This window comes from Rhinopithecus roxellana, chromosome 9 (assembly GCF_007565055.1).
Source record: "Rhinopithecus roxellana isolate Shanxi Qingling chromosome 9, ASM756505v1, whole genome shotgun sequence".
Classification (NCBI taxonomy): Eukaryota; Metazoa; Chordata; class Mammalia; order Primates; family Cercopithecidae; genus Rhinopithecus; species Rhinopithecus roxellana.
The window spans coordinates 28,549,830-28,621,918 of NC_044557.1; the positions used below are offsets into that span (position 1 = coordinate 28,549,830).

General features: G+C 39.6%; 3 protein-coding genes across 9 annotated transcripts; 2 read left to right on the top strand and 1 right to left on the bottom strand.

Moving 5' to 3' along the window:
- Positions 1-1,182: 1,182 nt before the first annotated feature.
- On the bottom strand, positions 1,183-52,610 carry PLAG1 (PLAG1 zinc finger). Of its 4 annotated transcripts, XM_010362535.2 has the most exons (5): positions 52,417-52,610; positions 19,642-19,746; positions 11,508-11,606; positions 8,341-8,699; positions 1,183-7,816 (listed from the first exon to the last, which is right to left on the bottom strand). In XM_010362535.2, exons 4-5 carry the CDS (start codon positions 8,580-8,582, stop codon positions 6,556-6,558), a joined length of 1,503 nt encoding a protein of 500 aa, XP_010360837.1. In that variant the 5' UTR covers positions 8,583-8,699; positions 11,508-11,606; positions 19,642-19,746; positions 52,417-52,610; the 3' UTR covers positions 1,183-6,555. The 4 variants fall into 4 exon arrangements, with proteins under 4 accessions (XP_010360837.1, XP_010360838.1, XP_010360839.1 ...); XM_010362536.2 differs by lacking the exon at positions 19,642-19,746 and having other exon boundaries at positions 52,417-52,596; XM_010362537.2 differs by lacking the exons at positions 8,341-8,699; positions 19,642-19,746 and having other exon boundaries at positions 52,417-52,600.
- Positions 52,012-54,047, top strand: LOC115899598 (formin-like protein 3). Its single transcript, XM_030937490.1, is given in 4 exon segments — positions 52,012-52,219; positions 52,551-52,655; positions 53,139-53,590; positions 53,593-54,047. Coding segments are annotated over 4 exon segments (888 nt in total). The 3' UTR covers positions 53,716-54,047.
- CHCHD7 (coiled-coil-helix-coiled-coil-helix domain containing 7) lies at positions 52,939-60,434 on the top strand. Of its 4 annotated transcripts, none has more exons than XM_030937975.1 (5): positions 52,939-53,133; positions 54,054-54,201; positions 56,205-56,274; positions 58,240-58,382; positions 59,165-60,434. In XM_030937975.1, the coding sequence occupies exons 2-4, from the start codon at positions 54,143-54,145 to the stop codon at positions 58,354-58,356; spliced, it is 246 nt and encodes an 81-aa protein (XP_030793835.1). In that variant the 5' UTR covers positions 52,939-53,133; positions 54,054-54,142; the 3' UTR covers positions 58,357-58,382; positions 59,165-60,434. The 4 variants fall into 4 exon arrangements, with proteins under 4 accessions (XP_030793835.1, XP_010360836.1, XP_010360835.1 ...); XM_010362534.2 differs by having other exon boundaries at positions 58,284-58,382; XM_010362533.2 differs by lacking the exon at positions 54,054-54,201.
- The last annotated feature ends 11,655 nt before the right edge of the window (positions 60,435-72,089 follow it).

Here is a 72,089-nt window from a genome sequence, read left to right on the forward strand (position 1 = left end):
ATATTCTGCAAAAGGCAAAAGAGCACAAGTATTTTCCTTCTGTGAAGTCCTTGAACTATTTCATATGAATTTAAAACATATTTAGTGTTAATTCTAAGAACATAGAAATACTGCATTAATTTGCAGAAATTAAACAAGTGAAAAGAGGCGGGAATTGCCACATTGGAATTATGTTCATTTTCTTTACCCCTCTGGAAGTCGGAAAGTCAAAAAGGGAAGAATTTTTCCTATTATACTCAAAGAGGTGCTATGAGATACATAACAAATTATTTCTTTCTTTTTTTTTTTTTTTTGTTGAGACAGAGTCTCGCTCTGTCGCCCAGGCTGGAGTGCAGTGGCCGGATCTCAGCTCACTGCAAGCTCCGCCTCCCAGGTTTACGCCATTCTCCTGCCTCGGCCTCCCGAGTAGCTGGGACTACAGGCGCCCGCCACCTCGCCCGGCTAGTTTTTTTTTTTTTTTTTTTTTTTGTATTTTTAGTAGAGACGGGGTTTCACCGTGTTAGCCAGGATGGTCTCGATCTCCTGACCTCGTGATCCGCCCGTCTCGGCCTCCCAAAGTGCTGGGATTACAGGCTTGAGCCACCGCGCCCGGCCATAACAAATTATTTCTACAGTTGGTTCCTGGAAAGGTATTAACCAAATTTTTAGAATTAATACCTGTCTCGGAAGCTGTGTTGCTGACCATTTAGCAGATGAGTGTTAGCTGAAATATGTGTGTGATAACCATTTTGGTCCACACAAATTGTCAAGAGAGCTTTCTCCAGCAAAATTTTAGGCAAATAGCCCAAAGCTAAAATTATTCTGAAAAACACATAAAAATATTCTGAAAGAATAATTTTAGTACTGACAAACAGTAAGTGTTAAATAACTGCTAAATGCCAATTTTATCTCACAGAAACAAGCAACTAATATCCTTTTTTGAATTCTAAACTCACCTGGATTAAAGTGTTGATGCATCATCTTTTGACTTTTTTTATTTACAATTTCTATCCTTCCTCTAAAGATACAAAAGTTTTAAAACAAACCAAAAACCTAGCTTTTACATTTCATTTCAACAATATTGTCCTAGAGCCAGCTATTAGAATATTAATCAAAGGAGAAAATATTTATAATTTGAAGAAAAAATGCGATAGCAAATAGAAAAGTATCATCTATTAAAATTTCAGGAAGATCTACATTATCTAAAGCCATTCTATAATTTTATTCATATATTTTGTGGAATTCACATATCTTATTCTTACAGCAAACATAACACTGTAGGCCACAAGAAGCTGCAGTACTATTGTTTAATTAGCAGCAAATTAATATTTTAAAACCGGTATATGGACAATAAATAGCCTGCTTCTTTGGATGTGAATGTTTAAAATGTAGTATCACTGCAGCTTCATAATGTGATTGCTATTTTACAGAGCTTATACACACACAAAAAATATGATCTTTGTCTATATTTTATACAAATACAACAGTAGTTTGTGAATACATTTTAAGTACATGATATACATGATAAGCCACTTGATTTCCCAATATTACAGAATAGCAATTTTAAATGCAATAAAAATATACAAAATTCGGCCTGGAATGCAGATTTTTTCTTTTCTATTTTGACTCAAACTTTATCATTAGAACATTTTTAGAGTACTAGTCCAAATACTTTTTCATTAGCTAAAAATACAATTTCAGCAGTCCAGCTTATGTTCAGGTATGATGCAATCCGTTTCCTAATGGATTCCCAGTTTTTGTTAAATTCAAAGGGCTGTTAGTAACATACAGCATGTTCTTCACTCCACACCCTATTATAAAGCCCACTTTCCATTCTGAGTTACAGTCACCTTGTGGACAAAAGCTGGGTTTGTTCTGGTAACATTTGCATGTCCGAGATCTCCTTTTGCAAGTGCACATGAATACATTGTGGTGGTGTAAAAGTTTGTTAATGACAAATTAAGTCACAGTATAAAAATATATTGTACACTTTTACACCTAATGTAGTCCTTTTTCTATGGATAAAAAAATACGACTGAATGAGACAGAGAAGTTTGTAGCACCATGAAGAGTTGTAGCCCAAGTTACATTAGCAGCATGATCCAACATAATATTGAAGGAGTGTTTCTGAGAAGATAAACATTCATTCTGGTTCATCTGTACCACTGAAGCTTATACAATGAAGTGTTTTATACATTAGCAATAGTTCTGTGTCACTTCTAGGCTAGATAACATCAAAAGACACTGCCTTCCATCCTCAGAGGGTTCACAACATCATAGAAAGGGCCTAAGTGCAATCTGAGTGTGCCTTCACCAATGCTGGTCACATGATCTTCTTTTCTATGATCCCAAAGGAGCTCCCTATGGGTTTTTAGCACAAAACTGCACAACTTATGTAGATCTATGTGATCACAACAGACTATCTGTGTTGTAGACATGGCTGCTGACACAGTGTGAGAAAAACAAGGCAAGTTCAACTTAGGCACACATTTACCAGAACTAACAGCCAGCCATTGCTAATGACGAATACTGAACATTGAAAAGATCTCCTCCAATGTCACATGGATCTCAGTAGGCTAGAAGCAACTTGGGTGAACTGGTATTTTTCAACTTACGTACTGGGAAGACAGTGTGCTTTGAGACACGTAAACCTTGTAAAAAAATAAACCATTGTAAAACCTTATGAAAAGACACACACTGATTCTGTGCAATATAGCAAATTGATAAGAAAACACTGTAAAAATGTACCTGTTTAAAATACCATCTACCATTTTTGTACACAAAGCATTATATATCAAAGGCCTACATATATATCATCTAATGGCACTTGAATTATAGTAAGTCTTAAAAGGCATAACCTATAAGAAAGTTTCTGTAAAGGTTTAGATTCATTTTGAAAGTGCTATATCTTGTAATATGTGTAGTATAGACGTTGACCAAGCTCTATTTTTTAAAAAAATATTGGCCTATAATATGTGTATTGCTCACTAGATGAACGATCCTGAAAATATGTACTCTTTAACATTCATTATTAGCTTAATAAAGCAATCAGCTCTGGCTCATGTTTCAGTCAGTATATGGTTTTTAAAAACCGCTACTGTCCAAATTAACACAATATATCACTATATTCCACAAATGACTAAGAAAAATAAAGCACAAGCAACAAATAGGCAAAAATACACAGCTTGAAAGAAACACTAAATGAAATAAAAAAGCTGCACACAGAGTGATGTATAATCAGCCAGGACAACTGAAGTTTTAAAAAACTGAACTTGGTAATAGGATTTTAAAATGAAAGTTTTAACAGTGATCGATAACTATAAAGGTACTTGTATACATCAATGGATAGCATTGCTTACAGTGCCAAGATCCTTCCACACTCACATTTCCATGTTTGGTGACCTAATTTGTACACACATGTGGAAGTGAAACTGAATGAGGTTCAATATCTTGTCTGAGGTCCAAATTCTAAACTACTTTTATTTAATGTTAATCTCCCCCCCACTTTTTTTTTTTTTAACCAAGCTAAGGCACTACCAGAAATTTCAAGGATAATGATTCTGGCCACTGGAGAATGAAAACAGCATTGGCAATACTTATTTTTAATCATATCTAGTTGACATAGAAACTGTTTGTTTCTATAAACAATCTTTTTCTAGGGAAAAAAAAAAGCCAATTCTGTGTTACATCCTTGTTAGAACGTTGTGCAATTCAAATAAGTGAGTCTGCCTCATCTTTAATAGAAATTCTCTCAAAAAGGGTTTAGTGACCAATACAGTCAATTTTTAAAACAAGTTAGCTGAATTCCCTCTTACTCTGAAGTGTTATTTCAAGTCTGTGGGGGCAGGAACAGGCAAAGAGGTGTACATATGAAAATTAAGACTCCACAATTTTAACACTGGTGCCCTGAAAGATGTGCCTCCATGTATTTGAATTTCATGCAGGGCAAGATTTAAGAGTGTGTGTGTGTGTGTGTGTGTGTATATTTATATATATATACACACACAGATACACACATATATGGCGCTATTCCCCATTTCCAAAATGCTTTACTTAATAAATCCTGGTACTCCCTTTTTAAAATTAGCAGTGAATACAGCCTACTAAGGCCAATGTCTCAATTCACTAATTTGATGCCTTCTTAAGTAAATTTTAAACAGAATAAAGTAGTGCTTCCACACTTGCTATTTGTGATTTCTATTTAAAAATAGGTTTTCTATTTGTGCTCTGTCACCAATTTTTTTCCTTTTATATGGTGATTAAAGCAATATTGAACACTAATCATTCAACTAAAGATTTAGGTAAGCAATCTGTTTCATAGAAACTAAAGGAAGCAGTAATGAAGCAGAGCGAAAAGCCTACTTTCAGAACAAATATTCTCCTAACCAAAAGCTAGGAGCAGTTTGAAAAATTTAAAAATGTACTTCCTTATTAACATATATAATTTTAATGCCTTTGGAACACACATTTTTAATAAATGTAATTTTTCATAATAAAATTTAAATACATAAGTATAAAAACTACTGCTCCTAGGATTAAAAAAATATAGGAGCATGATAAAATATCAGGAGCCAAAGCTCCTTCAGAGAGCAACTTTGATTCTATGAAGTGCGATATGTGTGTGTGTGTGTATTTTATATATATATATATATATATATATATATTGAAGCCCCCATTTACATTATTACAATTTACATTTCTCCACAAATTATACTACTCCCAAATATTTTAAATAACGTATTATATTCAGTAATCTGCACTCATTTTTAGAAATTCTTGGTAAACATTGCAATCTGCAGTGATAACTGGCCCTACAAAAAGGAAAGAAGTTTCCATATAGGGCTAATGAGTGCTCAGAAATATTTTTCTTTCTTTTTTTTTTTTTAAAGAGATATATACTCTTCTAAAAACCTCCCACCCTTGCCCCCGTCCCCAATGGAGAGGGTCCCAAAATAAGGTGTTAACAAGTGCTTAATAGATATGTTTCTTAGGTTAATGTCCCAACTGACCCTTAGAAAAATATATTAATTAGACCTTTAAGAAGATTATGTTGGTTGTCTAAGGTGAGGAAAAGCCTATAATTATTCAGTGAATATAATATATTCTCGATTATTACTTTCATGTTAACCAAGATAGGCTTGTTTTACTTTACTTTGTTCCCCTCTACAAACTCAACTTATTTGCAACACTCCTATCATTTCCCAGAGAAGCATGAAAGTGGGATTTTACTGTATATATTTCTAGTCACTTAAAACTTTGTGGTAGTTCCTCAGGTAGTTTTCTAATGCATTCAACTTCAAATTCTCCATCCAAAAAATTGCAAGGAAAGATGGATTCACGTTGAATCAGAAAGATAACATGGGGGTAGGACTGTTGTTTTTGTTTTCTGCTTTTGGTTCTTAAGGGAAAGAAAAACGTATCAAATTCAACAAGAAATGATATAAGCAATATGCTTTCACTTTACTTCTAAAAAGTCCAGTTTTTAACTGCGGCTACAGGGGCCATGATCCCTAGACAAGTTCGCAAATGTAACCATGTTCTTCACATCTATCTTCCTGCTTAGAAGTCTGTCACCCACAGAGGCTGAGTCAGTCCACTCTGGGATAAACACACCTCATGGCTGCAGTTCCACAATGGCTCTAGATTATGTACTAACCATGTACCAACAATCAAAATAAATTGCTGGCTGTACTTGACCCACCCCTTGGATGTGAAAGGTGGAAAAGACTAAAGAGATCTACCTATGTATTGACTCTGAAGACCCCAATGCCATACACTATTACTATTATTAAATGAAAAGGTAGCATGTTAAGAAGGATGAAACATGACAAAATATCTTGTGTACTAATTTAGGGCCAACTATTAAGTGGCACGAAATGCCATGTCACCTAACAAAGAGTCTCTTTTTGCTATAAATACTGATGCTTTGTATTTAGGGTTTATTTTTCTTAAAGGCTCATAATAAAGATGGCAAATATTTTAGCCAGACAATAGCGAGTCTTCAGAATATACTGATCTGAAATTATGGTGTATCTAACAAACATCTGTTTTCTTCCCAAACTGGACTCTTAATTCATTTGAAGTACTTGATTATTAATCCATTTAGATGCTAGTAAAAAAATTTAAACCCTTTAGTTATTCACAAACATTTTATACAATTTACATTCTATTGCTAAACTTTTAATGAGCCAGATGTCAAAAGGTAGAGCCACTGTTATTAGACAAAAATGAAAATTTTAAGATCTAAAAGTAATTTGAAAATGGGATTTATAAAGGTTTACTACAAATAATGGCTTTCCTATATGGAAAAAAAAAAAAAAAAAAAAAAAACCAACCTCTTAAAATATGACAATTGGCAGTGAATCAGGACAAAATACCCAGGTAAACATAACTGAACACAAATGGTTCCAAAGCTCGTTTTAAAAGCTAGTTTCTATTTTATACTGGCTTAATGAGAATTTGTATTATACAAAAGCAGAAATTTTTATACTGTTTTAAAGTAGGCACTAAAATAAAAATGGTCATCTAGGGCACGGCTACACATACATTTCTGTAATACATCCATGTCCCAGAATCCTACTGAAAAGCCTGATGGAAACGTGGGAGGGTGGTACTTGTGCTTAAACTGCTGGTGAAAGCTGCTGACAGTGAGTGCAGAGACCCAAGCCCTATAGTGTTTGCAGGATCCTGAAGATCCTGTGTTTGTGGGGGGAGCTGGGAAACAGAAGAATGTGCTTCTTCCTGGGAATAGCTCATTCCAAGGCTCCCCACTGATAGAGGATTATAGGGAGGACCATTTAAAGGTATGAAATTAAACAACTGAGAAAAATCCAATGCTGGTGTGTTTAGGGGGTCACTGATGGAGATAGAGCTTTTGGATAGGGAGAGGTCCCCTGCACCATCATCTAGGGACCCAATCTGAGGATCCAACCCTAGCTTAGATGATGATGATGCTTGAGAATCTTGGGATGAAGAGGGCACGCCACTTTGTAACTCCATCAGGTAACTCTCAATTTCCCCCTTTAATGGCTGTTCTTTTTCAGGAATAGAAATTGCATATGAGGTAGAACTGAACGGATATTTGAAAGAAAGGTGGTGAGAGGGATGAACAGTGTCCATATCTATTGGGCATGTCATTCCCAAAGGTAAAGTTGTGATCATTTGGTGGGCAGATCCCGAGCTCTGCATGGACTGAAATGGAGTGTTGTAGAGGTTTAACTGCAAAGTGTTTGTGAATGGCTTTGATAACAGTTCACTGGAAGGTAAGGACATCACCGGAAGGAGCTCGTCTTTTATAGGCACAGACACATTGCAGGTAAATGGGTCAAGGAAATCCACTGGTTCTGTTTTGACCTTCAGAAGCTCTTGATTGTGACTCTTCTTCATATGTCGAGTCAGGTGATCCTTTCGCCCAAATCTCTGTGCACAATACTGACAAAGGAAGTCCTTTCTTCCAGTGTGCACCACCATGTGTCTCCGGACATCCTTTCGGGTGTAGAACCGGCGATCACAATGTTCGCACTGGTGCTTTTTTTCTTTAACCCCACCAGACGACTTGCCTGCATGAGATTTAAGGTGCTCCAGAAGCACTCCCGTGCTTTCAAAAGTTTGCAAACATACCTTACAGGTGAGGTCACCACTCGTTGCGGCATGCAAGGCCAAGTGACGTTTAAATCCAAGCTTGGTATTGTAGTTCTTGCCACATTCTTCGCACTTAAACGTCTCTTTGTTAGGGTCATGCGTATGGAGGTGATTCTTCAGATGATCTTTCCGGTGAAACATTTTCTCACAATAATTACACTTGTGGGTTTTCTCAGGAGAATGAGTAGCCATGTGCCTTTAAACACAGATATAATCTATAAGTAGTTATCATGACAAAAATGGCATGTATTCACTTTTCAAATGGAAGCTAAACTGCTATGCTAACACAGAATTCCCTTAGTAATGGAAACTGTTTAACTTAATATATACCACAAGGATAGTTAATATACCTAATTACTGCAAAACTTGAGCCATTTAAGTTGCCACTTTAGTTTTTGCTGGTTTCCAGCTATCATTACAAAAGCAAATGAGCAAGACTGAATATACTCACGTAAACGTCCTTACCCTTTTCTTGTTGTAATTTCTTTCTACAAATGGAAATTCTACCCATTAAGCATTTTATTTTAAAAAGTTCAAAGACACTAACACATAAAAGTATGTGATTTAGAATACTAAAAACTAACCAATGTCTAATCTACTTAACATTTTCCTCTCTGCAAATTAGCTGAAAAATGTGTATACAAATACATACGTTTACAATGGCTTCAAACAGCCAACATAAGAGAAAATATAATCTGAAAGACAAATAGAGTTTAATACCTTTGTAATTTGTACTTAGAAACAAAGGCCTTGGTGCAGTCTTGTTGTATGCACTTGTAGGGCCTCTCTCCTGTGTGAGAGTAGGAGTGAACCTTTAATTTCTCAACACTGTTAAAGGCCTTGTCACACAGTTGGCAAGGAAAGTTTTTTCTTGGTTTGGTTTCACCACGCTTACGTTTCCCTGAAGGGACTTTCTGGGTATCTCTTACTTCTGACAAATCACCAGGAATGACAGTGGCCATCGCAGCCTAAACCAGGCCTTCTTGTTGGACACTTGGGAACTGCCCAACTCCACTAAATGATATAGCTTTAGGTGGCTTCTCAAGTTTCATGTGGTCGTAAAAGAAAGCAAAAAGGGACTGGAAAAAAAAAATAAGAAACAACTAGTTTGTAACTAAACTCAATTTTTAAAAAATTTATTTGCTATGTGATGCTTTTGAATTAAAAAAGAAACCAATAAAATGGATTCAGCTGGTCTAATGTAATATCATTACATTACATTAGAAACCCCATAGGTTTCTTTATATTTGTCAAAATACATAGAAATGCATTGCTCAGAATGAACAGTTCATACATACCCTGAAATTCCACTTGACACATGTTTGACTTAGGCATAGCAGTAGTGATTTCAGGAACTCTCATGAAGCATCAAAACATGACTCTAAAAAGTGGCATTATTAAGCTTCAATTTTTACAAAGGATGAGAGAACATAAATCTGACTAAAAATGTTTCAGCAAATATTTCAGTCTCTAAAAATCGGTTCGATTTGTGCATGTCAGCTCTAGTCAGACTGCATTATAGGAAAACAGAGATAAGCAACTGCAAACTCTTTTAGGCACCTTGTGAACCATCAAGTCTGTGGAAGAGGTACTTCACGCAGCGCAGAGACACTAGAGGCCTGAAAGAGTTGAATGCACCACCCAAAGTGATGCATTATACCAGTGTCATCATACTCTGAGGGATTCCTGAGTCAAGAGTAGAAATGATTCATCTTCCCAACAAATACTAATTCTTCAAATAGTAAAACCTTTTGATGTTTTATTAGGTGAAGCGCATGGCTCTTTGTCATTTTGGGAGAAAGACATGGTTAACGTAATTTTCCTCATCGTTTTTCACATCACAAAAATTTTAGGCACACTGAGGTTAGTAGGTAAATGAGTCAGCAGGCATCCCCGAGAGCTGAGGGCATTGGCCTTTGGACACACCTGCACCCTGTGCAGCAGACCTGTGTGGACTTCTGACATGGCACACAACACATCATCAAAGAGGTGTTTAAGGTTGGCAAAAAGGTGTGTCAGAGTTTCAATTTGTTATTGGTGCTGCAAAAAAGAATGAAATGTACATATTGTACAGCAAGGATTATATCTTTTTAAACAAAAAAATTTAAAAATCAATTAAAACCTTTAAAAATTCATCGACAAAACATAGTAAATATTATTGACTCTGTTTCTAGGGTAAGAAAACCAACTCTTCAAAGATCCAATTCTTGAACGTTTGTAAAGGCTAATTGAGTGATGTACTTTTTTTCTTTTAAGACAGAGTCTCACTCTGTCACCCAGGCTACAGTGCAGTGGGGCAAGCATGGCTCAATGCAGCTTTGACTTTCCCGGGCTCAAGCTATCTTCAAGTGCCTCAGCCTCCTGAGTAGCTGGGACTACAGGTACGTGCCATTATGCCTGGCTAATTATTTTTTATTTTTTGTAGACACAGGGTCTCACTGTGTTGCCCAGGCTCGTCTTGAACTCCACGGCTCAAGCAGTCCTCCAGTCTCAGCCTCCCAACATGCTGGGATTATAGGCGTGAGCCACCACACCTGGCCTGTGATGTACTTTTAAGAGACCACAGAAATAATACCTGCAACCTCTTTTAAAAATATCTGATTTTTAAATTGAAAACTTGAATATGACTAAATGACTGTTATTAACTACTAATCAATTGATTTTTTCACCCTGCTACATGTTTAAAAAAAGAAAACCAACTTCCTTATATCACCTTGTTTTGACACCAGACTGACACTGACACTTGCTGTCCCAAGCTACTACCAAGCTACTATTAGACTGACTTTCACGGATTCCAGTTATACTTTCACAGGAGCTCTAACTATCTACATTTTTGTAAAATTAACTGTATGTTACAATAGGTCTTACTGTATTTTAATGTAAAGGCTGTTTCTAAACAGGCAAAATACAGCAGTTATCCACTTGCTTGATTAAAATGGTAAGGCATATGGGTAAGTTCATCAGTACTTGCTTCAAGTGTCTTTCTTTATTGGCTAGATAAAGGCAAGGCCTTTGTGCTACTCAAATGGTCTAAAAATCTGCCTTGCTGTTTAAAAGTGACATTAACACAATGCAACTGACATTACCAATGGTAACATACGTTCTTTTTGTTTTAGATTTTCTGGATCTCAAGGACTTCTTGCTCTTTTTCTGTTATATTCTCATTCAAAAGCTAGGTCCTCTGCCTCCCTCGGAAATATCTAAACAGCTATTCTGCTGTGACCAGTAATGACACTATAAACTGGCATAAAGCATTCTACCAAGGCAGGAAACAAACTTTAATTTTCATTATTTGATTTCCTAACCTGATACTTTTATGCACCTATTTAGAACATCGTGGGAAACAAGTTGATCATTTCACAACTGCAAAATCTACATGGAATGCAAAGTATCTGAATCCCTGTATATAACTAATATCTGAAAATACTTCAAAGACTGGTCATATTTGCCATTGTTTTATAAAATCTAACCATAACGGGCAGAGAATTCCAGTTAAGAAAAACAACTTCTAAGTTATTAAAAAAATTATTAGAAGTGCACCAATATGCAATATACAAACAATTGATTGTACTAAAATTGGTGATAATGAATATGTAGTAACAAATCAATTCTGTTATCTTTGGATGTACATACTGAGCAATGAAGATTGCACTGATTTCAAATATTACACTTTTCTAAGACCAGCTGAAATTTTTTCATGGCTGATAACACCTTTTTATTTTAGTATATTACAAAACTCAAATTAATTATCATAGGTGCATTTGAAACTATAGGATAAGGTTGTGAGCTCAAAATCTAATAAAAGACCACATTCATAATATGCATAACAGTCAAATACTTTAAAGATGCATGCACAGAATTACAGTGATTTTCAGTTCAATGCATACCTGATTACAGATGGAAAAAGCCTCAGACTTTGATCTTAGCCAGTCCCATTGACTCTTCGTGGAAGAGAGTGGAATCCAATCCTTCCCATTTTGGCCAATCTATGAAAAAAAAGTGAAAATGGACTATCCTCTAAATGGAACCGGTGTGTAAATGATGGAAAATACAGGATAAAAGAACTGCAGTTTCATGGCACATGCTTACATTCCATACTCTGCTTATGAGTCATGCATTAATTTTCACCAACTACATATGTTTATTAGGTCTAAGCACATTTACATGACCAAATAAATGCATAAATAAAAAGTATTACCTAGATAAATAGCAATTTGTGATGCTGAATGACTCCCCACTTCTTTCCCAAATTTATTATTTCTAAAATCTGACTTACCTACTGAAATGGATATTAGGCCTACTGTTTATAAACCAAATGATCAAAATTTTATTGTTTATTAATATTATGGAAGTGACAATCTTAGGCCCCTTTCGGAGGGTGTATCTGGAGCCACCCAAAGAACAACAGGCTCCCGGTGAAAGCACTCATGCCCATACTGTGCACACTAGCACAACTGGGGCTTCTCAGAGCTACACTTTTGCTATCTGCAACACCTGCCAATTTATTTTTCAGGATGCTGCAAGGATGGCTGAAATGTAGCAACAACTCTGCACTCTTTAGATTTCAAAAGCATGCAAGAGAAGTTAAATATAGATTTGCTACAGAAGAAGGGGGTGTTAGGAAGAGAGCATCATTTGATTTAAGAGGTCATTGTTGAAAACTCTTAAAGTAGCTTATAATGTCTATCAGTAGTATGATCATTAGTAGACTGAGATCACACACAGAAAAAAATCTGTTAATTCTTGATCGTACAAGTAAACATGAAAAGAATAATGGTCAAAAGTCAGAATAATCTAGAATCATCTATTGTAGAGAGCACAAGGCATAAGAGATCAGTAAACTCAGAGTATTGTAAAGATGAACATTCAGAAATCATGATTATAAAGGGATCATTAAATCAAATAGTTAAAATATAATAACAGACATGTTAATGACAGGTTAAATAAAAATAACTTTCAAATTCTTAACACAAATCTAAAAATGTCCCCTGTGATAAAACTTTCATTCTTGAAGAATTTGATGATATCTAAATAAAGTATTTAATAGAAGGCATTCAAGCATCATCATAAAAATGCCAAGGGTATATCTGAAAGCAGCAGTTTTTTATAGTTTAAAAGACAAGAAAAGCAAAAATTTAGACCTATAAAAGATATTTTAAACATTAAAGCAAAAGCTCCATTCTTTTGTAAAGCACAGGACATGCATAAATGGAAGAACGGAATTCTGCACATCAAAATTACAAAATAATAACATTAACTTTGTAAATACTTACTTGCCCAGGGCACATACTGAGTTTTTTGTAGGGTAATTAAGAATATGAAAGACCATTTTGTGTCATTATGTTATTTTAAGAATATAAATACCTGACACGTGTGGAGTGTTTTCATCTCTATTATCTCCCTGGAATTCAATGAATCTGAGAGGTGGATGTGTTTACCATCATTGCCATTTTAAGGTGAGAGGCCCACAGAAGATGAACAACTTGACAGCATATTTGTGATAAAGAAGGGATGAATGCCCTAAAACCACAACTTCACTTTTTTTCTACTGTTTTCTATGACAAGGCAGGTTAGCAAACCAATCTGCAAGTGGATAAATCCTGTCACTACACTTAAAAGATCAAAAGTGGGGATAGTGCCTGTTTTCTCTTTTAGAGCTGCCAAATATGCCAAATATCCAAAAGGAAATAAATTTAAGACTTAAAAAGTTTAAAAGATAGTTTATAAAGTCAGTTTTAAATAATTTAAACAACTGTTAATGTAAAGTAATAGCTAATATATCTGTCTGAGTGGATAACGATTTGGGTAGAAACAAATTGAAAACCCAAGTTAACTAGTAAACAATAAGTTTATGTATTTTTTCCTTTAGTCTCTAATCCATATAAATTTTATTGCATTCTCAAATACATTCATAAAATCTTTATTTATGCTTATTGTTCAATGGCATTTTACAATAAAAAACTTCAGCATCTAAGTATTTCAACAGTTTGAAATTATGTATATTGTGACATATTCCAATAGTTTAGAAATTACTCATGCTATATATTTTACAGTCTAAAATAACACAGCCAATCATTTTACTTTATTTTATCCCAAAATATAATCTCGAATTTCTTAATTTCCCTAATTGAACCTATTTTGAGTTCTTATGAGTTGCCAGATAATTTCAAAGTTCTGCTAAATATTTCCCTCCAAAAAAGAAAGCAGGACTGGTTAGAAATTATTCTTTGGATTGATATAATAAAAATTGAACAGTTTGTATTTATGTAATCCTAACTGAAAAGTTAGATAGATTGGTTACTGTGCTTTTCAAGTGATGAAAATTCTTCTTTGCCTTGGTCTGACGAACTGTGAATCAAAGTAGAAAATACATACACCCATTTCAAATCACTCTGTGATGAACAGCAGTTCAGAGTACCCTTCTAGTTTTTGTTGGTACCAGAAGCAGCATTTTTTTCTAGGGCAACTTTGCATACAGAAACAATAGAGTATGGAGTGTTTGTGCACACACACCCAGGTTTATCTTCTGATGTTTTACATTATTCTAAAACAGTGACTCATATAGAAAACTAACAGGCAAAAATGAGTCATACAGCAGAGGGTCTACTAAAATCAGTTCCTATGAGATGCCAGCAAAAGAATAGGCCTGTATTAAAACTGCATCTATATTTTAAATTCCATAGTTCTGATAATCATTTTGCTAAGAGCTGTGAATTTTTTCACTTACCTGCATCAATAATTATTTCATATTTAAAAGTCAAACACAGATTTTGCTAATTAAGGGCAAATACCATCAAGCATCAAAGCTTTATTCTCCTTTATGCTTATAAGATGCCTTTAGTAAGTAATTCAGAAGAATTCAAAAATTTCCTTAAAAGAGGTTTTTCATATAGAGTAAGTAAAGTAGGTTGCAAAAGGAAACTTACCAGTTTTTAATATTGTAATTTACATGTATGAAACACAAGAGAGTTTTGAATAATGTGAAATCTATTACTAAGATAACAACTGAAGGCAGTCAGTTTTGAAGTAAGAGCAACAGTATACTTAGAACATTTTTAAGAAACAACTTCGGTGTTTCTGTATAATTCGTAAATTTTTATAGCATTCACTTTCCATAGGTCTGTAAAATCACTTATTAGTGAAAAATAACAGAAAGAAAACTATCTTATAAAAACCTAAGAATGAAAAATCAACTGCAGACAGTACAGGGGCAGAGAGGTTGTGCCAGTTTTATTCACTGTTGTTTCCCATAAAAGGCAGTTAAAATAACTGTTGAATGAATGAAAAAAAATTAAAGCAGGTCCAAGTGCTTACCAGCACCACAATGACCTACAGGCTTGCTTAGTCATCGTAATAGACATAAGACAGAATTTACAGTTGGCCCTCTGTATTTGTGGGTTTTGCATCCATGGACTCAGCCAACCATGGATTGAAAATATTTTTTAAAAACTGCATTTGTATTGAACATGTACAGACTTTTTTGGTCATTATTCCTTACACAGTACAGTATAACAACTATTTACATAGTATTTACATTGCGTTAAGTATTATAAGTAATTTAGAGATGATGTGAAGAGTTCATGAGAGGATGTGCATAAGTTATATGCAAATACTATGCCATTTTATTTCAGGGACTTGAGCATCTGTGAATTCTGGTATCCCAGGGAAGTCCTGAAACTAAATCCCTCATGAATATCAAGGGACAACTGTATATATCTATATTCAAGTCAAAGATAATGTAGTATGAACAAAATTTGGTCCAACAAATTGAATAAGCTAATAGAACAGTATTTTTTTTTGAAACTAAGCAGCTATTTGAAAAGTCTTAGATTAAAACAATAGCAATTGTAATAAAAGGTTATCTAAGAATACTTATTTTGCCTCAGAAAACAAGCATTCTCTAACCTTAATACCAAGAAATCAACTAATACAAGTAGATAACATCAATTTGGCTCCCATTCCTAATAAAAATTTCCAAAGTGAAAACATGCCTGATGCCTGCATTAGTCCTTGGTATGGGGCAGGAAGGACAACTAGACCCTCAGTTGGGGCTGCTGGTCCCTACAGAGGGGAACAGAAAGGAGCTGGAGCAACTACTGAGAAGCAGGAGACATAGCCAAGACATGTACCTAACTCGCCTGAGTTACAGCAGGTCCTCAAAAATGCATTTTATAACTGGAATGTGGAAAACTCAGTATTTACTTTCCTAAATTAGATGTCATAGTTAACTAAAGTTAATCAAAAATAAGGATGCCCTTTTTGAATTATTGTTTTATATTTTTAACTCATTTTGAGCAATTCATTAAAATATAGTTCATCTTTTTGAAATTTACCATAAAAATTAGCCTTACTGATGTTTAGAAATGTCTTATATTTAGCATACAACTAGTTGAGAAGTGAGGGGAAAAATGGCATAACTTTTTGTGTAAGAACCAACAGGAAAAAGTCAATGAATTCCAAAGTGGAATCAGGAAACCCCAATATCAGTTCTCTTATCTCTACAAGTAGGATGTTCCTTTTCAGGCCACTCATTTTCTAGAGTACCCAGAGAGAATGAATAGATAACCCAATGAAGAAGGAGTATCAAGTAAATATCCCCCAATTCAGACATATTTTCCTTGGTTATTTATTTTATAGAGCAAAAATGCCATGTTAAGTTAAAAAGTGTTTTTCTCTTTTGAAAACTCCTTTTTTTTTTTTTTTTTTTGGGAGACAGGGTCTCACTCTGTCACCCAGGCTGGAGTGCAGTGGTGCAGTCTTGGCTCACTGAAACCTCCAACTCCCAGGTGTAAGCGATTCTCGTGCCTCAGCCTCTGCAGCAGCTGGGATTACAGGCGTGTACCATCATACTGGCTAATTTTTTGTATCTTTAGTAGAGATGGGGGTTTTGCTATGTTAAACTGGTCTCAAACTGCTGGCCTCAAGTGATCTACCCGCCTTGGCCTCCCAAAGTGCTGGGATTACAGGGATGAGCCACCACACCCAACTGAAAGCTCCCTTCTAATGATCCATAACTAAATGGATCTAAATGATCCACTTCATTTTAACTGCTATGTGGGGTGGGGGGTGGGGGTGGGGGGTTCCCTATGATTGTGTATTTTTATCAAAATAAAAAGACTTAAAAATACAATGGGTGGTACAACACTGAGATATTTTCATTTTCTTCACACAGGGCCATTAGTATTTTCAAAGAGGAAATGAAAAAGAAATTGTGCAAAAGGGAAGCAATGATGCTTCAGAAAGCAAAGAAGGGCAATTATATCTGAATGCAAAGTAAGATTACTTAATCAGTACTCTATTTTCAGATAATTTCTTGTGCTTTTTTTTTCTTTCTATAAAACAGTCCCAAAATATTGGTGATCTGGGTCTGATTACAAAGTAGTAGCCCACAGGTCAGTTCAATCTGAAAACTGCATGTATCCGAAACTGTGGTAAGTTATTGATCTTATTACCAGTAACTGCTTAAGTTTCTGGGGGTAAAACAAAAATGTTTGACACCAACTATAAAAATGTTCACAATGAAGGACCCTAAATGTCTGGAGAACATGCCTCCATTCATGTATAGTTAATTGCCTAATGCTATTAAAATCGCAAATACAGAATAATCCAAATTTCATGTCTGAACTGTCAAGCACTCATACTGAATCTGTCTATAAATTCAAACAAAAAGGCAGACATCAGACACTTTATAAAAGTGCTAAGGAAAGAAAGTTTTACTTAGCTATAAATTAAAGTTTTACTTAGCTATAAAAGCTCAAGCAGAGAATTAGTTTTAAGCCATCTCAAAGTAAAGTGTACTTTAAAGACAGGCTTGTGCTATGGCATAAATGTTGTATATGTGCTAATGCTTGAGTAGCACTAAAAAATGTAATGAAAACAGGATTTGTGGCCTGGTTCAGGTCTGCACATACCATCCATCTATCCTCCCTAAGTTATGCCCATGTGGATGTCCAGGATAAAATCACTTCTAGAAACAACCATTTCTATTTATTCCCACATAGTTAAGGTTAAACAGGATCAGTTCTAGGCAAAACCATCATGTCAAGGGTAGCTGCTCTCTCCTCTGCCTCCCTCTAGAGGATGCCATGTACTCTCTTGGCTGGAACAATTAGATTTGTTATCTATATTCCTTGACTAATTCTATTTGATCAAGAATGACCTTGAAAACCTTACCTCTCTGAACCTTTTACCCTTAAAATGGACTGGAAAGCTCTTCTTGAAATGACCTGATATGTCTTTCCCCCAGTGACAGTAAATTCATCAGCAGGGATGCTATTATTCATTTTCATATCCCTAGCACCTGGTCAGCAGCCTAACATGTAGTAGACATTTGCTGAATAGAACTGTGGTCCCTTTAAGGGAATTTCAGGAATCAAACCTAGCAGGTAAATATGTTTCAGGTCTCCTGAAATTTCAAATTGGTTATAAAGCAAGCTCAGAAGACAAGCTCCAGAGAAATACATGGTTAGTTTGTTTTGGCAGAGAGGTAGGAACTTAGGGAAAGCACCACCGCCACCTGGGAGTCCATACTGCTTCTGTGTCCCCAGGAGAGGTGTCACCTGCTTTGGCAGACCTCAAAAGCCAGGGAGTCTCAGGCTTGTGCTACCCAGAGCCCACCAAGCACGGATACAAACCTGGGTAGCACTCAGCCAGCCTGGACGTTTAGAACACTTCTGCTTTAAATGTCCTGTTCCATAGCTCCTTAAGCACATGGAACCTGTATTGGTCATGATTTATCATTTAGAAATAGCGAGTGAAGTTCTATGGGAAGGAAAAAGGAACAAAGTAAAATTTAAAATCTTTAAAAAAGGACATCCTTCATGTGAAAATAAAATGTAAGGATCATGTTTAAAATATCAGAGAAAATTTTCAACTGATTACAGATACAGGAGAATAAAAAAGGAGAAAACCTGCATAAATGTGGTTTGGCTAAGTAAAACTAATCATTTTTCCTTTTTCTAGCTACTAAAACACATCTTCATTAAAAACAAGTTTAAAAACTATAGTAAAGAAGAAAAAGCAAAAAAATCCATAATCCCTAACATGAAAGATTTTTATAGTATACAGATAGCTAAAATATTTATAGTATACAGATAGCTAAAATTTTAATGCTAATGGCGTTGATGCTTAAACCCATAGAATGTTGTTCTTATAGAAAATTTTAGCCAGATTAATTCGTGTACCTTTAATTTGATTGTCAAGCTCTGTTCATGTATCTTATGAAACCCTGTCCAAGGCCTCCTTTCCCCCATCTGCCATCAGTGAAGAGTTTAGGAGCCCATCCCCTGGTACCTGGCACAGTCACCATTGGCTTTTTTTCCAGTCTCCCCATCCTAGGGCTGGGGGTCCTGGCCTCTCACCCTCTAACCTATCTTGAAGGTCGTACTGACAGACTTACCTGGTACCATATCCATGTATGCCTGGATTTCCAAATATTGCTACACCTTGATTCTGTGACACTGAGCTGCGCCTACAGGTTAGGAAATCTAGATGCTTGTGTGTGTCCTCTTCCCAACAATGCTGGCAAATTGCTCTTGTTGCATTGGGTTCCTTATTCTAGCATCTGCCCCATCCCTGTGAGCAAGTCTAATCCCCCTCTCCACCTGCCCATAGGTAACAGGATCCTTCCCAGGACAAAAAGAAAAAAGAAAAAAAAAAAAAAGATATAAGGGCAACATGGGATAGTGTATCGCTGAGCAAGATTTAGAGAAAGAAGAGCTTAAAAGTACATCTGTGGGCTATCTGGGGAGCAGGAACAAATTAAGTTTTTACAGCAGCTATGTGTTTTGTGGAAAGAGTGAGGAAGATTATTCCTTGCTAGTATTTCAAGCCTCCCATTCAACCATAATTATTACTGAAGTCCTGATCACAGTACATACTGATAGACCCTAAGATCGTAAGTGGCATGCTTATTATGTGGCATGCTTTTCAAAGCTTTTAATATTATATCTTATAGTATTTAGGAAGTGGAATAATTAATCACTTTGAAAGTCATGCCATATAATGATAAAAGCCACCTACCTGAGGCCCTGCTCCAAACTCTAGCAAGGCAACCTTATTAATAGACCGTCACAGAATGAAGCATTCTGGGTGCCAAATACGGCCAAGGCAGCACCAAGAGGCAACCTAAAAAGAAAAGAAGAGTTAGTTTTAAATTCCAAAAGTCAGGCCAATCTGGTTAATGGCATATGTACTAAACTGCTTTTAATTCATTATCATTTATTCACATTCTTTGCACTTTATTGAAAAATGTATCTTAAATCCTGTTAAAAACATATAGTACATGGAAAAATGAAAAGTACACAAATTAATATCCCTAGATTTATATATTTTCCCCTGGATCACAGTTATCTAGATTACCTCACATTTTTATTTTGATAAATTATTTCACGTTTACTGTCATTTCTCAAAACTGCTGCTTATTTTCTTTATTTATGTTCTAAACACACCCATTATCTTCTCTGCAACACAGTTTTCAGAAAAACCTTTTGTGGTGTCTATCTTGTCCTTAACAATTGCTATGGGAGAAATCTTGCCCTATGAGTGCTTTCCTCAGTCTGAGACCAGGCCATCTGTCCACAGAGAAGGGTGCAAGCCACTGAGCGCCCTCAGGCAGAGGCAGAATAAGGAGCCAGGGACAATTTCTGAGCTCTTGAATTAGTCTTTATGTTGTGATTATTGCTTGTTTTCAATTAAATTCCCAGGTCATGTCCATCCTCAATGACATACAAAGAAAATGCAAAATGTATTCTGAAGTATTCAATGTTTTGGGTTATCTTCAGCATCCGTCTGTTGGTGCAGGTTATGAAGACCAATCTCTAGGGATATTAACTAGGAGAGAAAAGGAAGCCACAAGTTCTATGCAGAAAATCACCTGCTTCATTTCCCTACACCAGAGGGTCAAGGCTCAATTATACATGGTTACCACTCTACTAAGACGAATATCTGACACTGATGGAATAAACATTACCAACACCTATTATGTATGGTACCAATCTCAATTACTATGGGTACAGACAGACATGATTCCTGTTCTGTAGGAGCAGACAAGTTAGTTGTGGCTGGAGAATATATACCTTTTGTCGTGCAGAAGCTCTTTAGTTTAATTAGATCCCATCTGTCAATTATGGCTTTTGTTGCCATTGCTTTTGGTGTTTTAGTCATGAAGTCTTTGCCCATGCCTGTGTTCTGAATGGTATTGCCTAGGTTTTCTTCTAGGGTTTTTATGGTTTTAGGTCTTACGTTTAAGTCTTAAATCCGTCTTGAGTTAATTTTTGCATAAGGTGTAAGGAAGGGTCCAGTTTCAGTTTTCTGCATATGGCTAGCCAGTTTTCCCAACACCATTTATTAAATAAGGAATCCTTTCCCCATTGCTTGTTTTTGTCAGGTTGTCAAAGACTGAACAGGCAACCTATAGAACAGGAGAAAGTTTTTGCAATCTATCCATCTGACAAAGGGCTAATATTCAGAACTACAAGGAACTTAAACAAATTTACAAGAAAAAAAAACCCAATCAAAAAGTGGGCAAAGGATATGAACAGTCACTTCTCAAAAGAAGACATTTATGTGGCCAACAAACATATGACAAAAAGCTCATCATCACTGGTCATTAGAGAAATGCAAATCAAAACCACAATGAGATACCATCTCATACCAGTTAGAATGGCAATCATCAAAAAATCAGGAAACAGCAGATGCTGGAGAGGAGGTGGTGAAATAGGAATGCTTTTACACTGTTGGTGGGAGTGTACATTAGTTCAACCATTGTGGAAGACAGTGTGGCGATTTCTCAAGGATCTAGAATCAGAAATACCATTTGACCCAGCAATCTCATTACTGGGTATATACCCAAAGGATTATAAATCATGCTACTATAAAGGCACATGCACACGTTATGTTTATTGAGGTATTGTTCACAATAGCAAAGACTTGGAACCAACCCAAATGCCCATCAGTGATAGACTGGATAAAGAAAATGTGGCACATATACACCATGGAATACTATGCTGCCATAAAAAAGGATGAGTTCATGTCCTTTGCAGAGACATGGATGAAGCTGGAAACCATCATACTCAGCAAACTACCACAAGAACAGAAAACAAAATACCACATGTTCTCACTCATAAGTGGGAGTTGAACAATGAGAACACATAGACACAGGGAGGGGAACATCACACACCAGGGCCTGTCAGGGTGGGGGGTGGGGGGCTAGTGGAGGGACAGCATTAGGAGAAATACCTAATGTAGATGACGGGTTGATAGGTGCAGCAAACCACCATGGCATGTGTATACCTATTGTAACAAACCTGCACGTTCTGCACATGTATCCCAGAACTTAAAGTATGTATGTAAAAAAAGAATATATACCTTTTGTCAAGTTAAGATGTATAAATGTTAAATAAAATCTGCCATAAGGTGGTATCACAGTGACAAATCAACATTTAAAAACAATATTATATGCTATAAAAAAGTACCACAGAAGATCAGAAAAGGAAAACAGTACTACGGATATTTGGTGATTTTTGCCTTAAAAAATGTACAATTAAGAAAGACAAAGGAAAAAAGTGTGTGTGTGGCTGTAGGGGTGGGCATGACTGCAAAAAAGAAGTCAGAGATTAGAACCATAGATTATTAGATTCTAAGATGACCTTCTGGCTACCATGCAGCATAGTTTATACATGCTGTACAGATTCAGGTGAGAAAAGTGCCCAATGGGCTGGACTGTTCACACTCATGTACTCATTATGAGATGCTTGGCAACTGTAAAACACCAAATGGATTGAAAGCACTGAGAACAGCAAATGCTTTGGGGAGGTAGGACAGGAGAAGGACGAAAGGAAGTGCTTGTTTGAATGAGACACAGAAGATATGTGTTGGAGTTATCCAAAGCAGACATGAAAACCAGCAAAAATAAGATTTACTAGAAGAAAGTCTACTTATGTGCCCAATAGTATTAACAAAAAGAGATATGAGGAAGAAAGACAATGATAGTTGTACAGCCAACTTTTACAGAGACAGACCCAAGCCAAATTACTGGTTAACTGCTGATGGAGCCTAAAGATCACCTCTATGAGGCAAAATCAGGTAATTTAAGGGGAGAAAGAGCAGAGATAGAACTTTAAGGAGAAGGAAGGAAAGTGTGGCAGAAACCACAAAAAGATAAAAATGCTAAGAGCTACAGAACCGGCCCATAGGTTCACCACTTAGGCATGAGGATGCCAAACTACAGCAAGAGAAGTGGGGCAGGAAGGAGTGAGAGAATTGGGGGAGGGAGAATGAGAATGTGTAAGGATAGCTCATTGGGTGACAAGGAAATGACATCCAACAAGAGGATGTTTTCTTTCTAGGAGTTTTGCATCTAAAGAGAAAAACAAAATAGGGGGTAGCTAAGGGGGAACTCAAGATCCCAGAGGGAGAGACAAGAGAATGCTTCCATGCTAGGGATAAAGACACAGGGAAGAAAGTAGGGCATTCTTGGAAGAATCAGGGTAGAATGGGATCTAGAGAAGAGGGAGAAGATTTTGCCCTGGATAAGAAAAGGGGCTTCTTTATCAAACTAGACTTAGGAGGGAGGTATGTTCATCCTGCTAATTTTTTTGGTAGCAAAGGCAAGAAATGCATGGAGTTTGCTCACCTTGGCCAGTGCTGAGTAGAAGGGTCCTATGTCTGGGAAGAATGAGAAAGGAGAATGGCACTTGGCTAGCAGAAAATATTTGCCTTTGAGAGAAGCAGAGGAGTGTCCAGGGTATCCTTGAGGTTTTTACAAAAACAAACAAACAAAACTTGCAATAAAGGATTAAATTGCTTAGTTATTGCTGATGGGAGTGTAAACTGTTGAAACCTTTCTGGAATATATTGTGCAACTATGTAATCAAAGCCATTTAAAAGTTAATATATGTTGACCCGATAATTCATTTACAAAAATTTAAGCAAAAATTAAAATATTTTAAGTTTAAAGATGCTCAAAGTGTATTTTAAGATTAAAAATTGATAATGTCAAATAAAAGGGGTGAAGTGTGATATGCATGTGATAGAACAGCTACGCAGCCATTAAAAACCATGCAGTTACAGAATATTAAATCCCATGGGAAAGAGCAGTTAAAGAATACTAAGTTACGTGGGGAAAGTTATAATGTTAAAATTGTAAAAAGCAGGACACACAGTAAGTATATACACTATGATACCAATTTTTTAAAACTATGCACTTAAAACTAGCTCTCCCTTTCCCAATACTGTTAAATGTACCTAGGTAAATTACAAACAGAAGATTAGGAAGACATAAGCTTTACACTTTTCTACATTATACAAATGTCTTTATAATCTTTACAATGTCTTTACAATCTTTACACGTCTTTATAATCGGAAAAAATTATTTCACCAAAAATATATTTTTTAAACAAATGCTGCTGGAAAAGTTTGATATCTACACATCAAGAAAATGAACTTGGAATCACATCTCACACCGTATAGAAAAATTAACTCTAAATGGATCATGAACCTAAATGTAAAGCCTAAAACTATAAAACTTCTGGAAGAAAACAGAAAAATTTCTGTGGCATTCATTTAGTCAAAAAGTCCTTGGTCACAACACCAAAACCACAACCCATAAAATAAACACACTGATAAATCAGATTTCATCAAAATTTAAAACTTCCCCTCAAAAGACAATGTTAAGAGAATAAAAAGGACAAGCCACTGGAAGATTAGAACAACATCTCTGCAAAGCATTTACTTCATAAATTACTTGTATCCAGAATATATAAAGAACTTCCAAAACTCAACAATAAAAAAACTCAATTAACAAATGAGCAAAAGATCTGATCAGATATTTCACCAATGAAAATATATGAATGGTAAAGGAGCACAAGAAAAGATTGTAGATCATTAGGGAAATGCAAATTAATACCACAGTGAGATAATGCTATCTACCCATTAGAATGACCAAAATTAAAAACACTGGACAGTATCAAGTGCTGCTGAGAACGTGAAACAAATAGAATTCCTATCTACCATGGACAGGAAGGTAAAAATGGTACAATTGTTTTAAAAAACAGTTTGGCAATTTATTTAAAAGTTGAACACGTGTCTACCACATGACACAGTCATTTCACATCTAGCTATTTACCAAGAGATCTGAAAACATAAGCCTTCACAAAGCCTTCTTCATGAATATTCATAGTAGCTTTGTTTATAATAGTCAAAACTAGATGCAATCCTAAGGTCTATCCTTGTGTGAATGGATAAAATCAAGTTTTAGCCGGGCACGGTAGCTCACGTCTGTAATCCCAGCACTCTGGGAGGCCAAGGTGAGTGGATCACTTGAGGTCCAGAGTTCGAGACCAGCCTGGGCAACATGGTGAAAACCCATCTCTACTGAAAATACAAAAATTAGCTAGCGAGGCGCAGTAGCTCATATCTGCAATCCCAGCACTCTGGGAGGCCAAGGTGAGTGGATCACTTGAGGTCAGGAGTTCAAGACCAGCCTGGGCAACATGGTGAAACCCCATCTCTACTGAAAATACAAAAATTAGCTGGGTATAGTGGCATGTACCTGTAATCCCAGCTACTCGGGAGGCTGAGGCACGAGAATTGCTTGAACCCGGGAGGCTTGAACCCGGGAGTCGGAGGTTGCAGTGAGCCGAGATCATGCCATTGTACTCCAGTCTGGGTGACAGAGTGAGATTCTGTCTCAAAAAACAAACAAAAACAAAAAAACCCCAAAACAAAACAAAACAAAAAAACAAGTTGTAGTATATTCCTATAATGGGCTACTAATCAGCAGCAAAAAGGAATAAGCTATTGATACATACAGTAACATGGATGAACCTCAAAATAAGTAGGCTGAATGAAAGAAGTTGGGCAAAACAGAGTACATACTGCACGATTCCATCTATACAAATGTCTAGGAAATGCAAGCTTATCCATAGGGACAGGAAGCAGATCAGTGGTTGTCTGGGGACAGGAGGTAGGATAGGGAGGGATCCATCACAAAAGGGCATGAGCAAACTTTTAGGAATGATGGATATGCTCACCATGTTGATAATGGTGATGGTTTCAGGGATGTGTGCATATATATGTGAAAACTGCAAGCACACTTTACATATGGGCATTCTGTACAATATCAATTATACCCCCCCAAACTGTTAAAAAACAACAAAATGGCAGAGTTTTCATATTATAAAAAACAAAATGAGGATGAGAAACTCATTATCATATAAATTTACAGAAGTAATGAAAATAAAACTTTCTGCAAACTGATAAACTAAAATCCTTTAAGGGCAATGACTCAAAATGACTAAAATCTCTCCTTCACATTCAGAGGGAGGAAAAAAAGAGGAAAGGAATATTGGCTTAAATGTGAGTTGCATTCAGTTCTTACTAGAAAAGGATATATATCTAGGCAGGTTTTAGAGCCACATTCTCAGCTGTCAAACTTGGAGGAAGCCAGTTCAGTTCACCTGTTGCGTTATGGGCTGGCGTATCACACTACATGATTTAAAGGCTCCAAGAATACATCTAACTGGAACTGAGACCCATGGATGATAAATAGTTCTGGGATACGTTCCACTTATCAAATACCAAAGGAAGTACCCACTGAAGTGTTTCAATTCAGCCTCTGCACAGACTTTTAAAAAAATGTTCATTAGCAGTTGCTTTAAAAGAAATAAGTGCCATGCTAATTGATAGGCCTGCCTTTGATTAACTCAGTAAAACAGATGAAGTAATACAGAAGCCAAGATAACAAAAGAACAAGTATCAGCCAGGCATGGGCAGGTACTCCAGGTAGAGGGAGTCACAGACTGTACTGTGGGTCTAGGTAACTTCAGGAGATTCACTGTTTTTGGGGCTAAGAGCAAGAGAGGCAGACTGGAACTCTGCAGGAGACAAGAAGGGTGAAGGAGCCATGTATGTGTCATGTCACCAGGGGCTTAAACCTTAAAAATTATTTGTATAATTTACAAAGTATCTTAAGTGTAGATGCCTATACAACTTGCTTCCCCAACTCCTATACCCAATGCCATTTTTAGATTCTTCAGAAAGCAACCAATCTTTATGTGCCTTTGTTGCTCTCCGAAACAATTAAGTGGCCATTCTCCTTTCAGTTTCTAATTAGGTTATTTTATTTATTTTTATTTTTATTTTTCAGATGGGATCTCACTCTGTCATCCAGGCTGGAGTGCAGTGGTGCAATCTTGGCTCACTGCAACCTCCACACCTTGGGCTCAAGTGATCCTCCTACCTCAGCCTCCTGAGTAGGTAGGACCACAGGTGCATGTCACCACGCCCAGCTAATTTTTTGTATTTTTGGTAGAGATGGGGTTTTGCCATGTTACCCAGGCTGGTCTCGAACTCTTGACCTCAAGCCATCTACCAGCCTTGGCCTCCTAAAGTTAGGATTATAGGTGTGAGCCACTGCGCCCAGCTGGTTAGCATTAAAAAAAAAAAAAAAAAAGTGAACTTCCTAAATTACTATTATTACATTATTTTTGAGACCGAGTATTGCTCTTGTTGCCCAGCCTGGAGTGCAATGGTGCCATCTGAGCTCATTGCAACCTCCGCCTCCCAGATTCAAGCGATTCTCCTGCCTCAGCCTCCTGAGTAGCTGGGATTACAGGCATGCACTACCATGCCTAGTTAATTTTGTATTTTTAGTAGAGATGGGGTTTCTTTATATTCATCAGGCTGGTCTTGAACTCCTGACCTCAGGTAAGCCATCGGCCTCAGCCTCCCAAAGTGTTGGGATTACAGGCATAAGCCACTGTGCCTGGCCTGACCTTCCTAAATTATAGGAACTTAAGGCTTTGCAGCGTTTGCTGACAGTTAACAAAATGGGGTTCAAACCCATCAATGCAAAGTCCCAGGCTCCTCTTTCTTGAAGCTTCAGCACCAGGATCTGGGGTGGCCCCTACACTGCATGACGACACACTCCTCAGTTTTTCCCCATTCCCCTGGTCTCCTTCCCTACTGCGATACAGAGATGTGTTACAGAGAGAAGATCTTTCCATCATCTCAGGCAGTATAGTTCTGGAAATCACCTTTGCAATGCTACTTTAAAACTCTGACTTGGAGAGGGCCCCAAAACATGAATCCTTGCCCTGATTCAGAGCCTAAAGCAGTGCAGGGGAATAGCAGAGAGGCAAAGGCAAGAATCAGAACTACACTTGAATCCTGTCTGACCTTCACTATCTGTGTAACTACTTTCAATGATGTATTTAGTCTCTCTTCAGCATTTTCCTCTGTAGGATGCGAAAAAATACTTACCTTGCAGTAGTGTGTGAATTAAAGTAGGGTACGCAAAGTCTCTAGCATAGTTCTGAGGGCTCAAAATGCAAAGTTATTATATTCAGAGTGTTACTCAGAGGTAAGTGCTGCCCTGGCCTGATGTGGATTTAAAAAATAAGGTTTGTTTTATTTTTGTTTTTTTGGGCACAGGCTCTTACACAGAATCACAGTCAATGGAATCTTTGAAGGACAAACAATGGGAATACTTCCTGAGAAGAAGGCTCATATATAAATGAGATTCGTATTAAAAGTGTTATTTGGTGAAGTAGCATACATCTGATCTTGACTCATCTCGGTGGCATAGGCAGGGCGTACCTTAAATTTTATGGTGGCCATGGTCATACATAAACCCAAATCACAGCTAAAATAAAACTGATCCACGGGAAGCCAGCAGTCATTCTGCATGTTCAATTGAAAAGTAACTTGGGTAATACGTAATTACTGACTATTCAGCAATGGACTGACCCCTGTTTATGGCTTAACTTTGGTTGGTAACAGATGATAATGCACGTATGAAAAGATTATAATTGCTAAAAATCAGAGAAAATAGCTACATGTCATAAAAAAATCTACTCGACTGAAGTACATAGGAGCCAAGATTCCATACTGTGAGTTCTACAACACAGGATGCCTCTTTCACATAGCCTTTCAAATTAATCCCCTTCTCTCGTCCTCCTGAAATGAAGGGAAGGTTTGGTAAAAGGTTGTGTGGAACTGAATCCCATCTTTCAGAGTCATTCGGTATGCGGGGAAGATGGAGGGAGGGGACAGGGAACTGATACTGGAAAAAAAAACGAATACTCGATTAAGATTCATACCACAAAGGAGGCTGCTCTAACAGATAGTAACTTCTTGGTCTTAAAACAAGCAATGTGTGGTAGTTGATGCTTCTAAATTATTACATGTATATTCTTTTTACACTCTTGTTTACCCCTTGAAGAAGAAATGTTTCTAAACACTAGATGCAACTTTAAGTAAACTTACATTAGGTCAACCTTATCACTCACCATTAGCACTGACACGGTGTATGCCAAATTTGTCTATAGGCACCTTTCACAACGCTGGACTTGTTTGCTTTCTTTTGCTTTAAAACACTTTACTGGCATTGATCATAAAGGAATGAATGATACCAAGACCTGAGTATGTACTTTCTCATGTATTTACCTGTGTAACATTAGACATGATTTTTTACCTTTCTTTAACTTCCATATCTTTAACTGTAAGAAGAACACAGTCGATTCTTGATTAACTGGGTAACTGGGAAGAGGGGAGAAGGTCACCAATAATCATGGCTAAAACAAAATTAGTCACTGTGATTCGCTGACCAGTGGTCCCTTTGCTTGTTGAAATGAAACGTGTGTGGATAATATAAAGCTATGGATCGATCCATGCTGGGGGAAAGGGGAAAAGATGACTCCAGAAGTAACAAAAAACAGCAAGGAAACTCTTGGTTCTATCTCCAGTATCTTCCACTGGGTCCCAGTGAAGGCCACAAAATGTAAATTCCATCAGAACAGGATCGTGCCTTTTACTGCCCATTTCTGTATGTCTAGTACCTAGAACAGTGGATGCACACAGGCGACACTCAAGTATGTGCTGAATGAATAAAAGGAAGATGGGAGGAAGGGCAGGAAGAGCTTTCCATGCTGTTGGCCAAATGAACCCACGGAAGAAAACAGTTGTCCAATCTATTTGCTCACCTCTGTGAATAACTGGGAATTGACAGAATGCTTTAAATTTGAAAATTCTCTTGGATTTCCCTTGAGTCTCCTGCAATCAAGAAGACATTGTTCTCTTTCCTGACTTGGCCCACCCTCTACAGACACCAGGACGCTGCAGTCACTGTTGCCATCTTGTGGTCATGTCCAGAAAGTTCGTCTTCCCCAACAGACCAGTATAGTCCCCCTATCTGCACAGAGCTCTGGGAAAGGGCTATAAAAACAAACTTACAGATAAATAAATCCTTATCATTTAATTTAGCTATCAAGGTATCATGGTGAACACAAAGATTAATCAGTCGCCAGTTCTACCATCAAGGAGCTTGCGGTCTAGTAGGGGAGGTATTCCAAAAGGATACTCATAATTTATAATTATTGATAATACAAAACAGAAGGTAGAAGATGCCACAAGGTAAGTATAGATTAGGTAGAGTGGGAATTCACAGAAAGAAAAGATCTTTCCAAGCTTTGGAGACGGGAATTTGGGAAGAAAGAGCCAACTGAACCCAGACTGGGGGGAGGTGAGATGTGGACCTACACAGGTGAGGCTGGAGAGATGGGGAGTGCATCCCAGTCAGGGGAGAAGAAAAGCACAGACCAGGGTAGAAGCGCTTATTCCTCCTGTGACTGGAGCTGATGGTGTCTTAAGGAAAGCAGTGGGAAGGGAGGTTGCAGAAAGGCAAGGCTGGAGTCTACTGGAGGCTGAGAGCCGCTGCTTTAGCAAGTGTAACTGGAGATGGAAGGGCTGTGGGACAAGTTACTCAGCCAGTGGTGTGAAAGCAATCTTGCCTGGTGACTGCAAGTCAAGTGGACTAGCTCACGGCCTTGGGTAAATGACTTATCTTTCTTCAGTTTCAGTTTCCTCAGCTATAAAGTGAGATAATGAAGCCCTACAGAGTTGTTGTGAGGAATAAATGATACTGCATGTAAAGCACAAAACACAGTGAGTGGCACACCAGTAAAGGTTTTGAAGAGCAAGGTAAGGACTAGGGGGAAGATGGCATATGGCAGAGACCATGGCACCGCAAGGTGTGGAAAGGGGCATGGAGAGGGGGGAAAGGAGGGACTACCTGGAGAATGGACAGAGTGGGGAAGCCAGCAAACAGGTCAAAGGTATGCCACTGAGTAGCAGGGAAAGCCAGGATGCTCTAGGGTCACAGAAGCAAAGGGAAGAGAATGTTGTAGGGAGGCAGAGCCAAGATAAGGACTAAACCCTACTTCCTCCTGGTTGGGTGACCTGCAGGTTTTTAGTAATCTTGAAAAGAACTATTACACTTTGGGGAACTAGAATGGAAGCCTGGTGTGGAGGAATGAGTGCTGCATGAGGAACCTGGGGCACTAAGTCCACATCCCTCTTTGGAGAAATGCTATCAGCTGAAGGGGAAGGTACAGAGAGGAGTGTGAGCTGTCACTGTTTTATTTTTTAAAATATGGCAGAGATTTGTCATGTTTAAATGCTGACAGGAAGGATCAGATGGACAAGGAAAGGCAAAGAAAGGATAATGAATTAGAGGGGATGGGACCCAGGGCACAAGAACAGATAGAGGAGGACAGGATGTGTGCAGATGCTAAACCAAACACCATCAAGGCACAGGGGGAGGACACAGACAGTAATTAATTTTGCTTCATAGAGTAGGTGACACATGAGCAGTTTTCAAGGATGAGTAGGTATTGGTTCAGTGAACTAAAGGGGTAAGAACATGCCATTAGAGGAAATGGCACGTGCAAGGGCAGGCATGGGAAATGTGGCTTGACATGCTGGAGGAACGTGAGAGCCCGGCACTACGGAATTTAAAGGGAATGGGGGGATGTTCCCATGACAGGGCTGGAGAGTGACTGAGGAGGGCCAAACGACCACAGGCCCTGGACTCATGCCATCATTGCAGGCCTGCTTTACACACGCTGCTTCTGGATCACCCAGTAATGTCACTGTCCTGAGTCATCTGGAAAAGGCAAGAGGAGAGGATTCTCCCAGGGCTGGGAGCAGGAAGGTGAAGTAGAGAGCAGTGGAGAAGCAGAACATTCTAGAGCACTAGCAGGAGCCAGCGGTGGCAGCAGAGAGCACATGAGACCTGAGCTAGAGAGAAGGAGGTGTATACCAAATTTGTCTATAGGCACCTTTCCCAATGCTGGACTTGTTTGTTTTCTTTTGCTTTAAAACACTTTACTGGCATTGATCATAAAGGAATGAATGATACCAAGACCTGAGTATGTACTTTCTCATGTATTTACCTGTGTAACATTAGACATGATTTTTTACCTTTCTTTAACTGTAGTATAAACTGCAGTAGCAGAAACAAAGTTGGCAGGAGCAAGGAAGGATATGGCGGCAGAGGACGCGAGCCTGTGGTCAGCAAGGGCCACTTTAGGGTTCAAATTCACAGGGGTGGGGTGTTCCAGACAATGATGCAGCTTTACAAGCATTATGCAAATGTGAGGTATTTTTAGTATGCACTGTAATTTCAGAGCACTTAGATGATGACTTTTGGAGTTCTAATACTTTAGATTCTCAGTTGACATTGCTCAGATACGTAATAACTAACGGTACCAAAAGAGGTGCCAAATTCTTTCTTTTTTTTTTTTTTTGAGACAGAGTCTCGCTCTGTTGCCTGGGCTGGAGTGCAGTGGCAGGATCTCAGCTCACTGCAAGCTCCGCCTCCCGGGTTTACGCCATTCTCCTGCCTCAGCCTCCGGAGCAGCTGGGACTACAGGGGCGCACCACCTTGCCCGGCTAGTTTTTATTTTTTTGTATTTTTAGTAGAGACGGGGTTTCACCGTGTTAGCCTGGATGGTCTCGATCTCCTGACCTCGTGATCCTCCCGTCTCAGCCTCCCAAAGTGCTGGGATTACAGGCTTGAGCCACCGCGCCCGGCAAGAGGTGCCAATTTCAATCCTTTTTTTTTTAAAAAAGGCAACTTATTGGGTAATGTGAATAATTATTCCCTTAAATTATCTGCTTTACAAATTCCAATTAATTCAGAGTTTGGCAGATGTGTTCTTCTCCCTACCTTAACAGAACCTATGGTATTAACATAGGGTGATCTTTCATTTATCTGGCAACATCAACGATCTAAAACACAGGAAAAAAAAAAAAACCTAGAAAGGAGGAACACAGAGGAACACAGGTTCTGAACAGCCAAAGGAGATACTACAAATCTACACATATCAAGCACTTCATATTGAGGCATGTACTATGCACCCTCACTCAGTGCCAATCTTGTAGGCAAAACCATAACAAGTTGGGGTTAACTGGGATTTTTGGTACAGGGAAGATAAGCAGCCCCAGGTATCAAAGGGAAATGCAATGACGGCAGGTAGGTGACTGCTAAGAACAGAAAACACAAAGGACAAATTAAAACAAAAGAAATCAACAAGTGTAGAGAGAGGGAAGGTTGCTCTAAGTGGCTGTGGCCCATGGTAGGGAAAGTGAAGGAAATGGGCACTCCTGTGTACTACCAGCGACAGCAACTAGAAGTCTTTCCTGGAGGTCAAACTTGCTATGCAATTGCCAAGCCAATGAAAAGTGGGCACTTATCTTTTTGCCCACTCATTTTACACCTAAGCATTTAACTTAAGAAATAACCTGAGATATCCATAAAGATTCATGCATGAGGTCATTCATTACTGCATTATTTAAAGACTGGACTGGAAACTACCTACTCGCCAGCAACTAGGGAAGGCTAAATAAACTGTGGTCATTCATTTTCAAGTGGTCTAGCTTTTGAGGAATACACAGAAGCAAATATAAGTACGTGGGAAACAATCTTTATACAATAATAGGTTTTTAAAAAGTAAGATACAAAACAAAGATCCCAATTCCATTTTTTAAAGTATTACATAGTTTTAAAGAACATTCCAGAAGGAAATATCTGTTAGTATTTCATGCATTTTTTAAAATGATGGGAATGCTAATTCTACACCATAATACTATAGCTATGATAAGTAGCTATATTTACTATATTGGTAGCAACGTTATCATGATTGCTTATGGCACTTAATTTAATATGTGTTTTTTTTTTTTTTTTTTTTTTGAGACGGAGTCTCGCTCTGTCGCCCAGGCTGGAGTGCAGTGGCCGGATCTCAGCTCACTGCAAGCTCCGCCTCCCGGGTTCACGCCATTCTCCTGCCTCAGCCTCCCGAGTAGCTGGGACTACAGGCGCCCGCCAGGTCGCCCGGCTAGTTTTTTTTGTATTTTTAGTAGAGACGGGGTTTCACCATGTTAGCCAAGATGATCTTGATCTCCTGACCTCGTGATCCGCCCGTCTCAGCCTCCCAAAGTGCTGGGATTACAGGCTTGAGCCACCGCGCCAGGCCAATATGTGTTTCTTCCACACTCAATCTTTCCAACTTTCCTTTTTATGAGACTAGAATGTGTTTGGAGGCAAAAAGCAGAACCTGAACCTTACAGAGCATGTAAAGAATACAATAGGGATGCAAGCCGCAGAACTCAGACTTGAGGGAAACACTACAGGGCAGACAGACACACACAAAAACAAAAGACAAAACAAAACATCCATTTCTTTAACAAATACGTTTTAAGGAAGAAAAAAAAAAGAATAACTGTGAGTCAAAAAAGACTTAAAGAGATATACCAGCTAATAGTAGGTATGGACCTTACTGGATTTGGATCATGGAAATCATTAAAAACAGGAGGCAGGTAGGCAGATTTAAAAAAACTCACTAGATATTAAAGAATTATTGTTCTTTTAGTGTATGATAATTGTATTGTAATTATACCTTTAAAAAGAGTCTATACTTTTTGGAAACACCAAGAAATATACAAATGATATGAAGTAACTGCATCAAAAGAGTCTGCAGGAGAGGTAATGGGTACCGGTAGGGGACGAAGGAAACAAGACTGGCTGCTGAGGTGTGGTAACTTGAAACTGGCGATGGGTATGAGGATTCATTCTATTGTTTTCTGTACTTCTATATATCTTTAAAATATTCTACAATAAAAAGTTTTTAAAAAAATCTCTAAAGGCAGCACTACACTTCACCCTACACAGTAAACCTACATGTACATGTACCACAAGCTCTGGGTACATAATAAAAGCTGGTTGACAATGACAAAGTCAGAAATGATTTACACAGTTTATGATGTTTACATCTTCTCCAAACTAAGGAATGCACATGATCATTTTTGCACCCTTGACCCTGCTACAAAGGCCACAGACCAATCAACTGATAATTCTACTCTACTGAGGCTAATTCTACTCTACTGAGGCTAAACGGTTATTTTTAAGCATTTGAGACTGATGTACAAGTAACATAGTAACAAATGTTTAACAGTCAGACCTTTCATTTTTTTTTTTGAGACGGAGTCTCGCTCTGTCACCCAGGCTGGAGTGCGGTGGCGCCATACCCGCTCACTGCAAGCTCCGCCTCCCGGGTTCACGCCCTTCTCCTGCCTCAGCATCCCGAGTAGCTGGGACTATAGGTGCCCGCCACCACGCCTGGGTAATGTTTTGTATTTTTAGTAGAGATGGGGTTTCACCGTGTTAGCCAGGATGGTCTCCATCTCCTGACCCCGTGATCCACCAGCCTCGGCCTTCCAAAGTGCTGGGATTTTAGGCACAGGCACCGTGCCTGGCCTTCATTAGGTAAACTATTTTTTAGAAATCAATATTCCTGTAATCCCAGCACTTTAAGAAGCTAAGGCTGTCGGATGACTTTAGGCTAGCAGTTTGAGACCGGCCTGGCCAACATGGCAAAACCCCGTCTCTACTAAAAAAATACAAAAAGTGTGCTGGGTGTGGTGGCACACGCCTGTAGTCCCAGCTACTCGGGAGGTTGAGGCAAGAGACTCGCTTGAACCCAGGATGCGGAGGTTGCAGTGAGCTGAGATCGTGCCACTGCACTCCAGCCTGGGCGAGAGAGCACAACTTTGTCTCAAAAAAAAAAAAAAAAGGAAAAAGAAATACTGCCATTAGGCTATCAAGCAACTATTCAGCATATGATGACTATTTTTTTTTTTTTTTTCTGAGACGGAGTCTCGCTCTGTTGCCCAGGCTGGAGTGCAGTGGCGTGATCTCCGCTCACTGCAAGCACCACCCCCTGGGTTCACACCATTCTCCTGCCTCAGCCTCCCCAGTAGCTGGGACTACAGGCGTGTGTCACCACACCTGGCTAATTTTTTTGTAATTTTAGTAGAGACGGGGTTTCACTGATGACTAGTTATTTTTTAACTAATAAAGGTGGAGAATAAGTGAGCATAGCAAGATAATGGCGCTGTCAGGCTGAGGTGGCAGAATATGGTGGTTCATGGGTGCAGTGGGTGCACTACAGCGGGAGAGACTTGGGTCATGGAGCAGGCAGGTGGAGCAACTGGGAAAGCATCTGCTGGACTCATCACTGGGTGTGTGTGTGTGTGTGTGCGCGTGTGTGTGTGTGTCTCGTGTGTGTGTGGGTGCAGCATGCGTATGTGGCAGGAGGCCATGATGAAACCTTTGCCCAAGTTGCTTTGGGCGAGTGGTGAGGCAGGAGTCTGCTGGGTGTGTGTGGTTTGAGAAAGATGCGAAGGCCTGTAGGAGAAAGAGAATGGAGATGGCAGAGACAAGTGAGGACTCTGAACCGTTTTGGTCTGGAGAATCTTGAACACCTCCACTGGCTGAAGGGAAGAAGTCAGTGGGACCAAACACGATCCCATATTTAATGGGACAGTGAAAGAGTGGATGAGCCTTGGGCAGAAGAGCAGAGCTCCTCTGCAGCCAAGAAAAGGAGGGGTTAGAATGGGAATAAGGTGGGTGGTGAGAGAAGAAGCTGCTGACAGTGCACATCTGATAGACTCAATTTTCTCAGTGAACTTGGGGGGTAAAGTTACCTAACGACTATCAGAGATTTCTAGTTCTATTAGAGACTATTATCATCATTCTTAGCCAAAATTTCATGAAAAAGAGTGAACAGGCTTGTTTAGAACAAACGAACAAAAACCTTTTGACCACTTGAATGGAACCAGGTGTTATGCTGAGAATTTTTTTCATGCATTATCTCATTTAATACGTAGTGACTTAAATTCTCTCTGCTCATTTTCTTCCTTCGTAAGTGGGAATCAGGACAATACCCACATTAGGGAGCCATCACCAGGATAAAAGGCATCACTATGTGTAGGTGCCTGGAACAATCAGCACAGGGCAAGCACTTCAGTCAGACAGCACTATTATTCCAGATAAGAGAGTCACTTCTCAGTTCACGGGGTCCGTTACAGAGCCAGCTGGTCCACCATCTGCACTCTTCACGGAAGCTAACCAGCTTTCTTGGGCCAGCAGGGGAGAACATGCAGAGGGCAGGTACCAGAGAGGCTGGGGTAGGGTGGTGGTGGAGCCACGACCCAGAAAGCCAGCATCCAGGGCTGGTGAAGGCTGCAGGGGGCAGGACAGATGTGAGGAAGCCCCAAGTTCATAGCCAGCGGCTGGAGAGAACACCGAGCAGGTTCCCTTGCCTGAGGCCACCTCAGCCCAACTCTAAGGCGGCAGGAGGTCCTGAAGCTCAAGGCGCCTGGCTTCTTGTGGGAGAAAAGGAGACAGTGCAAGCCAGGAGGGGGCCAGTGCCCAGGGAACTCTGGGTTGGTGAGAAGACAGGGCCCAAGACGGACAACACAAGTCTCTCCTTTGAGCTGTTACAGCTCGGGGCACTTGTCTCACAAAACCTCCCAAGTGCTTGCTGTGTGCAGGTAAGGAGTGATATCAAGATGACAGACCTAGTCCCGCAGGTGTGGGAGGACACACCTAACTGCAAGGCAAGGTAGCTGCATGCTCACTGCCATAACACGGGCACCACAGGGGGATTTGGGGAGCACAGAAGTACCATGGAACCACAGAGTTGGCCGGAAAGGTGCTGTCTAGGGAGCAGGGGAAAAGAGAATCCCAAGTAGAAGATGCTGGGAAGCCAAAGGCACATGATCATAAACATACAAATGACATGAAATAACTTCACACCTGCAGGAAAATAAACAAGCTTGAGGGAATGGGGACAGGCATGGGTAGGGGATAGAAGAAACAAGCCTGGCTGTGGAGGCACTAACTGTTGAATGTGGTGATGCACCAGCATTTACTGTATTGGTTTAATCGAGAGGTTCTTCACTCTACTGTTGTACTCTCAAGATAGTTGTGATTCACATGTACATCACATTCGGAGGATAGAACTGGCTATATGAGCGTGTGATGCTTCCGCTGCATACTTCCAGCATTTTAATTAGGGTAAAGGACCTTGGTGTGACCTTCTGTCTGGATATGGGTGACCCGAGGAGGACAGGCAGAGTTCAGGTACTTTCAGGGGCCAAACGCTAACTGCCATGCACAGACCCGGCTCTATGGGCACACCCAGTGGGGCTTGAGGACAAGTGGGTGGCGCCGCGATCACTTCCCGCCCTGAGTCTCGGGGATGGTGCAAGTACCACAGGCATGGATGAGTAGTGTGTAAACATCTCTTGATCCCACGTATTTCCTCTCACTGCCCTTGGTGCGCTATCTTTCACCTGGCCTGTCTTAACTCCTCTGCAAGCATGTGGGCCTCCCTCCTGCATCCTGGCATGTGTACACATGTGTGCATCCTCCTCTATGCATGTGTTTCTCTCTCTCCTCACCTCATCCAGATGCATGGGGGTGTGCATGTGTGTGCCCACATGTGCCGCCTCCCTTTGGAGTTGCTCTGTCTGTGGTCTTGTGTTCCTAAGTGGGGCACAGGCACCCTCTCCCTCCCTAGTGTGTGTGTGTGCTCCTCTCTCCCCTCCAGGGCTGTGTATGTTTGTGGATCTCCGGGGCCCTCCCACTCTGGAGTGTATTTCTGTCTCTTCCCCCAACTCTGGGGGTCTTTCTCTCCATGCTGCAGAGCAGGTGTCTGTGTCTCTCTGCCATCTCTGCATGCTTCTGTGTGTCTACCCCGTCTGAGCATGTGTGCCTCTCTCCCCAAATCCTGGCGGGACTGGTGTCCTGTCCTCACGTCTGGAGCTGTGTCTCCCTCCACCGTGGGAGTGTGTGTCTCTGCTCACATCCTGGTGTGAGTGTAACTCTTTCTTCCGTCCATCCTGGAATCTGTCTCTCCCACCTCCACCTTCTGGATGTCACTCTCTCCCCCAGTCCAGCTGTTGAGCCTGTCCTGGTGAGCATGCAGTGTCTTTCCCCGCTTTGAGGTCTCCCCTCAAGCAGTGGAAAGACAGAGTCAGAGTTGCTGGTGCATCTCTTTCCCCTCTCTGGGTGTGAACTGGGTGTGTGTCTCCTTCTTTCTCTGTGCCTGTCTTTCTCCCACTGGTTCTCTCCTGAAATATAAATATAAACATAATTTACACATACCTGCACAGACAGATACAGCCTCCCACGCCCACCGTGCTTAGGCCCCTGTGTGTTTCTCTCTCTGGGATTGTGGGTCTCCCTTGCTCTGGGTATTCTGAGGGGCATGCATCCTTTTGCCTCATGCGTCTGTGTCTGTCTTTCTTTGAGGCATGTGTAGTTATCTCTGCCACCCCCATGGTAACAAGGCTTGCTGCAGGTGAGGGCTGGCCTGGTGGCGGTCAGGGGGTCTGTCTGTACTTGTTGGGCAGGGCTTAGACATGGAAGGAGCAGGGAACAGGGTGGGTAGGGAGCAGCAGAGACAAGCTTAACCACCCCCTCTCTCCCAACCTTGCTGTTCCACATTTCACAGTTAACAAGGGGCTGGGTGACTCCAAAGAAGTGATCCCAGGCCTCCTCTTACTGACTTCTCCCCGGGACTCAATGTCATCCCAGACACCCTCTGGAATGGATGACCCGCATCACACAGCCTCTGACTGCTGCTCAGGGCTTCCTCTAACTTCCCTTCACCACAATCAAACCTCTGGACTGACCCTGAAAACAGAGCACTCCTCTCCAGGAATTTACCATGCGTCAGTTCTGAGACAGAGAAAGCGGGGTGAAGGACAGCACGTGGTCCTTGCCCTCCACAGCTCAGTCCTGAGAGGAAGACGCATACTCACGCATGGTATGGAGCGGTGTTCCAAGGCAGGTGAGAAGGACGTGGCTGTGCAGGCACAGAGGGGTCACCACAGCTGAGGCAGGCAGGCTGCGGGTGCCCCAGCAACACGGCTCTCAAAGAGGCAGGGGAGGAAAGAGGTGATGGGGCACCCAGGTCCTATAGCCATGTGCAGAGGGCAGCAAAGATGAGGATGAGGCTGGAGGTGACAGCCACCCTGCAAAGAACAACCCCCGCTCTGCTCCAGAGTTCTACTGCACTCCGGGCCAGTGGTCCCCATAGAGGTTACAAGATAGTCCAGCAAGATGGCTCTCTGCCCAGTCCCCTATCTCGCTCCCTCTGCCTCCAGCACATAGGGCTCCTCCGATACAACCTCAGGGCCTCTGTCTGGAGCGTCCCTCCAGATCACTCCTGGCCCGTCCCTTCTCATCATTCAGGCCTCTATACAAAGGGCCTTTTATCAAGAGGTGTCCCCTGATTGCTGTCTCTTAGGGTCCCTCTTCCCCGGCTCCTAGGACTCCTCACCTTTGAACTCCTTCTTCCTTCCTTCATGCTGCCTCCTGTACCCCAAGGGAACCCTGCTAACTACTGTGTCCTTTGCTCAGTGAGGGTGGGGCCTGGCTTAGTACCCAACATGGTACTTGACCTGTGTGGCAGGCACTTTATAAACTTTGCTGAATGACTAACATATAAAAGGAAAGGTGTCTTGCACATAGATGTGGAGATGTTAGTGTAAACAGAAAAGCGACATGGAGGCCCTAGAGAGAGGTAGAGACTGAGGCTTCATTAGCACAAAGCTGCAAGCTAAAGGTACCACAGGAGTGGGAACCGGTGCTCAGGAAAAGTGTACACTGAGAGAAGTGGACTGGGGAATGCCGCAAACCCTGGGGAATGCCAAAATGCTGGTGGTTGGGGGACAGGTGGAAAAACGGTGCCACCCAACCAAAGTGCAAAGGAGGTGCCAGAGAAGGAACAGCAAAGCCAGAAAAGTCAGAGATGCAGGAGTTTGCAAAACACGTGGAATCCCGCAGAAAGGCCAAGTGGGGATAAAATGGAAATGATACCACCAGGTTTGGTACCTGGGAGGCTGTTGATGGATGTTCCCTTCAAAGGCAGACTCAAAATGAAGGGGAAGGATAGCTAAAGAGCAAGGGGAGATGAAAGAAACAGACAGCACATGGACCACTCTTCCAGAAAGTCTGGCCCTGATGAGGAGAAAGGTACTTAGGGAAGGGTGATGATGAAGCCCAAGGTGTATTTTATTTTTTTGATTCGGGAAGATCTGAGCTTATTTTGCAAGTGGAGAGGAAGAGATGGGAAATTCCAAGATGGGAGGGGTGAGTGACAATACAAGGCCCTACGAGGGGCCGGAGTAACTGGCTGGCTCCAGAAGCCCTGGCATACAGCCCTGGGGCCCAGCCTCCCCAACTAGACCAACCCTTCCTGGCACTAGGCAGTACATCTTTGCCACCCCCCGATCCTCCCCTACAGGAGGGTTGGGCACCATTACAGAGGAATCCAGAGGTAAAGAGGGCACTGCCAGTCCCAGTCTTCTCTGGGAGCTAAGCTAGACATCTGGTGAGAGGGTTATAGGAGAACATTAGATGTTGAGAATCGCTGGTGAGGAATGAGCAAAAGGAGAGAGAATGGGGACGCAGGTAAAAGACTGGGTTTACATCATGAAAGACCCAGCTCTGAACCTCAGTGGGTGCCCTCTCAATGGAATAAAACCCCTTCTGTGTGGCCTTCGGGACCTGATGCCTCCTGGCCCCAGTCTCCCTTTCGAGCTTTCCCCACCATCATTCTGCTCACCCCTGACACCCTGACACTCAACTACAGGAGAATGGGTTGCGTGCTGCATATGCTGGGCCTAAGCATCCTTCCCCGGGTCCCCTGGCCATCCCCCACCATTCTCGGCTTTACAGTCACCTCCTCTGTGAGTCTAATTCCCCCAGGTGGTATTAACTTCTTCTATGTGTCCACTTCATTAATGTCTCTATAACACAAGTATTAAACCTATGATGTAAGTTCCAACTGAATGTAGAAAAAGGTGGTTCCATGACTGTGGAACTAAAAAAATGGTAGAGCCATTCACAGAAAGCTAAAGTCTTAATTGCTAGCAGAATGGACCTAGTGGTAAAGACCTGAGACTTCTGCATGCAGCGGGCCCCACTTCCAATGTGGAATATGCTCACATTTCTCTAACTCTAGTCTTACATCCATGGGGTCAGTTTATTCTGGACTCTGGATCAACTTATCTTTCCTAATTCATCCTCCTCTGCTCAAAAAGCTACAATGCCTTCCACAGCACATAGTGCACGTTCCTCAGGCTGGTAACAAAGGCTTTTCACAATCAGATCTCAGCATACCTTTCTAGCCGCTCCTGAACTGTCCCCTTGCAAACCATCCTCTCCAGTCAGACTGCTCTTCTCTGTCTCCTAACCTCTGCTGAACCCATTCCTCTCACCTGAACAGCCCTGCTTCTTTTTGCCAATTCCTAACTCACGCCTTTTTCAAAGCCCATCTCAAGTTCCACCTCTTCCTCCCTTGAGCACCTATGGTTTTTACTGTCTCTACCATTCATTTAGCATTTTAAAATACAATGCTCTGGGATCGCTTTATATATTAACTCATCATCCAAAGACATAAAAGCAGAGAAGTTTAAAAAATTTTTCTTTCTCTCCCAATTCAACATTTAGCCACATTTCCCATATCAATCACATTTTTATTTTAAAATAAATTTAAGGAATATTTATGTGTTTATTATAGGGGAGACACAAAGGAAGAGAGAAATCCCCAAATCCCCCAAACCCATAGAGATTACATGAATAACAAAATGGAGATGTGAAACTTGAAATTCTTTAGTAATTGGGACAATACCATATACTGTATTAAATTCTTTTAACTCTCCTGGGTGGGAAGATCATCAGTGGCATTTCTAGCTTGGAAGCCTAACATCTAAAATTAACCAAGCTAAGCAGTATTTTCAACTGTCATCATGCAGAATTACATTGTTTAATGAACTAAGACCATTCAAAAATTTTGGGGAAAATATTTATTATTCTGAAATTGGACAGCTTTGCAACAAATTTAAGGTCAAAATTAACAAAACTACCTATTTAAGATCCTTATTATGAGACAAATTTTATGCTTATATCTTTACAAAAATCTCCTTTAGCTTAGTAAGTTGATAAATTTCCCCAATTCCTTATGTACAGCTTAAAGCTGACATTTAGCACTTTCTAACTTGAATTACTCTGTCAACTCTATGCCTGAAATCTTCATTTTTGTAAGAATGTACAATTTTCTTAAATAAATGAACTTCAATATGGACATAATTTAGGTTTATACTACCCGAATAACATATAATAATTAGCTGCTATAGGTCTGTCCATTCTAAAGATTTACTTATAAAAAGTAACAGAATTCCAATTTCTGGAATCATTATTGCTTCTTGCATACACATTATCCTTGCAATTCCAATCTCATGAGATTGCTGTGAAAACTAAATGCGATAGTATAGGTAAAAGCAAAGACTGACAGGTAGCCAAAGTATTTTATGACTGAAGCATAGCATTAATACTCAAAATATTTTGGGAGTTATAATTTAAAAGTCATGTTGCTAATGCTTCAGGGAATAATTCAACCAATCAAATTGAGTTTCTTTTTCTTTTAAACATAAACAGTTTTTATGCTCACTTTTTTTGTTTTGTTTTTACTAGGAAAAATTTTTAACTAAAACTTGGCTGAAATAAAAAAATCTTGTAACAGCTCATCTTTAAAGGATCAGAACCTCTGCTTTCTTATTTGATCAATTTCAAGCTAGATTTAAAATATTAATCTAATTCTACTTTATTTCAGTGAAATGATGGATGAAATATATAAAGTTACTTATCTTTAAAATTTTCTAAATTTTATACTTAGCAGTTGAAGACCACACTTCTGAACTGTGCAACTTTAAAAAAATCTAGATTTTAGTACAGCATTAAACACAGAACCAGAGTATACCACAATGACTTTTATATTAATTTTAATACGTATGCTCATTTTCCAGAAGTGGTTTTGGATGTATTGCATGATTTTAAAAAGCACAGAAAACTAGTCTACGTAAGGCACTGCCATACACAGGGTGGCAGCACTGAGAACCAAACACAAGCAAACAGCAAGAACACTTGGAAGGGCCAATGGAAGCACACAAGTGTGCCTGAAATCTGATTAGGACAAACTTAGATGCACGGATATTTTGGCTTTAATTAAGAAATTTCCTTTAATTCTGGAAGAGTATCATGCATTGTACAAAAGCTATTATGAGTCAGCCTCTGAATGTGATCAATTGCACTTCTCCCACAACAAACTGCTTTCTCTACCTTTCCCTGCACTGATGGATAAAAGGTGAACTAAGAATAATTAAATTCAAGCACCATATGAGATCCAATGTTTAAGTAAAGCAACTGTATCTCTGGTATATATTTTAAAAGATAACCCAGGCTATAATTAAAAGTGCTCTCAGACAGGAATTTAAGAATAACATGATCTTGAGAACATATCAAATAAAAGCAGTTATAGAAGTAAAGTTTTAAAATAACTGTCTATCAGCAATCTCTCAACAGCAATATTGTGAGATAGGAAGTGCAGACACTAGTTTATACTTTCCCAAAAGAAGGGCTTGTAAGAAAAACATCTGTAACAGTACTTAAAAAATTGAAATACTATTAAAAGTATTAAATGCTTGATAATTAAGAATTTAAATACAACAGACATTCAACCCAGTACTGACCTATTTGTCACTCCTTTTCTTGAAAAATAATGAAAATAATTGAACATATCATGATCTTTAAGTAATTTTGACCATAGATTTGAAAAAAAATATTTTTATTAACTGATAAAGGCTAGCTGCTCAGGAACTTCTACAGAATTTTATATGTATTTTTTGTACTTTGCTTACAAACCTCTAGGCATAAAAAGTAGATTCAGATACAAAAACAACTATTTCAATTAAAATTATGTGTATTTCAGCAGTAAATCAAGTTATTCAGTTAAATATTTAAAGCTTTCATTCTATGTCTAATTAAGCCTATTACTTGATAGTTTACTTTCATTTTGATTTGGGTAAGCAAATATGACAATATATTTTAATACAGCATCTTTCAAAGCATAATATATGACAAATTATTTCTGAAAAATATGTCTGATACCTTTTTCTTAAAAATAAACTGAGCAAATTACATTAAAAGCTAGACCTGATAGATGTGCTTAACATAGAGCACAGTTAAATCAGTTATTTGTTTGTGTGACAGTAGCCCTGAGAATGCTTACGTTTTATGAAGCAAGATAAAAACATAAAATGTCACTAACTCCTGTTTGGTGTGCCTGATCATCACAGAAACTTTCCTTCTTTGAAACATTTAAAAAATCTTCCAGATAACTGGTAGGGCTGCTTCCACCACTCTTGGTGTAATTAACCTATTTTATTATACATCTATTTCTATTCTAATGCTAAAATCCTATGAAATTGAATAGTAAACATCAAGTAAAATGCTACCAATATTAGAAGAGAAAAATCTAGATAGAAATTTATACAATTAAATTACCTCAGTCTATGACAAATTAGCAAAACACATGAAGAACATTTTCTTAGATTTATTTAGAAAGAATTTTAAAGGTGCAAGGAAAACAAATTCATGTTTGAGGTGTAGCTTATTTATAATAGGATATGCTGGTCATGTTAATATTTGTTTTTAAGTTTATAATAGGTTATAAGGTCATAAGAATCCAAATATATCAACTGACAACTGTTCTATAAGTTGCAAATGTATAATAACAGAATAATGGAGCAAATTTCTCATCAATGGAATGCAATGCTTGAATAAATTATGTTTAGGAAATACAGAAAATAGCTTAAGAAAAGGAGAGTGCTCATATATAACAAAACAGCATTTTTCCTTCATTGCCCAAAGTTGATAAAAATGAAACCGAGTCATTATAACTCTTTTAGGGTATGATGAAAAGTGATGTGAGCTCTATGTAATTCCAGCATTAAGACAACACAAGAAAAAATCAAGTTACTGAGAAAATCTGGCAGACTAAAATCCAACCGGTGCTATTTTGAACCTGTACACTTGAACTATCTTAAGTTTCCAGGTTTAATTTCTTAAAATTCTCATGATCAAGAACAATTCAATAAATATTTACTAATGTATCTTCAAAGGAATAAAAGTGATTATGACACTTTCCAATTTTGCCTTTGAGCCAAAGGGGCTAAATTCTTCATTTGCTAATTGATTTCTAGTTTAAAAGTCTCCAAAAATGTATTTTAAAGTTAAAGGGCTCTAATGTCTAATCATTGGTTAAAGAGACATACTTTTTAAAAAACTGATATGGCAGTCCTCTACATGTAGTATTTATTCTGAGAATATTATCACATTCAGAAACCAAAAGATAGGAAATCATAATCAATATGTATATGTGCAATTCCAATATTGGTCTGCAATAATAATTCAAATATTTAACGACTGAAAGGCTAAAATGGGGCTCTCATTCTCAAAAAAGAAGAGTTCAAGACTCTCTAATGGCACATCCTTCACAATCTGTAAAGGATTCTGTTGCCTTTTAAGAAAAGATGCCCCCTCCACTCTCAAAATATTTTCTAATACTAAAGGCAACTTCTATCCCAGAAGATAATACCAAAAGTTTAGATTCTCTTTCAGAAAAGTAATTGCTAAATAATAAATGGGAAAGAAAAAATTCCTTTAATTGGCAGCATAGACCTAAAAACATACCAGAAATTAAGAACTTTGTTGGTGAAATGTTATCATTATCTTGTGAAAGGCTTTTTAAATGTGACTAAGTCTGTAACAAATTATTTAAATTGCTCTAAAAAAGTCCATGAAGCAAACTATTTTTAGACTGAGGTTTTAAAATTTATTTCATTAACTTAAAGTTTTAAGCTTTCTGATGAACAATGAAGAAAATGATTTTCAATAATTTCTGACTTTCTCAGGACACTTCACGAAGACACACATTTAAAATAATCTTTAAAATCTTTTATAAAAATAGCAGAAAGTAATTTTTCTTATTTTAAAAAAATTCTGAATAACCACTACAAATTATTCTTAGAATTTAATTTAGTTTAATTCAAATCTAAGAAGATAAGGAAGGAAAGCTTTGGGGATCTTTTTTAAAAAGGTCATTATAAAACCAACAATTGGTATTAAAAATGTTCTTGGTAGATCTCCCCAATTATCTAATTTTTAAGGCAAAATGATAACTTTTGCCTTGTAGTTGGTTATTATTTATTCACATAAGATGAATTTTTAATTTACCACAATTGTTATTTTTCTCTGAAATTCTTATCTACCAAATTCTTTACCATGAATTTTGGACATTTTAGTCCATACTTATTGTTATATACTTTCATTGTTTAAAATTATTATTTTTAAAAGACACCAAAAAAACATTTTTGCTTCCTAACATTTTCACACTGCTAGGTTTTCTATGTTTTTAGATTAAGAAGATTCCACTTTTAAATGCAAGGAAATATTTTAAGCAAATTTCTTGTCCTATTAACCTAAGACATACTGCATAAGTTCATTCATTCCACACATGCACACACATTTTTTAGGTAGTCATCTCAAATTCCCAACACACACTGTGGTTAGTTTTAATACCATGATCCTGTAGTAACTCTGTTTACAAGACATCCAGGGACTTTTAAATACTAACAATTTCAATGCAGTATCACACCACCTTTTAAAAAAAATAAGATATTTCTGTTTTATAAAATTTTTTAATGTTCTGATAAGCATTTTTTTTTAAAGAGCAAAATTCTTAACAACAAACACCAATACATACGCAAAATCAGAAAACAAAAATACCCAAGTGCCCTTGGAAGTTCCACACCACCATACCCTTGTCAATACCACCCTGTAAAGAGGAGGCAGGGATAGCTATAAACAGTGAGTATAATGCAAACCTCTGGGGAGCAGGCTAATCAATCTAAAAGTAAAAATCAAATTATATCCCTGTAATAATTTCTACTAGCCTATCACACACATACATTTCTTACAACCTCAAATGTTAATAGCTCAATACTTTTATAAAATGTTATAATCTAAAAATCTTAATTTGTCAAATGATATTTTACAATGAAATTTGCAAATAAGATATAAAAGTTAACCTAATATAAATGAAAAGTAGTAACAGTGGATTTCAGGTTTGAGCATTTCAAAACATTTAGGCAATAAAATAAATACAAAAAGCAAAAATTAGTTACCTCCAAAGTATTCTTATGGTAAAACAGAAAAGAATTCCCATGCATGAATTCTAAAATCAGGTTAACTTTACAGCTAATTAATCTGATTTATCCTGCACTTATATTTTACATATTTGTAAATACTTTTCCATGACTACCTAAACACTTACTAATTGGTTAAATATGCTACCTACATTAATTCCTGCTAAAACTAAAGGTCTACCTTTGTTTTTCAGAAGTGACTGATATACTTTCAAAGTATTCAATGTTTCAGAAAAGGTGTTTATCAGGTTCTTAAGACATTTAAAAATGGCTCAAGGGATGATTTATAGCCCTTTTACCTTGATCATATTCACTACCTTGGATTTTGTTGAACAGATTCAGTTTTCTCCTTTTGAAACTCTTCCCTTACTCAAATAATTAAAGAATCTAAGATGTTATCAATATAAAGAGAAAAAATTAATATTTATTTCTTATACACTTGCAAACACACCAAAAAGAACATGTATTCCAAGCAATGTAAGTAAATTTCTTCAGTAAAACTTTTTTTTCCTTGGGGATGTGTGTAACTGGTAATTTTTTACATATCTTAATTTTCCAAAGAACAGGATTCTAAAGAAAAAATATTAAAACATTCTTAGATAAAATTATTTGGACTACACAGCTCAAGAGGCAAATGATTACTGAAACAAGACTTCAAAGATAGCTATAGATATATGTTTTAGTCATCTGGCTTTTCAAATCTCACTTAAGACAGGAGCATTACATTTAATTTAGGAAACAACAAATTTAATCCTTAGAAAGGAAAATTTGCAGAATATCAAACCAAAATGTACATACTGACAATCAGGATTACATTAAAAACGAAGGAATAACCCCCACCTGTGCATGCTATTAAAACACAAATAGTACCCTTCAAATTTTAAAACTATACTGATAAAGCAAATTCACTAATTTATTTTGTTATAAATATCTACTTACTATTTACTAAAATATTTTGGTAATAATATACAGATACAGAATGTGTCAATATTAGCCCACACTTATAAATCTTCCATAGCAGCTAAATTCTTTATATAATTTCAAGTAGCAAAATTAGGCATATAAATTTCAAATAAGACTATCAATATATGAGGTTTCTCCGATTCCAACTGAAATAAAGATTTTGAGTACACAACATCATTACATTATTTCTGTATGTTGGTATAATTTAACAGTAGCTTCAGAAAAGGATGTTCAACAGGTAGTATTTCTAAGGCATCACAAAAGCTCAGTACAATCACTTCAAATTAAATATTGTGCTGTGCCCCATCTAAATAAGACTCTCTAAGCGATTACAGATTTTAAATTTGTGCACTGAGTGCATTTTCTAAATCAGACAAGCAGCTAGTTGCATAAAATACAAACATGAAGAAAGTTTTACACTACCCTATATGAGAGGAAGAAAAAAAATCACAATACTAGCTCTTTTATTTAGATTGACAATAAACCAATCATAAAGTGTCCAAACAACCTGAATAACACGATGATCTAATATAACTTGAATTCCTTCATTTTTTTATAGAGATTGAATTTATTGATATTAGCATCTGGTTTGTCAAAGTGGCAATTATTCAAGATCTAAGTCTCATTTACTTTAAATGCACAGCATAATTCTGACTACTTATAGTCAATGTAACTGTCTTGAGCCAAAATACAATGAAAATGTAAGATAAACTGAAAAGGCTTTGTAAGTCTTAATGGCATTCTGAAACCTCTGGGCAAAGGATCATTGGGCAGGGAGGAGTTTCCCTTCTCTATTGATAGCTTAACCTTTTCCAATCAATTTTGATTTAACTGTGGGTGATGAGATTAATTTTTTAATGAGTTCTTAGAAAGTTGTAATTGCTTCCAAAATCAGAAACCACAAGATGATGTACTCAAACACGTTACCGATGTGATGTTGTTATGGAGGTATTTACAGAAAGTTGAAAGAACTCAGTTGTAAACACAAGTTAACATACAATGGACTACAAAAATAATAACTTGTTTATACAGTATGGCAAGAAAAAACATTCTATATAAGAAGTCTAAAAATTCAGCTCTAACTTTAATCCATGTCTATAAATCATAAAAACAAGAGGAAATAAGGATTTATTTCAGAAACTCCATATACCTGTGGAAAATGGAACACAAGTAATTTCTACTGAAGATTAACCTTAATCCCCATTATAGTACAGCTAACAATTTACATATTTTAAATTTTGAGAATATCGTGGAAATCTAAAACATAAAAGCCGATAGTAGTTTATGGTCAGTAAACACTTTCTGTTAAATAACACAAATAAATTCAACTCAGAAGATGAAAACTCATAGGGCTCAGGATTTTAAAAATCTTTTCCTTTCAAAGGCGCAAAGTTACAGCCCATGTATAGGATGGACTTTAAATATGGATGTGTAAACTTTTCCATGGTGTTGGTGTGTGTACTTTCCTTCCCCCTAAAGAAATGCCTACTGCTTACAATATTAAAAGAATCTTCACCACTCTGTAATTTTCAACCAGAAGTCCTCAATGTACCTTAAGCAAAATTGAATATTAGGTATTTTACAGCTTTTACAAAATGGCTGTAAAATCACATTATGGGCATACACAGCTCTTTGATCTCACTGCACAGAATTCATAACTGTTCAATAATGCTATACCATTACACCACACACCTTAAACTATTTCCATTTTTCCACAATTCCTTCCAAAATCAGCTTCCAAAGCAAAGCAATGTAACATGAAAAGTTCCTGGGAGGGCTTGTTACACAAAAGAACAGCTTGGATACAAACTATACACATATCCATCTTCAGTTGAGGCTGTTTATCCCTCCTGTCCCTCCATCACTCCTATGGGTGAGTGCACTGGAGTAACAGAAAGGGAAGGCTCTTCCATCACCACACCCTCCTAGCACCTCTGCTTTTGGTCCTCAGACAGTGATTCTGTGTAGGTGATGAAAACCATAAGAAAAGAGAAGCTGTCCCTTTAAAATGCCCTGCTCTGTCCCATATCCCACGTGGAACCAACATCAGCAGCACTTTCCCATTAACATCAATGTGATGCAAGAGACATCATCCTTTTATATACATAAAACCAGAAAACCTCAGCTTAACATTCTTCAGGAAGGATGAACAGGTGAAGCAAACGTGTCAGGAAGGGGGAAACCAAGCAACTTCACACCCCTCCCCAAAAGGTACTCCAGCCTTGCACTCCAGCCTCTCTGAGCACCATCGCCTCTCTATCCCTCCTTTGCAGAGCCCAGTTTAAAGAAAGGAGGGAGCCACTAACAAAACCTGAAGCATAAATGCGACGAAAATGCAATCTAAAGCCGGAAAGGTTTATTCTTCCAATCACACATATTAACTCTATTAAGAAAATGGCATCACTTTTTTTTCCACCCCAAAAAACCCCGCAAAGATCATTAAAAGAGAGTTATAAAATAGCAAATATAGTGTTTATCTTATCTCAGATCAGTCCACATTACCAATAAGTTTAGCAGTTTCTGCACTACCACCTCCCCCCTCGCTCCCCCTGCTTCTCTTGCATCGGATTTTCACGTTTTCTCATTGTCAGTTGAGTTATAAAAGGCTTTTGCCCTTCGAAAGTTTTAAAAAATAAATAAATATTAACTCCTTGGTCCCTGTAAAGTCAAAATGGACTTCAGGGGAAAGGCGGTACATACTTTTACCTTTAGCGAGAAAAGGGGGAGCATCCCGGATTTTTAGGGATTTTTTGCGATTTTTTAAAAATTTTTATTTGGTTATATGCCTGAGTTCTCCCTCCATTTTGGTTGTTTATGATACTGACAACAAGCTGTCCCTGCTCTGTGCCGATCTCCTGCTTTCATTTAGCACCCCCTCCCCCTACTCCCCCTCGCAGCCACACACCCCGGGCTCACACCTCCCTGCAGACCCCGCACCCCGACCCCGGCTTGCCCACCTGAGCAAAGGGCAAAAACAAATTCATTTCTCCAGAAAAGAAAAACCTCTTTTCAAAAAGGGGCAAAGTTACCCCAAGTCACTCAAAGTGCCCCCCAAATATTGCCGACTGCGGGTTTCCGCCAGGCCCTTTGGGAAGCGACCTTCCCCCGGGATGTTTTGGTGGAAAATGCGGAGAGTTTACTCTCAAAACTGAATTTATATTAATTTTTCCCTTATTTTTCGGGTCTCTAATGTCTTCCGCTCTCGCTGCTGCCGCTGCCGCTGTCACAATATTCACAGCACCAGAGAGGAGGAGGAGGAGGAGGAGGAAAACTTTTCAAACTTTCCAGACCCTGAATAAAGGGTTTTTTTTTTTTCCCACCGACCTCACCTTCGGGTCCCCAGCCGCATCGCCCCCTGCCCTGTCAGAAGCGACTTCGGGAGTCCTCGCAGCCCCGCGTAATTATTTTATTTTATTTTTTATTATTATTTTTCTCTCTGGGGTCCTGAGCAGGGGCTGAGAGTAGCACAAACTTTTCCTCCTCCTGCCGCCGCCGCTGCTCCTCTGCCCCCTCGGCTAGTCCCATAATTTAAATAACCCTGATATTTCTCCCGCTAAACGCCTCGCCGCCGCCCCGGACCCCCGGAGAACTCACCGCGGGGCTTTAACATCCTCCCTCCGGCCCGTCCGCCGCCTCTACACCGCCCGCGGAATTTCTAATAATTTTTTTCTCATATTTCGGGCTGGACGCGGCGGGCCTGGAAATTGTTTCCTTACGCCTCTTTCCAGCAGCCATTGTAGTGTATGCGCTGCCCCTGCAGCCCAACTTGCAGCTGCCGCCGCCGCCGCCGCCGCCGCCGCCGACGTCGCGCCCACCGCTGCCTCCCCCTGCTTGTTCGGCCACCGCCCCCGCCTCCCATCGGCCCGCCCTCAACCCCCGCCCGCCGCTGCGCCCGCCCCCCGCGCGCGCTCCGCCCGGGAGCCGTCCACTCGGCGCCGCCGCTGGCGGGAGCCGACCCACCCATTGGGCTGCGGCTCCGCCCGTCAAGCCGAAGTGTTAAGAGACGGGCCGCCGCTGGGGGGTGCGGTGGGGGCGGGGGAGAGGGGGCGGTGTCGCGCGCCCCGCCCCGCCCACTCCTCCCGCCTCGGCCCTCCTTTCGCCAGGCGGGGGCGGGGCGAGGCCCGCCTGCCCCTGCGGCCCAGGGCCCCGCGCGGCTGTCAGTCTGGCGGCGGCGCGCGCCGATTGGGCGGGCTGCCGCCGGGGAGCGGGGGCAGCAAGTTCGGATGCGCGCTACTTAAGGTCCTGCTGCGTGAGCCATTGACGTGTTTGGAGCTGGAGACGGCCTGGGTGCTGGCGAAGCGGAGGCCCGAGGTGAGTGGTCCCCCGCCCTACCTCCCCAGCGGCCGCAGAAAAGCGGGAAGAGAGGGGTGCCCTTGGGCCGCAGCGGGGCCCGAATCCACTTCTGCGGCGCAGAGGCGCTCCCGCCAGGTTTCGCCGCAGCGCGAACCTCTTCCCGTTGCTCTTCCTCCTGCCACAGGGGTCTGTTCGCTCCGGGGGCGAGGAAGATGACCCCTGCCTAGTCCGGGCAACCCTAGCTCTTCTTCTACTCTCCTTCTCTGTAGCCTCTGAAGCGCAGTTGCCGGCCCCACCCCCAGTCCCCTGCGTTTTCCTCGCCCCTTGCCTCTTTCGGCATGGTCTCAGGGCACAGCAAGGTGTGTTCACCTGTGCGCACCGTCCAGGATTAGACGCTGGCGGGCCACACCGCGGAAGGCGGCGAGGCCTCGGGTTCGCCCCTTGTTTCTCCTCGCCCTGCCCGCCCACCTCCGGCGGGCCACCCTTGACTTCTTACCCTCTGCACCTGGCAGTGGGTTGACGGCACGGCGTGTGCAGCTTCCGGGTTTAGCAGAACCGCGGACCCTGCCCGGGCTCCAACCCCGGGGCGTGTGGGCATGAACGTGTTCAGAAACGTTCCCATCCCCCTGCCCTTTCAAAGCTACTTAGAGAGGGGGGACGTGAACCACTGGATGGGAAATCAAGAACTGCTTATTAAGCAGTTTGCCCTTTGGAGTGGATTTTAGAGTTATTAACCCGAATGTGCTATGGTTTTGTGGCCCCTCCTTCAAATCTTCGCTTGGTTTTTTTTTCTGGCTATCCTCTGCAAGTAGTAGAGCCTTGTAACATTTGTTTAGTACATTCAAAAAGTAATAGATAAGGCCCCTTTAGCCGAGCACTCGATGTTGCACTTCAGCCCCGCTCCTCACTGTAAATTGACATTTCCTCTTCAATTCCAGTTAATACACGAGGAACTCATGCAAAGGAGGGGACTTTCGGAAATCCAAACTTAGAGTGCCTTGTATTTAGAATCCGGAAGGAAAAGGAAATGAAATGTGAAGAAACTCATGCACCAAACTCGAACTGGTTATATGTCATGTTACTTAGGTATTATTTTTAAAGAACTTCTGACTGACAATAAAATATAGAGTAGGATACTTTCACGTAAGGAACGAAACTTAAATTTAATGCAAGGTTGTCTGATCCTCGTTGAGATTATTAAATCTAAAGTGTATGAACAGCTAAGAAGAGTTCTGTGTTCTCACATCATAGGATAGATGTAAAAAAAAAGAAAGCTGTGAATTTATTTACTATCATCTCTCAGGAAGAAGTCAAGCGTGAAAAAAAAATTGTCTTCAGGAGAGGAAGAAGCTTGTAGATATAATTGAACAGCATCGATTTCTTTTTTGCCAAGATGTTACTGTTTGCTGGATATTTTCTTGTATTGTTCAATGAAAATCATAAAATTTTTATTCAGTAATTACTTAATGGACACCAGAATAACCAAACCCTTTTCCATTGTTTTTTTGCAAAGCCTGGTCTCCTTTGGCCTGGACATCCTGGTCTTTCCCATAGTAGAACCAGGCTGGGTGAGTCTTTTTTTTTCTTTTTTTTTTTTTAAGACCGGGTCTCCCACTGTCGCTTGGGCTGGAGTGCAGTGGCAGGATCTCGACTCACTGCAACCTCTGCTTCCCAGGTTCAAGCGATTCTCCTGCCTCGGCCTCCTAAGTAGCTGGGATTACAGGCACGTGCCACCAAGCTCGGCTAATTTTTGTATTTTTAGTAGAGACAGGGTTTCACCATGTTGGTCAGGCTGGTCTTGAACTCCTGATCTTGTGATCCGCCCGACTCGGCCTCCCCAACTTTTGCAGAGCTGTATCTCTAGGAATTGAATTGCAAGATTACAGAAGCACAGTAGCATTCCCTGACTTCCTGCAACCCAGGGAAGTAATCAGTTAAAAAGAAGATGCCACTGGAAGTAAAATTTCGACTCTTGTTTTTTAAACAGTATAACTTTTCATAATGTCAACTAAGCAATAACTTGGCTTTTTGGTGTGTTGGCTACCCTACTATTGGCCATAAAATAGGCACTCTGGTACTTCAGTTGATGAATGTTTTTGCTAGAGTTGGACTGTACTGAATTCCATTCTTATTTTGTATGCTAATTGCTGTAAAGTAAGGAAGTAATTGTTGGAATGCATACTGTATTCTTAGGTTTTATTAGTGCATTTGGTTGCTTAAGAATGAGTAAACCACAACTGAATTATAATTGAACTATCTTTCTTTTTTGTTTTTTTGAGACAGTCTCTCTCTGTCACCCAGGCTGGAGTGCAGTGATGCAATCACAGTTCACTGCAGCCTTGACTTCGTGGGCTATAATGATCCTTCCACCTTAGCCTTCCAAGTAGCTGGGACCACAGGCACACGGCACGACACCAGGCTAATTTTTGTATTTTTGGTAGAAATGGGGTTTCTCTGTGTCGCCTAGGTTGATCTCGAACTGCTGAGCTTAAGCAGCCCTCCAGCCCCAGCCGCCCAAAGTGCAGGGATTACAGGCAGGAGACGCCACACGCAGGCCGTAGATGCATTTCAGTCCAATATATGGCCTTTGTGTTGAGGCATGGCCATACAAAGGAAAAACACGTTCAAGTTTTTTTTTTTTTTTTTTGAGACAGAGTCTCGCTCTCACCCAGGCTGGAATGCAGTGGCGCTATCTCGGCTCACTGCAAGCTCCGCCTCCCGAGTTCACACCATTCTTCTGCCTCAGCCTGCTGAGTAGCTGGGACTACAGGTGCCCGCCACCACGCCTGGCTAATTTTTTGTATTTTTAGTGGAGATGGGGTTTCACCGTGTTAGCCAGGATGGTCTCGATCTCCTGACCTCATGATCCGCCCGCCTTGGCCTCCCAAAGTGCTGGGATTACAGGTGTGAGCCACCACGCCCAGCCACGTTCAAGTTTTTGTTCACAAAATACAGAGAATACACGAAGTTCCTCACTAGGTGATCATTATGCCAAAATCAAAATTTCAGGTACTTTTAGGGCTATTGAGATGTATTGATTTATTTTCTGTCGTCTACTGCATAATTATTTTTTTTCTGTCTACCCTCAGTAAGAAGACTGTCAGGATGCCCTTGGTAACACGGAGGCTGAGAGATCCTGACATAAATCCTTGCTTGTCGGTAGGATGGTGTGCTTTAATTTTCATGAGTGTTGGAAAAACAGGCTGCTTTTAGTTTTGTGGGCCTTTGTTTTCTGCAGTTGTTGAATAAAGTTATTTCTCTACAAAAAATATTGCTGGCCAGCATATCCTATTTAACTAGAGCATTTTTAGATGTTTATAATTTCTCTAACATTCATGTTTTCTTTTGTTTTCCTTATTTGTATAATATGCAAGCACTTGGTTGTCACTGTAAAACTACACAGGAAAATGTAACACTGAGAATGTTTAGTCCAAACATGGAAAACTGGAAGGTATGATATTTTTAAACTGTCACTGACATTTATTGTTTCACTAGTAATAATAGCATCATGTCCTTGACAACCTGGCTGAGAGTAATGGGCTGATAATAGAATTAGCCTATTTAAAGCTTAAAGGTTTTCACAAAGGTATCTCATAAACAAAATGTCTTAAGAGTAAGCTTTTATTGGCATTTATGTAGTATGATTTGCAATACTTATTTGTGGTTTTGCTACCTTTGAATAATGTAGTTATCATACTGGTCCCATGAAAATTATACCCTTTAGTGACATACATTTTCCAAATATATACATTCATTAAATATTTGGCATAGAAATTCGGCTTTGTTCTGTTTAGGTAGAACATGTTTCTTAGATATGTGTTGCAAACTATCTATCCATATAGCTAAAGCTTTCCTTTAGATCTGTGGTCCCCAACCTTTTGGGCACCAAGGACTGGTTTTGTGGAAGACAATTTTTCCACGGATGGGGAAGGGGGTGGGCGTCAACAGGCATTACATTCTCATAAGGAGCTTGCAACCTAGATCCCTCACAGGCATGCAGTTCACAATAGAGTTCATGCTCCTATGAGAATCTAATGCTCCCACTGACGTGACAGGAAGGAGAGCTCAGGCAGTAAGGCTCACTCGCCCACTGCTCATCTCCTGCTATCTGACGGGGTTCCTAACAGACCACAGACCAGTACCACTTTGTGGCCCGGGAGTTGGGGACCCCTGCTTTAGATGACTTCACAGAATCATACCTTTCACTTTTAAGTTATTCAATGTACTTCCAGTTCACACAGCTTAAATTTAATCCCCATGTGGCACCTACTTTCCTTTGAATTTATAGCCTGTGTTGTTGACTTTGGTTTTGAAGTAGTATCTATTAAAATTGCTTATCTGTAATCCCAGCACTTTGGGAGGCCGAGACGGGCGGATCCCGAGGTCAGAGGATCAAGACCATCATGGCTAACACAGTGAAACCCCGTCTCTACTAAAAAATACAAAAAAATTGCCGGGCGAGGTGGCAGACACCTGTAGTCCCAGCTACTCAGGAGGCTGAGGCAGGAGAATGGCGTAAACCCAGGAGGCGGAGCTTGCAGTGAGCTGAGATCGCGCCACTGCACTCCAGCCTGGGCGACAGAGCGAGACTCCGTCTCAAAAAAAAAAAAAAATTGCTTACATAATAGTGTATTTGTATAGTGGAGTAAATGGTAGCCAAAAATGCATTGAGATGAATGGTGTTAATTTAGGTTGTCTTGATGTAGACCAGTTATTAGTGATTTACTTGGAATCTTGAAACCAACGTTATGATCAAACATTCAAGCCAAAGTGAAAATCTGGAAAAGCAGGAGAGATGTACTGTGAGTCAGGAGATGGATTCTGATTCTAGCTATGCAGTAGTCATTTAACACATTGCACCTTGCCTCAGTTTCTTACTAAAATGGTTACTGAATTAATTAATCACAGTTACTTGGCTCAAATTCCTGTGATCACATATTCAGAAAACAGGCCCAGATTATAAAAAGGAAGGTGTTAGCCTGAGCACAGTGCATACTGGGATAGTTGGCGAGATTGTCCAGTTTTTATTAGAGTCTACCTGTCAAAATGAACACAAATGAACTATTTCACATTATTTGCTTCTAGGGAAGCAGCTTGTTTATTTTTTTGTCTGTTTGCTTTTAGATCCTATTCTACCTTTTAAATGATGCCTCTCTTATGTCTGTAAGGAATCTGATGCTTCCACCAGATGTCTGGATGAAAATAACTATGACAAGGAAAGGTGTTCCACTTACTTCTTAAAGTATAAAAACTGCCGGAGATTCTGGGTAAGCCTAGATTGGTTAACTTTGTGTTAAAACCCATCTCCTAGGCTTGAAACTGAAGCCTAAAATTAGTCAGTACCCACAATCCTTTCCCACTGATGGCTGTAGGGAAACTTTTCAGCTTGATCCTCTGCTAGCAGCTCTAGCCCTGAATGATCCTTGAGAGCTCTTGTTAGCTGCCTCCTCCTCCTCTAAGCTATAAGAATGCAGTTTTAATATAGGTGGGTCTTCCTAGGCATTTAAGTATCTGCAGCCCTAAAACAATGTCTTTGTTATAAATTTAGTTTTCCTGGAGATGAACAGAATATTTCACTTCCCTTGTCATAACACAACATGTTAGACTTCCATTTCTGCCTTTTTCTTTCTCACTGCTATCCGTGGTAGTTAAAATGCTCCATTTTTCTGAAAACATTGGTATATAATTTCTGTTTCCTTGAACCACTGGATCCAGCTATTTCCTTTCCCTTCGCTACACGCACTGTTGGTTTTATTTCACGATTATTCAGTAGCTCTTCTTGATGGACTGTATATACTTTTGTACTTTGTATATTCCCATCCCAATTGCTGTTAATGTATTCCTGTGGGAATGACTACTTCTATTTAATTGTTAATAATTTAAAAATGTTTATCTGGAGTCCTATAATTAGGTTTTGGGTTTTTTTTTTTAAACTTGGTTGTTAGAATTTCCTGTTTGAGGAAGCAATAGCAAATTACTGGCAAATGATTAGCATTTAATACATGACTGATTTTGGTTTCTTCTTTTTTATTTTAATGCCTGTACACAGAATTCTGTCATGATGCAGAGAAGACAGAACGGAGTGAAGCCATGTATGCCTACGGCAGCAGAAAGAGATGAAATCTTGAGAGCAGTGGGAAAGATGCCCTATTGAGTGTTTGCATTAAAAGTATATATAACTTAGAAGCAGATGAATATTTCTAATAAGTGATCGCTGTAATATTTAAGACTATACACCCCTCACCCAGACAGACCTTAAGTTCTTCAAGTGGAGACAGTGAAGTCACCCCGTGTCCTTTTTGCTTGCTGTCAGTGCCATGCCGATGGTATGTTGCTGCTGGCTGTGCTGTGGCATGAGTTTGCATGATTTTCTCGAGGCATGGAATTAGGTAAGGCTACATGAGAAATCGAACTTTTCCACTGGGTTTTGAAAGAAGAATATGATGTGAACAAGTAAAGACTGAATGGGGCTGAGATGAAGGCAATGTTTCCAAGTAAAGGAAATGTTATGAGCAAGAGTGTGAGGCAAGGGAAGCTGGAACCACATTCAGAGAGTATCCTGTAGATTGCTCCACCTAGAATCTCAGGTGGGTGGAGCAGTGGTGGGAGAAGACTGGAAAGGTAAGTTGAAGGTAAGGAATGTGTGGCGGGCCTCAGATCCCAGGCTCATTCCTCAAATCAGTTCTTCCCTCACTTATCTTTGTTTAAATAAGGTTAGTACATTCACTAGGGACAAATGGGTTTTTCTAAATAAATGGCATAAAAAAGAACTGGTCGTCTTTCTTTAAAGAAAGGCTAAGTTACAGGATTCTGTGATTGAAATCCTTAAATATTGGGTAGCTGTAGTATCAGTTTTTGAACCACAGTAATGGGAAGAAAGACAAATGGATTCCCTTAGAAGTAGAATTTCTATTTGCAGGATGAGTTGGGTAGGGAAAGGGGTCAGGGTTCATCAGGTGAACTCAACACTGATGAGGCTAGAACCTCACTTTATGATATAAACACAATACTTATTCAGTGTGGTGACTGGGGTAGATTGTGAAGCAACCCTCTTTATGCCCACTGCCTTTTAGAATCATTTGTTTCATTCGCGGTCATTTTATGAAGACATACTATTATTGAATGAAATTTAATATGTACTTGAAAACATTGCTTTTGTCCCTTCTCTTCATCTGGTCTAATTCAAGAACATTGTTTTAATGGCTGGTGACAATGAACCATCTGTCTGAGTCTAAAACCAAGCTCAAGTTTCTAAGCCACATGACCTTGATTGTTAAATGTAGTTATATTTGAATAAAAAATGGATTATTTCCAAAATTCTTTTCATTTGCATTGACTGCTATAAAAATGATGGATTGAAACAGTACCAGAAAAGAATGAATGCATACCTGTGTAAGAAGTATTTTAGTACTTTTTTAAGCACACTTGTTAAAGGGCTTGGAATTTTAATGTCACTTCTTTGAATGTACATACCAATATCAGCATTCATCTCGTAACTCGTTGTCCTGATGCGACTCTTGTTCAGTCTTTTCAGTACCTTTGCCTTACTGCTGAGCGCTTCAGGTAAAGACATGGATACCCGCCTTCCCACCAGGCCCTCCTGCCCGCTGGGCCTCTGGGTTGAGGTTGATGTAGGTTCAAGAACTGCAGTTGGTGGCCGGGCATTGTGGCTCACGCCTGTAATCCCAGCACTTTGGGAGGCCGAGGCAGGTGGATCACGAGGTCAGAAGATCAAGACCATCCTGGCTACCATGGTGAAACCCCGTCTCTACTAAAAATACAAAAAATTAGCCGGGCTTGGTGGCGGGCGCCTGTAGTCACAGCTACTTCGGAGGCTGAGGCAGGAGAATGGCATGAACCTGGGAGGCAGAGCTTGCAGTGAGCCGAGATCGCGCCACTGGGCGACAGCGAGACTCTGTCAAAAAAAAAAAAAAAAACCAGTTGGTCACCAGTGGCACTCTGTAGGGAGCTATAGTTCTGGAGATTGGGGAAGAAACTTTTTTTTGAGATGAGTGCCACTCTGTTGCCCAGGCTGGAGTGCAGTGGTGTGATGTTGGCTCACTGGAACCTCTGCCTGCCAGGCTCAAGCGATTCTCGTGCCTCAGACTCCCAAGTACCTGGTATTACAGGCATGAGCCACCATGCCCGGCTAATTTTTGTGGTTTTAGTAGTGATGGGGTTTCACCATGTTGGCCAGGCTGTCTCGAACTGCTGACCTCAGGTAATCCACCTTCCTCAGCCTTCCAAAGTGCTGGGATTATAGGCGTGAGCCACCGCGCACAGCTCATTTTGTTTTTTAGAGACAAGTCTCACTCTGTTGCCCAGGCTTCAGTGCATTGGCGTCATCATAGCTCGCTGCAGCCTTCAGCTCCTGGCCTCAACCCCTCCTACCGCCTCAGCCTCCTGAGTAGCTGGAGTTGTATCTGCCTGCCTGGCTCCCATTTTCTCCTAATGCCAACCTCCAACACTTAGGCACCTGGTAATCTGTTTATCTTATTGCCTATTTACGGACATTTATATAAATGGAATCATATAATATGTGGTCTTTTATGACTGGCCTCTTTGACAACCTCGTTTTCAAGGTTCATTTATGTTGTTGCATGTATCAGTACTTTAGCATTCCATTATGTGGCTATACCACATTTTATTTATCCATGAATCAGCTGATGGGCATTTGGATTTCCGCTTCTTGCCTATTATGAGTCATGCTGTTTTTTGAACATTTTGTACAAGTTTTTATGTGGACATTAATTTCTCCTTAAGATATATACCTAGGAGTTGAATTGCTGGGTCAGGTAGTAACTTTAACCTTTTGAGGCACAAACAGTTTTTCAAAGTCGCTGTACTGTTTTACAATCCTGTCAGCAGTGTATGAGAGTTCCAAATTTCTCAGCTTCCTCATTAACACTTGTTATCTGCTTTGGATTACAGCCATCGTAGTGGGTGTGAACTGGTATCTCCTTATGGCTTTGATTTGCATTTCCTTGATGGCTAATGATGTCAACCAAATTTTAATGTGTATATTAGCAGTTTGTATTTCTTATTTGGAGAAATGTTTATTTGGATCCTTTGCCCATTTTTAAATTTTTAAATTGGGTTGTCTTAATTACTGAGTTTTAAGAGTTCTTTATATATAACAGATGAAAATTCCTTATCAGATATATGGTTTGCAATTTTTTTCTCCCATTCCGTGGGTTGTATTTTCACTTTATGGTGTACTTTGAAGCACAAAAGTGTTTGATTTTGATGAACTCCAATTTATTTTTTTCTTTCATTGCTTTTGGTATCATATCTAAGAAAACATTGCCTAATCCAAGGTAACAAAGATTTCCACCTTTTTTCGTAGAGTGTTATGATTTTAGCTCTTACATTTAGGTCTTTGTATATTTCGAGTTAATTTTTGTACATTATGAGGTAGGAGTTAGGCTTCATTCTTTTGCATATGGCTATTCAGTGTTCCCAGCACCATTTATTGACAAAGAACTATTCTTTTCTTCATTGAATTGCCTTGGCACCGTTGTTGCAGATTTGTTGACTGTACATGTGAGAGTTTATTTCTGGCCTGAAATTCTATTCCATTGATCTGTATAGGTCTGTCCTTATGCCAGCACCACACTGTCTTGATTACTGTAGCTTTGTAATAATGGCACAGCTCTTGGATGATTGGTTTCTGTAAGTGTGTTTTTTATAAAGTGCTTTCAATGACAAACAAATTGTTTGGGGAGTTTTAATCAGCAAATCCTTAACATATATGTAATGACTCCATCCAGGCAAAACTGTTCAGTTTAAAATATGTCTTCAGTAATTCCCTAATTCCTAGTTTGCCTCTTAACACCTACCCTGAAAACTTCAGTATACTCTTCTTATAACCTGGTTGTTCAAGATCTCATGGCACCACTTTTTAGTGGCAGTCTCAGGAGTTTTTCTCATCACCACTGTTAAATTTGCCTCTATTGTATTTATTTCCCTTTCCAAGATTCTACTTTGGGAGAGGTGAAGCTAATTAATTTGATAAATTGTGTCAGTGGGCGCCATGAGAAATTTTGGCGTCAGGCAAGCTTTTGATATCAATTATCAACTAACAAAATATGGAGAAGGCGTTTTACTGCTTAAACTACATTTTTAAAAAAAATTTTTCCTTTGCAAAATAAAAACTGAAGGTGAAAAAATTAGAGTGCATTAGGTGACTCGATTTGCCTAATTTTACCACATTCAGTAACATACCCAGCTATCCAGAGTACACAAAGTGAATATCACAGTAGAGATGAGGGATGAGGGGGAATTAAGAGAAGGTGAGAGGAATTCTGACCAAGCATGCGAGGAAGGCCTTAGAGAGATTACACATGAGCTGAGCCTGAAAAGACAGGTGAAATTTTAACTGGAGCAGTCAAGAGATGGCCATTCAAGTTCAGAAAATAGGATACATTGGGAATGGTGAGTGTGCATGGAAGGAATGCACAGGTTCAACATTCGAAATTTGAAAATCTGAAATCTAAAATGTGCTGAAATCCCAAATTTGACGCTCATAGAAAATGCTTATTAGAGCATGCCAATTTCGGATTTTCAGTACAATAAATCTGTCCCAGAAGCAGCTGGTGTCAAGAATTTTCAAGATTTTCCATGCATTTAAAAGCTTATCTATTACATAAAAAGAACGTCATAGTACATGAGCTATAGGATACCTTGCTTTTTTCACTTCATGATATTAAGTGATATTAAGGTTGGAATAATTTTCTATTTGTGATTATAGATTTACTTTATTTCTTTCAGTGGCTTCAGTTTCTGTTTTATGGCGTACCATTATTGAAGCAATCTCCTGTTGATGAGTATGCTATAAACAAGGTTGCAACATCTTTGTTCTTGGATCTTTGTGCATGTTTTTATCTGTAAAATTTCTTAAGAGTGGAATTTCTAGGTTAAAGCTTTCTGCATTTAAAAATGTGTAGATACTGCAAATCAATTGCCCTTCAAAAAGGACCACACCAATTTATACGCTCATAAAGCCTGTGAGTGTTTCTTTCCTGACACCCTCAGTCCCACTGGATACTTGAAAACTCTTTCATCCTTACCAGTCTAATCAGTGAAAAATGGAACTGGAGGTTTTTGGTTTTCCCTTGCCCATTTAAAACATGTTGGTGCGAATGATTTGGGGACCTTTGGTCTATCAAAGAAATTACCTGTTTGTCATATGTCTTCTATGTGTTTTCCCTAGTTTGTCTTTTAACATTATTTTTGGCTTGTAAAGATATTTCTGTACAGTGTTTTACATTTCAGTATAATTAAGTGGATCCGTTTTTTAATTTATGATTTCTGGAGCTCAATAAATACTCAGTGAATCCACGTACCAGTACTGCTGTTACCGTTCAATTCTGTTCAACAGATATTTGCTAGGTGTCTATAATGTGCAAAATGCTAGGCTAACATTGTGGAGGAGCATGGAAGAATAACACCATCCTGGCCCTCAAAGAATTCTATTCTGCTGTAAGGGAAAATGAAACGAATACCATAATAGGAATAAGAGCAAACTTTTAAGAGGGGAGTCTCAATAAACACAAAGGGGCAATAAACACATAGCATGTTGGAGGAGAAGTTCTTACGGGAGTCAGGGTATGTGAAGGGAGGTAGCAAGAGAAAAAGTCTAGAAAGGTAAAATGGGTGTAGATTATGAAAGGCCTTGAATGCCGTGCTTGGTATTTTAGACCTTATTCTGTATGCAAGAGAAAGCTATGAAGGATTTTGAGATGGAGAGGATCAAATCTAATTTGTGTTTAGAAAAATCTAGAGGCATTGAGGCAGACAGTTTATTACAGTGATTCTGAATCACACTGCAGCTGTCTTAACTTTTCTCCCATTGAATCTTACCCCCACCTCCCACCACCATTCCTTCTCTATACTGTGGCCAGGCAAATCTTTCTAAAACACAAACGAATTAATTCCTCTCCTTGGGAAAAAATTCCCAAGACCTGCTCACCACCTCAGGCACATGTTCACATTTCTTCCCTTGGTTTACAAAATCCTCTGAGAGCTGGCACATTTATGAAGGGAGCAGCTTGAGGAAGCTGAAAAGGGATTTGGTTTTGGACACATAAGACCCAGCCCATGTCCTCAATGACCTTAGATTTTAGTTAGAGAGAGAGACATAAAAATATCTAACTATAGGCTGAGCATCCCTTATCTGAAATACTTAGGACTGGAAAAGCTTTTTATTTTGATTTTGAGTTTTTAAATTTTGGAGTATTTGCATTATACTTAGTTGAGCATCCCAAATCTGAAAATCCGAAATTGGTATGCTCTAATAAGCATTTTCTGTGAGTGTTAAATTTGGGATTTCAGCACATTTTAGATTTCAGATTTTCAAATTTCGAATGTTGAACCTGTGCATTCCTTCCATGCACACTCACCATTCCCAATGTACCCTATTTTCTGAACTTGAATGGCCATCTCTTGACTGCTGCAGTTAAAATTTCACCTGTCTTTTCAGGCTCAGTTCATGTGTAATCTCTCTAAGGCCTTCCTCGTATGCCTGGTCAGAATTCTTCCCACCTCCTCTTAATTCCCCCTCATCTCTACTGTGATATTCACTTTGTGTACTCTGGATAGCTGGGTATGTTACTGAATGTGGTAAAATTAGGCAAATCGAGTCACCTAATGCACTCTAATTTTTTCACCTTCAGTTTTTATTTTGCAAAGGAAAAATAATAAAATGTAGTTTGAGCATCAGTTGCTTTATTCCAAAAAGGAGACTCAAAGAGACAGATTTGTTTTGCTTTTCAGTTATAAACACAAGAACAATTTTCACTGATAATCTTCCATATTATGAGTGGTGTCTGTCATTGCTTGTGTCTGTCAGCACGTGACAGCCCTGCAAGTGTCAAGTATGGTGTTGGTGAGGTCTGAAGCCAGGCCTCCTGCCCTGTTCAGAGCCCGTGGTCAGAGCAGCTGGGCTTTTCCTCTGACAACTGGATGGTGCTATTGCGCAATGAAATGCAAAGTCTGTTTCAGAACACATGCTTTTTTCCAGGAAAACTCTTAAATTACATTTTAAAAACTTCACCTACAAAAACTTTAGGTGACTGTACACTCTATTTTTCTGCTTCTTTTGTCATTGTTTAGTGACCACAAATGAATAGGCTTGAGATAGACTCAGATTCCTCCCACCAGTCCTGGTAGGAAACTAAAGGAAAATCAGGTTCATTGCAAAGCCTTGTACTTCAGTATTGGTGGGTTGAGGGAAACAGGGCCAGTTATAATATGAGGAAGTTTAAGCAGGAAGAGAGGAAATGATAGAGACTCATGAGACACTAGCAAGAGGAAGAGTATGGTTCACTGAGTGCAGGATGGAGGCTGTGGATTGCAGTAGGTCCTGAGAATAAATGATCATCTACCATACACATGAAGATCCTCATGCTAGAATCTCAACCACAAATCCTGCTGCACACACAGAAGTAAAACACAGCAGGGTGTGGAAAGAACGTTGCATTCAGAGTCCAAATACCTGGGTGTGGGTTCTGGCCTTGCCTCTTATCACCTGGATGGTCTTGAGTAGATTGCTTCATCTTCAGCACCTTTCCTTCTGCGAAATATATATTTAAAAAGTAATCTGTAGGATGTTGTGAAACCCAAAGAAGCTTCCCATGTGTTGTGCAAGTAGACATTATTAATATTTGAAATGCATTTACATAGATACTGGATGCATTTGTAATAAGTGAAAGCCTCAGCTAATTCTTAGTTGACTCTGGTAAAGCCATAATATCAACTACTACAACCGTTTTACTCAGCCACCTCTTAAACCTCTCTCCCACCCACCCCCCAAAAATCCAAAACGACAATTTAAAAAACTCCACCTCTCCTATGAAAAGTTACAAAGAATCAAATTGTTTGTTCTTTTATTTCACTCCTTTACTTTTAGTTTCATTATACGACTTGGTCCAGAATGTCCTCTCTTGATAATTTTCTTCTCCTTCACATCCTACTATGATCCTAGTTCCTTAATATATACCTGGAGTCTCCAATAAGCAAGGCATACAAAAACATTTTATTGGGGGAGGTGGGGAGATTATAAAAGGAATTGGACCTATATACCAAATCATTGAGAAGAAACTTAATAGCATCCATCAACATTTAGAGCACGACATATATAGGTAAAGTTGACTGTCGGCTAGATTGTCCCACTGACCATAACCAGAAAGTCCTCTCCTTTCTCTTCCTTCCAAAGCTATGCTTCATTTCCTTCAAGAACTGCTCTAGTCTCTTCTCATTTCCACTGAAATCTGTGTGCTAATTCTGCCTCTCCTAGTCCTGCTCCTGAAGCACCTCTTCAACCTCACCTGTAGCTTTCTCGCTTTCCACCTTCCCTGTGCTGTAGCGCTAAGTGCAGCTCTAGGTGGCTCTGTACATGGTTATATGTTGGTGTCTATCATTTTATTCCACATTGTACACATAGGTTTTATCCTGTCACATCCTGCATGAAAATACAGAAGCAGAGACCACTGGGGTACTTCATGTTTGCACAGCCCTTTGCAGTTTATAAGATATTGTCAGAAACATGATCACCTTTAAGATGCAGTACAACCCCATGAAGTCAGTATTTGTCCTGCTTTGTAGGTCCAAGATGGAAACTCACAAAGTTTAAGTGACCTGCCTACCGAATGGGGTTCTATGTTGCCCCCACTCCCCAGTTTCTTCTGTGGTGAACTCCACTCGCTCAGTGTCCTTCATTTCCTTTGCAGCTCCTGACTCTGACTATTATTCAAATTACTATTCATTTCACCATTTCATACTTACTGAGTGGTACAAACACACACACAAAAGTGCTTCTGTAGAAGATGTAAAAGTGAATGAGGACGTTTATACTGTAGAAGAAAATTACAAATTAACAAATACCATTGATTGGATAACTGATTCTCTGCTAAACCTTCTCATGAACTCTAGGAAGTCTTTCAAAATGTTTGATTCTGTGTATCCTGTCAACCTCATCGCATCCTTATCCCATCCACTGCTATCCTCTGATGACAGTGAGAGATGACATTGGTGAGAGATGACAACATGCCCTTTGTCATAAAGTCGAAAGAAAGAATAAGGCAAAAAGCCTTGATCATCTGCAAAGCGGACTTCTCCCCCCTGGATAAGTAGGCTGGTTTTGTCATTTTCTTGTACTGGAGTTTCCTGACACATACGTGGACTCCTTAAAGACTTGGGAGTTGTGGACTGGCATGGCGTGTTTTGAGTTTATGGTACACACCCTGGGCAACCGGAGTGTCATCTCATCTCCCTGTTCTTTCACTTCATTTATACATATACATCATCGTGTAGAACAGAATTCCAAACCCTTGACAGCTTCTGTATATAATTCCTACTTTTGAAGAATGTCTTTCATAACTTTAATAGATTGCATTTGTCTCCCTCCCTGGAAAGCAAAACCAAAGGACCACCACGGCAACAGAAAACTCAAGACTGGTGAATATTCCTGCAGTCCTGCTAAGCTGAGGCTATATATTTCCAGCCTTCTCAGCGTTATGACTTCCCATGCCTAGTACAAGGGTGTTAGACTAGTGTTTGGGTCAGTTTCCTATGTCTCCTTTTTAAATCTCATTACTTATTTGCTTATTTATTTTTAATTGTTGTATGGGGATGGAAGAGAAGATATGAAAAAGTAAGGAGAGAGGGTATACAATGGGAGCTGTGTCACTGGTGATTAGAGGCATGGTCTCTGCTCTTTCACTGGGTGGATTTATAATTCTCCTTACTTATTTTTAACTGGGAGCTTTGGATACATTCTTAGATTTAAAAGTCTCAAGTTCTGTAACTGTAAAATGCCAACCTCAAAGAGTGACCTGTGGATATTGATTAAGACAATGTCTGTAAAAAACAGCATCGTGACTTGTTCATAGGAAGCACCAATAAATATTGGCTACTTTTATTATTCTCTATTGTTACCTTTTGAAGAGAAGGGAAAGTCAAAAGACCCTTATAAAATCTCTGTTGAAACAATGGGGTTCTAGTTTGGTTTTTATCTGCTGAAATAATAGATCAATATTCCCTAATCGCCATGTTGTTGAGCTCCTCATGTTTTCAGAATTGCCTCCTAGTCTTGAGTAAGAATTCGTTATTGCTGAATGATTTCAAAACTAATTATAGTTATTTTAGTATCTGGATATCTCTAAGGGAGAGGGCGAGTTCGATAAAATTGCATGGTTTGGCAAGTCATTAATCTTCAAGAAGACAGTAACATATTTTCAAAGATAGCCAGAGCATATTATAACAGTTAACTGGAATAGAGACCTTCCTCCTGAAATGTTTATGGCTCTGAGGTTCTTCTCTAAACTATACAATAAATGATGAGATGGATTTTCTTAGAAGAAGTGAGTAACCAAGAGAGGGAATGCATTGGGCACTTTGAAGAATATAGGCTAGGGTGGGACAAGGAAAGGATGTGTTTAGATTAAATAAAAGTTCTGGGCAATGGGGAATGTGGGAAGAAGGTAGCAAAAGAGAGAAGAGGCCGGGTACAGTGGCTCACACCTGTAATACCAGCACTTTGGAGGCCGAGGCAGGTGGATCACAAGGTCAGGAGTTCGAGACCCCAGCCTGACCAACATGGTGAAACCCTGTCTCTACTAAAAATATAAAAATTAGTTGGGCATGGTGGCGGGCACCTGTATTCCCAGCTACTCAGGAGGCTGAGACAAGAGAATCACTTGAACCTGGGAGGCAGAGGTTGCAGGGAGCTGAGATCATACCATTGCATACTAGCCTAGGTGACAAAGGCTCAAAAAAAAAAAAAAAAAAAAAAAAAGAGAGGAATGACACAGACAAAGTTTAATTTGAAATTTTGCCAAGGCTTTGCACCTAGAAATGAGGAAAGCAAGCAAGGAAAAGATTTAGAGATGAGCAGGGTATGCATAATGACTTGAGCATTAGAGACGTAGCTATCTTTAAGCATTCGTTCATTTGTACAACAAATATTGAGTACTTGCCGTGTGTTACATTGTCTTTGGAACTGGAGGTTCATTACTGAACAAAATAGGCCAGATCCCTACCCTCATGGAACCTATATGATAGTGGAGAGAGAAGGACAATTTGCAAGAAGCGCAATAAATGAACCAGATACAATATCAGGAAGTCATAAACGCGGTGAACAAAAGGATCCATAAGGGAAGATAAGAGGGGCTGGAGGTGTGTGCCTAGAGGGTTAGGGGTGGGGAATAAAGGGATGCTGGGGAGGAGGGAGTGTGACTGTACTGAACATGACAATGGGCAGGGGCAGCAAAGCTTGTTCCTTCCTGGCCACCACCCAAATGGGTGACTTAGCTTCTTGCTATCCTATCTGACTGTTTTTCTATTGAACCTCTTCTGGGTTTTAGAACGTGCCAATAAAAGAGACCATATGAGTGTCCCTATGAGAGCAGGAGTAGGCATTTAAGGAACTTGGAAATCATGTTTATTGAGGTAATGAAAATGCAGCAGTGAAGAGTAGTGTCAAAGCTTTCTAGGGTTCAGGCAGCAAAGGACTCTAGGGGTGTCAGGACAAAGACAGTGCAATGAACTTTGAATCCAGCAGGGAGTGAGTTTGTGTATTGTTGTATAAAAAAATAAATGAAGGCTGTGCATGGAGTTCAAAAATACTTCCAAGTTTGAATGCATAGAATGCCAAACATCTCTGTCAGACAGCTCCTTTTCTGCTGTGCTGTCTGTTGCATCCTTGCAAGGCTAAAAATCATATGCCAAACATCTTTGAAGAAAAATCCCTTAGTACAGGGGAATCTAAGGGCCTAGGTGGAAAATTCAGTTAGTTGTTTGCTATGATAATGCCAAGCTCCTAGATGATTGCCTCAATTTCTTACTTCTTCTCCAGGACATTGGACTGTGTACCCAGGGTCAAGCCTAGAGCTGTGATCAGGGGGCTGGTATAAGATACCAGTGTGAGATTGGAGCAGGGCAATCTTAGGTAGAAGGAAGAAACATTTTCCCCTCTTTTAGAAAATGTTCTGTACTTTTGTGCTGGTTGCTGGAGGCCATGCTATCCTAAACACATTGTTTAGTGGTGGACCTTTAATTCTGACAGAGGCAAGCACAGTGAGTCCATGTTTCAAAATGTGGAGGGCCCCTCTAAGCCACAGGGAGAATTTGTCAACCTCTACTCTGTTATAAATTGATGCCACAGTAGGAGTACTGTTTTCCAGTTCCCACCTCTTGACTAGAGAACCAATTCAGGAGAAACAAAGGAGCAAAGGCTCTTGTGCCAAGTTCTCAGACCTTCACAGGGCTACTCCCAGGATGAGCTCAGCCTTTTGTCTGAACACCACACAGACTGGAAGACACGATACGGGGTAAGAGTTCGCTGAACCACCTATCTAGTTAAACAGGGATTTTAGCCTCTAACACTCCAAGTTGGGGCTTGAATGCTTACAAAATAATAACAACAATCTATCACTTCTCAGGATATGCTGGGGGCAGTGGTGTCTGAATGAATGAAATGAATGAGACAAAATCACCTCCACACTACAGAACATTGGAGTTCACCCTGGGTAGCCCAGCCACACAAGACGCTGCTTACATCAAAATATTTCACAATATTCCACCCAAATTAAAACAATGGAGACAACTAGACAGTGATATAGGAACTACACATAAACAAATGAAGAGAAAGCTTTTTAACACTGACAGACAAATACAGAATAAATAAGTGAAAAATAGGCACTTGAATGTTTTCGCAATTTTTTTTTTCAAGCTTGGGGGATTCTTTTGCAGCAGATTTTCTGGGCACCAGAAAGGGATTACAGGAGGTGTAAGAAACAAGTGAAAGACAGAAAGAAGCAGACAGAGCCGGAGGCATAGAAAGCATATTTAATTTTAATTCGAATCTAAACATTTTTATGGAGACTTCAGGGTTTCTGGCTTGGCTTCATAAGTCGGCCACAAGTTGCAATTGTTTCATATTGTAGAAAGAAGGAAGCGTTTCATGGAATTGTATT

Coding starts and splice junctions, on each gene's coding strand:
- PLAG1 (XM_010362535.2), bottom strand. CDS start 8,582: ATGGCCACTGTCATTCCTGGTGATTTGTCAGAAGTAAGAGATACCCAG. Junction 7,817..8,340: donor TCTAAGTACAAATTACAAAG/GTATTAAACTCT, acceptor CTGTGTTTAAAG/GCACATGGCTACTCATTCTC.
- CHCHD7 (XM_010362534.2), top strand. CDS start 54,143: ATGAAATGTGAAGAAACTCATGCACCAAACTCGAACTGGTTATATGTC. Junction 56,275..58,283: donor ACATAAATCCTTGCTTGTCG/GTAGGATGGTGT, acceptor TATGTCTGTAAG/GAATCTGATGCTTCCACCAG. Junction 58,383..59,164: donor AAAACTGCCGGAGATTCTGG/GTAAGCCTAGAT, acceptor GCCTGTACACAG/AATTCTGTCATGATGCAGAG.